Below are 72089 nucleotides of genomic sequence, written 5' to 3'. Positions count from 1 at the left end.
CTAACTTATTCAGAACAAATTGGTAATAGTAACAATATCTTTGTTAGTCATATAGAATATCAATGTAGTAATGCAAGTTGGAAAAACAAGGTTGAGAAAATGAACCAAAAGCTGCTGTAGGGTTGTGCACGGGCGTGTTGGAGGAAAGCACGGGCGTATGGCGTGGGGATACAGCCGTGCGGAGAAAAAAATAGAGGGAAAAGAGAGAGGAAAGTGAGGATTGATGCAGGGGGAGTGGATTTTAGGGTGGTTTGGGGGTTGAGGAAGTGAGAATTTGGGTAATGGAGGCCGAAATAGGGATTAGGGAGTGGAGAAGGGGAGAAGAGGAGATTTCGGCTAGGGTTTTGAAAGGAAGAAGAAAATGAACAGTGATTTGCTTATATAGGGGAGGTGCACAGGCCTAGGGCCACGCCCGTGTACTCTGAAGGTGAGCCCGTGTTTTTCAAATTTTACAATTTAGGTCGTGCCTGGATACTATCCCACGCTCGTGTGTCTGGGGCATGTGTGGTACATGGCAATGTCGCACGGTCGTGCCTAGCTTTGTTCGCTTCTCCCATGCTCGTGTGTTAGGGTATCGCGCCCGTGTATTTTTGTCCATGGTTTAACAGCATGGGCGTGTCTCACACCCGTGTCGAAAAAACAGAATCTAGCCTTGCCCTTGGCACGCCCGTGTTTTTCCATTCCCATGCCCGTGTTCACCTATCAAGCTCACCCACGGCAACGTCGCACAGCCGTGGGGATTTACCGCATCCTGTGTTTTGGATAATTCATGTCCTACTTCCACATGGCCATATCGCACGGCCGTGTTTCTTCCCCTGCTTAGCCACAGCCTTAGGCATGCCCGTGTGCCTGGCCATGTGTGCTGAGAAACTTTGCAATTCAAAGATAAAGTTAATAATTCAAAGTGTTAGAAATAAAGAAATCAAAATATGTTAGTGCTCGGGTTGCCTCTCGAGAAGAGCTTATTTATAGTCTAAGCTTGACTTACCTCTCCGGTGAATGGTCAAGGTGGTTCGAAGAGTTTATACTCCTCATTCCTGCTATCAATCTCATCAAAATAGGGTTTTAATCGGGTATTGTTTACCTTAAAAGTGCCGAACTTGGTGTGACTCATCTCTACTGTACCGAATGGAAAAATACTGAGTACTGTAAGAGGGATTTCCTCATTCGGTGTGGTAGTGACAATGTGGGGATCTGCGGCATCTAGTAAGACTTTATCGCCAACTTTAAGTTGATTAGGAGAGGTATCGGGCTTGTTTTGGCGTAGTTTCAGTTTATCATGTGTTCTCAATTTGTGTGCTCGCCATTCGTCTAGCTCTTCTATCCGTAGCCTTCGTTCTTTATGATTGTGTTCACTATCATTTCTAGAACATGGCTCGTGAACTTCTTTGAAGCTTAATTTCTGTAAAGTCATATTGTTAGTTTTAGTAGATTGGTGTGGAGTATTACTTTTAATGTTCGATGTGATGCCAGAATTACGAGCTTGAAGAGTGATCGTTTCATCTCCCATACGAAGTATAAGCTCACCTGTGCCAACATTAATAATTGTTTTAGCAGTTGCTAAAAAAGGCCTTCCTAAAATCAAAAGGGTGTTATTATCCTCCTCTATGTCTAGAATAATGAAATCAACGGGAAATATGAACTTATCTACTTTCACGAGTACATCTTCAATAATACCCCTAGGGAATCTTATAGTTTTATTTGCCAATTGAATGCTCATCCTAGTTTGTTTTGGTTTCCCAAGACCTAGTTGCTTAAACATTTTGTAAGGCATTACGTTAATACTAGCCCCTAAATCAGCTAATGCATGACTTATATCTAAACTACCAATTAAACAAGGAATTGTAAAACTCCTTAGATCTTTCAGTTTGTGGGGTAGCTTATTCTATAGAATAGCTGAGCAGACTGCGTTTAGCTCCACATGTGATGCTTCGTCCAACTTCCACTTATTTACTAAAAGCTCTTTTAAAAATTTCATTGCATTTGGCATCTGCGACAAAGCTTCAATAAACGGTAAATTAATATGTAATTTTTTCAAAAGTTTAAGGAATTTACTGAATTGTTCGTCTGAGCAATCTTTCCTTGTCGCGTTAGGGTGTGGCACACGAGGTTTATATTCGACAGTCACTAGTTTGTTTGTATTTTGACCTACCTCATCTCTCTCTTTGCTTACCACAGTTTCTTGCCTCAGTTCTGGTTCAAGCTCAACGACTCCTTCGTCATCTTGAGTATTAATTGTGTTGAGTTGTTCCCTTGGGTTAGGTTCAGTATTACTTGGCAAACTACCTTGTGGTCATTGGGAGATCAGTTTGGAAAGCTGGCCTATCTGAGTTTCAAGTCCTTGGATCGATGCTTGTTGATTTTTAAGTGCTGTCTCGGTATTTTGGAAACGGGTTTCTGACATTAATTTGAATTTTGAGAGCATCTCCGCAAGGTTCGGTTTCTTCTCTTGTTGATAAGGTGGCTGTTGAAAACCCTGAGGATTTTGTGGCTTTTGATTCCCTTGACCACCTAAGGAGAAATTTGGGTGGTTCCTCCAACCTGCATTATAAGTATTACTGTATGGGTTATTTTGAGATCTAAAGTTATTGTTACCCACATAGTTGACTTGTTCCTCTTCAGTTGTGGGATTGAAGGATTAATATTCTGTATACACACCTCCTTCGCTTGAGTCACACCTCATTACTGGATGTACCTGCGTAGAGCCAAGTAAACCATCAATCTTTTTATTTAGAAGTTATACTTGATTTGATAGCATAGTAACTGAGTCGACGTTATAAACGTCGATTGTTTTTGTTCTTAGTCCTTATGACTTGCCACTGATAGTTATTCAGTGACATTTCTTCAACGAATTCATAAGCCTCTTCAGGTGTTTGTTGTTGATGGTTCTGCCAGCAGCTGCGTCAACCATTTGCCGAGTCGAGGGATTCAGACCATTATGGAATGTTTGTACTTGCAGCCAAAGCATAACCCATGGTGAGGGCACCTTCTCAGTAAGTCCTTGTATCTCTCCCATGCATCGTAAAGTGTTTCTAAATCCATCTGCACAAAAGAAAAGATATCATTACGTAATTTAGCCGTTTTAGCTGGTGGAAAATATTTTAGTAAAAATTTCTCGGTCATTTGTTCCCAAGTAGTGATAGACCCTCGTGGTAACAAGTTCAACCACTGTTTAGCTTTGTTTTTCAGTGAAAAGGGAAATAACCGAAGATGAATGGAATCATCAGAAACACCATTGATTTTAAATGTATCACAAAATTCCAGAAAGTTTGCAAAGTGAGCGTTGGGATCTTTATCCCGCAAACCATCAAACTGAACAAACTGCTGTATATTTGAATTATGTTAGGTTTTAGTTCAAAAGTATTCACAGCTACAGCAGGTCTAACTATGCTAGATTCAGTTCCTATTAAAGAAGGTTCAGCATAATCATACATCGTGCGTGGAGCAGGATTTTGATCAGCCGCAATTGCAGGAGGTAGCTAATTGCCTTGGTTTTCAGCCATCTCTTCGGTTGGGGGTTAAGTATCATCTTCTTGCTCGTTCTCCGTGTATCGTAAGCTGTGCCTTATCTCTCTTTGATATCTACGAACTGTACAATCAATTTCTTCGTCAAAATGTAATGGTCCCGACGGGTTTCTTCTAATCATAAACTATAAAAACCTGCTAAGAGAAAGAAAAAGAAAATTAATAAAATTAAATTAAATTGCAAGAAAAATAAATGGCTAAAGTAATAAAAATTTAGCGTTCCTAATATTTTAGGTCCTCGGCAACGATGCCAAAAGCTTGATCGCGTGATTCGTAACAAGTAATAAATATTTATAATGAAGATCAAACCTAGACTAACTATTATCAGGATGCAAAGGCAAGCGCACCTATCGAACAATAGTATAGTAACGGCAAGATCGGGATATCGTACCCAAGGGAACCAAAAGTACTAGTAATAACTATCTTTTTTATTATTTAACCTAGAAATAAATAGAGGTTGTTTATTAAATTGATTAACTAAACTAATTAACTGATTAAACTAAAGCAAAGAGAAAATTTGGAAAAATACTTGAAGAAAAGTAATTGATAAAGACGGCACCCAAGGAGGAATCCACCTAAATTTCACTTGTTATCTGACTCTGAACCAAACGATTTATTCACTTAACTTCATCTATGAGACTCCCTAACCTATATTATTATCTCAGTCGAGACTAATAACGTCTAACCCTCAGTTGAATTAATCGAAATATCTTTCTTAATTAAAACCCCTAGGGAAGCAATAAATCAATCTATGGACTCCCATATTAGGTTTCACCCTAATCCGGTAAAATCTCGTAACCCTATTTCTAGGCGCTAGATCAACTCCGCTTAATTATGCCAAATCTACTCTTAGACAGGGACTTTTGCTCCTCTGCATAAGCACATCAAATCATGAATTAATACCCGGAATATTAACTCAAGCATTAAGAACACATAATTAAGAACAAATCAAGTATTTATCATACAGTTCAGATAATAATAACAATATCCATCATAGGTTTCAACCCCCTTAGGTATCTAAGGGGTTTAGTTTATAATAAAATAAGAGTACATCTCAAAAGTATATAAATAACAAAACATAAAGAAAACTCTAAAACACCTGAAGGAATTCTGAGAGAGATCTTCAGTCTTGGAGTAGCTCCGGCTTTTGGGATGGATTGTCTGGCTTCCTTCAAGTAATTCCCGGCATGTGGTTCTATATTCCAGAAAAGTTCTAGAGGAGGCGACCCTTTCTAAGTCATACTTAGGGTGTTTATATAGTCTTTGGATTGGCTTTCTCCCTCCCTAAGTATCCTTTTCCGTGTAAAATACAACTCCTTGAAAAAGGGACACGCCCGTGTGCCACGACCATTTGACGTGTTTGCCAGGCCATGTTTGATCTGTTAAATTGCACACAGCCGTACAGGTCGATGGCCAGACCGTGTAAATCGTGAAAGCCTTGGTTGACACCCTCGAAAGACACAGGCATGTGAGCAGCCCTTGTGGCAAGGCTTAGGCCGTGTCATCTTCTCGATTTGGTCTATTTTGTCCCTTTTTGGCTCGTTTTTGGCTCCTTTTGACTCTTGGTGCTCTCCTGAGTACAAAACATGAAATAACCAGATTAAGAGCACCAAAATCCACAAATCTAGTAATAAACATCCATAAAAATGCTAAGTATTTGGGGTAGAAACATGTATAATTTGGTGTTTATCAGAATTTCCTCATGAAACTTTAAACATACATATTTTCATATTCTACACCTCATAATAATCATAAAATAAATATTTCAGCGTCGAATTTATGGTCCCGAAACCACTGTTCTGACTAGGCCTAATTTCGGGATGTTACAACACTGCACTCCTTTGTTAAGGCAACAGTCTCAAACTCACTTAGTCGTTTCTTCTTGGATAGTATATCCTTCATAAACTTCACATAATTTGGCATTTTTTCTAAAGCCTCAACCAACGAAATATTGATGTGTAACTACTTCAGAACATCCAAAAACTTCTTGAATTGCACCTCTTGTTTCTACTTGTGTTGCTACAATCTTTGCGGATATAGAGATGATGGAACTTTCGGTTAAATCAGATACCTCTTCTTAGTAGGTAAATCTGCATCCAAAGAAGATGTTAAAGTATCTAAATTCATTAAGTTAGAATTTACCTTGTCAATCTTTGCAGATTCTGCATTTTTTGGTGTAGGAATTTCAACAGCTGGTTGATTCTTCTCAACGGGCTTATCTTCGACATCAATCAATCGGGGTTCCAAAATTTTACCACTTCACAATGCCACTGCCTTGATATTTTCTTTATCCAAATTTCTTAGATTCTCTATATTGCTCGGCAAGGTTCCTTGCGATCTATTATGAAGCTCCATAACTAACTGACCCATCTGGTTTTCCAAATTTTTCACTGCTACTGCTTGGGTTTGGGTCAAAGCGTCATTCTTTGCCATGTACGCTTTCAACAAGTTCTCCAAACTATTTGATGATTCAGCTTGAGGTGGTTTTGGAGCTTTTTGATTAAACCCTTAAGATTTGTTGGGTCTATGCTGCAAGAAGTTGTTGTTGGGTCCATTTCCTTGGTTGCTCCAGGAAAAATTAGGATGAGTACGGCATGAAGGATTGTAGAAGTTGGATTGGGGTCCTTGTCCACTCCTACTTTGATGTTGGTTCCCCACATAGTACACTGACTTGGGATTTTTTGGACAATTCTCAAAAGAATAACCTTTCCCACAGTAGACACAGGATACTACTTCAAAAGGACTTTGTGGCTAAGCTGCAAAATGATTAGCACTATTTGTGGTAAACTATTTTAACATAGAGGAAATAGATGATACTTGAGCCGATAACGAAGTGAGGGCATCAACTTCATCAACTCCGACTACATGTCTTTCTAAAGTTGTTTGATTTGTTCGCCATTGATAGTTATTACTTGCGATCCTCTCAATGATCTCATAAGCTTCATTATAAGAGTTAGAAAAAATTGCACCATTCACAAAGGCATCTACCATAAATCTTGTATGTGCATTGAGACCATTATAGAATGTCTCCAATTGGATACAATAAGGAATCCCATGATGAGGTCACTTACGAAGTAACTCCTTGAATCGCTCCAAAGCCTCATACAAAAACTTGTTATCCAATTGTTGGAAAGTTGTGATCTCGTTCCTCAACTTAGCATTTTTGCTAGGCAAGAAATACTTAACCAAAAATCTCTCTGCTAATTCTTGCAATGTAGATATGAAACTTGGTGGCAATGAACTGAGCCATGCTCGTGCTCTATCTCGCAACGACTACAGAAACAACTTCAACCTCAGTGCGTCTTTAGTCACATCGGCTATCTTAAATGAATCACTCACCTCCATAAGCAATCGAAGGTGGAGATGTGGATCTTCCGTGGGCATACCACTGAATTGGCCCACCGTTTAGAGCATTTGAAACATCACTGGTTTTAATTCAAATTTGGTTGCCTCAATATCTGGCCTTCTAATTCTTGGATTTAACTCACTGAAAAGTGGCACAACATATTGTCCAATGCATTGATCCCTATCATTAGCAATAAGGATGGGATTTCCTACACGATCGACTTCATTACCTTGGTCTTGATTCTAATTTCTAAGTCCATCTCAACTTGTCTTTGAACTATTCGTTCACGTCTTCTTTGTCTGAAAGTTCGCTCAATTTTAGGGTTTAAAGGGAGTAAATTGATAATCCGATTTATGCTCATAAACACCTGAAAAGAAAATCACAAAATTAAAAAGAATAAGTATGGCAACAGTTAACAATCCCCAGCAACGATGCCAAAAACTTGTAACGCGTAGGTTTGTGCAAGTGTACACTATTGTTATCAAGTAATAAGTAAGTATCGGGTTATCATCTCCATAGAGATTGTATTTGTGCTAAGTCACCTAATTTGTAAAATTATATTAACAATTTGGTAAAAAAACACAATATAGTTAAGAAGTGATGATTAAAATATATTAAACTAAATGCAATGATCCCTAATGCAACTTATCCTAAGTATGCAAACTATATGACTGAAATAGATTTTAGCAAAATTAAACACAATTTGGAACAATTATAACATAAATAAACTAGGACAATTACTTTAATTTAACTCAACTTATTATCAACATGCTTAATAACATTCGCAAAAACATTTCATGGCAACTCGATCTTTCATGAGTTTGGAAACCACATTAGGTCCTTTCGGAATCCTTTACTTAGTAAATACGCATTTTACTAAGCCTTATTTACTAAGGGTTTCTTAGTATTCGTGTGAGGTAACAAGGACGTGTTAGATTTGAAACAGTTTAATCACACAAATCTAAAATCTTTACAGATAACAGAGCTTGGTTAAAGTTGTTATGCAACCTGTAATTTAATCGGTTAGGATCTAAATTGAGCATCACATTTCAATTATGTGTCCACTAGCCGTCGTCTGGTTAGGATCGCTTAGCTACTTCAAGTGCATTTCAATCACGTATGAATGAAATACAGACTTGATTTTAATTGAAAATATGATCGATTGAGGCACAAACCTTTTAAGCATGAATCAAATAAATATTTTTTAATCAAAGCAATCATCCTAGCTTAAATAAAATTAAGCTAACATTGTTGTAAAAATGAATTAAAGAATACATGGAAAACATTTTTAGATTAAATTAAAGAAAGGAAATGTTAAACCCAAATAAGTGGCTGTCACCCAAGACTCTGACTAACTAGGCTCATTCGCTTCTTTGCTTTGCTCTTTTGCTGATGGCTCTCCAATGTGGCCGACCAAGGGCTCTTTAAGAGGCTTCATTGCTAAAATCTCTATGAAGAGATGATGCTATGCGTGGGGAATAGAAAAGGCTAAGATAATTTGGAGAGAATAGAGAATGATGAATGAGGGAATGAAGGGCTCATATTTATAGGTGAAGAGAGCTGGGTAGTTTGCTAAAAATTGTGACAACCCGAATTAGGGCCTAACCGGAATAGTGGTTTTCTGACCACAAATTCGAGATAGAAATAATTATTTTATAATTATTTAGAAATAATTATTTTATAATTATTTAGAAATAATTATTTTATAATTATTTTGGGGTTTATGATATGATTTCATGAAAATTTCGTGATTAAATTCTATGCATTGAGCGCTTAAGTTGAGTTAGGGACTAAACCGAATAAATTGTAAAACTCGTGTTTTAGAAGTTTTTAGTATGAAATTGCCTTGGGATATTAACTAGGAGGTCTTAAATAGCAATTTGACCCATTCCTAAGTTATGGACAAAAGTTGGACATGGAAGGAATTTTTGGAAAGTTTAGTAGTAAAGGCATTTTGGTCATTTGTATATTACATGAAATAAAATGGGAAAAATAACATAAAATTGGTCAACATCTTCACTAGTTGCTGCCGAAATTTGCTCTCCTCCATAGGTAGGGTTTCTTCAACTTTCAAGCTTCATAGTAAGTGATTTCAAGCCCCGTTTTTAATGTTCTTCACATTTTTGAAATCCTCGTAGCTCGGTTTACCTATTTCTACCATTATTTCGAGTTAGGGTTTATGTTTAAAAATTTACCCATGAATTATAGGCATGTATTTTTTTTGTTTGATGGTAGAATATAAATGTTTGAAGTTAGGAGAACGATCTTTTCTAAGCGATTTTTAGCGAAAACGAGCAAAACGACATAATCGATAAAAATACCTATTGTTCATAACTATGTGTTAGAGTGAGAATTTGATGTTGCCATAGAAGAGCAAAATGATCAGTAGGTCATTAAACATAAGAATAAGCGCTGAAATTAAATTTCCGAGCCTTGGGGAAAAATCGTAATTCTGTAAAAGTTAGAGGGCAAAAATTTAATTTTTGTATAATGTGATATTTGGATTAGAATAAGTAGTTCGAGTGTTAAATGAGCTAAATATGTTGTTATAGATCAAGAATGGCGTGGAATTGACCTCGAATAGGGGAAGGAGAAAGTTTTGGACTAAATTGCAAAATTCCCATATTTTGCACCAAGGTAAGTTTGTATGTAAATAATACATTAATTTCATTTACATTCTTATATTTCAGCCTATTATATATATACTAGCTGATTTTGAAGTATAAATCGACTATTGGAAGAATGGAAATAAGTAATAGAGAGAGATTCCGGTTGAACATTCGGAAAGATCGAATAAAATAGAGGGAGCGTAGCTAGGTCACATGTATGGTGCTGAGTGCACATCATGTGTACAAGAAAGCTACGAGATACTATGTAGTAGGTAGGTCACATGTGTGATACGGGATGTATCCCATGTAGACAAGAGAGCTACGGGAGAGATAAATGTAGCTAGGTCGCATGCGTGATTCCAAGTGAAGAACACCATGTAGACAAGAGAGCTATGAGACAAATTGGCTAGGTCGCATGAGTGGTACTAAGTGTTCACCATGTGTACAAGAGAGCCGAATTAAATGAAATATGATGGTGGGGCTGTGCGCTAAAACCATCAAGTATCAAGGATTAATCTGAATTATTCAATGGGATGGCTTTCTGGTGACATTGTAATCATGGGCCTATGCTCGCGATGTGTGAAATGTGGTGAAAATGATTGGTGATATATATATATATAAGTTAAAATGAGTTTAGTACAAAGAATGTGTGAAAGAGTGAAATTAGCACTAAAACTGTTTTGGACAGTAGCAGTGATGTGATTTTGAAAAATCACCAAAAATAGAAAGAATTTAATTAGAGGTTGAATAAGATGTGAAATTAAAGCTTCATAAGTCTATTTTCATATAAAAGAAACATATCAAGCAAAGGAATTCTATATTTTGAGATATTTACAATTGTGTGTGACTTGCTCAGGATGACTATGTGATCCCCTGTTCCAACTTTGAAAAATCATTAAAAATTGTACAAAACACAATAATAAATATAGTTTATTTGCATAAATTTCTTATTGAGTTTAGTTTTAAACAAAAGAGGTTTCATGGTTATTTGAATTTTGTACTGAGAGAAATTCAATTCGTAGTGAACAGAGGTCAGATTAGTTGAGCTGTGTAACAGGGGAAAATTAAACTAATAAACTGTACAAATTGGGTGAACCAAAAATTCTAAAAAACATTTAGTAAGAATATTTATGAGTCTATATTCAGGGAAATTTTACAGATTTGAATTTTGAGTTTCGTAACTCGAGTTATGATTTATTTAGTGATCATGATGCAGGAGGGACAGCTTGATCAAATCGGAGTAAATAGTAAAATTAGATATATGATATAATTGAGTTATGTTGTAAACATATTAGATTCCTTATTTGTTATTTATATACTTACTTACTAAGCTATAAGCTTACTTTCTTTTCTCTCCTTTGTCTTATAGTGTCATCTAGCTAGCACAGGAGTTAGAGATCGTTGAAGATCCGCCCGCACTGGTATGTATAGCAGACTTAGTTATTTTGTTACGTGTCATAATTGTCTAGGTTTAAAATACTAATTATAGTATCAAACTAATCATTTTGTACGAAGCCTTTGAAATTGGTTTGTATTATTAATAGCATATGTTATAATGATTCATGATCAAATTGCACGCCATATTTTTGTTTGGGTTCTATTTAATAGTATATACTATAATTTGTTAATACCTCGTACCCTGTTCCGGCAACGGATACGGGTAAGGGGTGTTACATTTAGTGGTATCAGAGCTATGGTTTAGTCGGTTCTCGGACTAATAATGTGTGTGTAAAAGTCTAGCTATACATGCCATAAAAATATTGTGATAGTGTGGTGACTCCTGATTATTCTAAACTGTGTTTTGTTTTATTATAGTAATGGATCCTGAAGGAACTGCGGCTGATGATGTTGCTAGTAATGCGCCAGCTCCTGCACAAGGGACCGCGCCCGTGGAAAGTAGACTTGAGACATTGAGACATTGAGACAGGGAGATGAGGCTCGGGATGCCTTTCTCCAAATGATGAACAATTGGTATACTGAGTTTATTCGAGCAAATCCAAATGCTCAACCTCCTTCGCCCCCTCCCATACCTAAGACGATTCCTGTAGCTGCTCAAGGCATAGATTTAGTAAGAATGAACAAGCCTCTGATTGACAAGATTCGAAAACAAGCAGCCGAAGAGTTTAGAGCAAAGATCGATGATGATCCCGAGAAAGCGTCGTTCTGGCTTGAAAATTCTACCCGTGTATTTGATGAGCTCTCATGTACACCCGAGGAGTGCTTAAAGTGTGCTGTATCACTTTTGAGAGATTCGGTCTACCACTGGTGGAAGACTTTGGTAGCAGTGGTGCCAAAAGAAAGAGTTACTTGGGATTTCTTCCAGGAAGAATTCAGAAAGGAATACATAAGTCAGGGATTTATTGATCAAAAATGGAAGGAGTTCCTTGAATTGAAGCAGGGCAAGATGTTTGTGGCAGAGTATGAACGCGAATTTGTAAGACTCAGCAAGTATGCCCAGGAATGTGTGTCCACCGAGGCCATTATGTGCAAAAGGTTTGAGGATGGGCTAAATGAGGAAATTAAAGTGCTTGTGGGAATTTTGGAGTTGAAAGAATTTGTAGTATTTGTTGACCGAGCTCTTAAAGCCGAAGAATTGAACAAAGAAAGAAGAAAAGCTGCTATTGAGGCTCGAGATGCCAGAAAAAGGCCGATAAGCAAGTCATTTCAATCTCAATCAAAAAGGTCCAAAGAGACAAACCCTCAAATGACAGTTTCAACTGGGGATTCACACAGAGATCGTGGTAGAGCATATTCGGGGTCTAAAGCTCAAGCTACTTCAGTGGCAAGTGTGGGTAATGTGTGACCTAGAAAGCCCGAGTGTCAGCAATGTGGCAGGCAACATTATGGTGAGTGTTGGGGAAACGAGTGAGCTTGTTTCAGGTGCGGTTCTCGCGAGCATTTTATTAGAGACTGTCCGGAGAAAGTTAAAGAAGAAAGATTTCAGAGTGCTAGACAGAATACCACAGCTAGGAGAGGTAGACCACCGAGAAATACTGGAGGTAGGACTAGCAGTAAAACTACGTTGAAAGATTCAGCAGCGAGATCAGAAGCTAGAGTGCCTGCTAGAGCTTATGCCATACGTGCCCGAGAGGATGCATCATCTCCCGATGTCATTACTGGTACATTTTCTCTCTATGATACTATTGTTATTGCATTGATTGATCCTGGGTCCACTCATTCCTATATTTGCATGAATTTAGTATCTAATAAAAAGTAGCCTGTTGATTTTACTGAGTTTACGATTAAAGTGTCGAACCCCTTAGGCAAATATGTGCTAGTTGACAAGGTTTGCAAGAATTGCCCATTAATGATTCAAGGTCACTGTTTTCCGGCTAATCTAATGTTGTTACCATTTGATGAGTTTGACGTTATTTTGGGAATGGAATGGTTGACATTTTATGATGCCAAGGTAGATTGTAAACAAAAACACTAGAGTTGAAATGTGAAAATGGAGAAATTCTGTGGGTTGAAACAGATGAATCAAATAAATTGCCTATGGTGATTTCGCACATGTCTACACAGAAATACATGAGGTGAAGCTTATCTGGCTTATGTAATGAATACTGAGTTGCCTCAACTGAAGTTTGAATCAGTACTGATAGTCTGTGAGTTTCCAGATGTATTTCTAGAGGAATTGCCTAGGTTGCCTCTGAATAGAGAGATAGAGTTTGCCATTGATTTGTTGCCGGGTACTGTACCGATCTCGATTGCTCCATATAGAACAGCTCCGAATGAATTAAAAGAATTGAAGGCTAGGTTGCAAGAGTTAACAGATAGGGGATTTGTGAGACCGAGTTTCTCTCCCTGGGGTGCTCCTGTATTGTTCGTAAAGAAGAAGGATGGTTCAATGAGACTTTGCATTGATTACTGTCAGTGTAATAAGGTGATTATAAAGAACAAGTATCCATTGCCGAGGATTGATGATTTATTCGATCAGTTAAAGGGGGCCACAGTGTTTTCAAAGATCGATTTGAGGTTTGGTTACTACCAGTTGAGAGTTAAGGAGTCGGATGTGCCGAAAACCGCCTTTAAGACAAGGTATGGACATTATGAGTTTCTTGTGATGCCTTTCGGCTTAACAAATGCTCCAGCTATATTTATGGACTTGATGAACCGGATCTTTCGGCCATATTTGGATAAGTTTGTAGTAGTGTTTATAGATGACATTCTAATTTATTCTCGGGATGAGTCTAAACATGCCGAACACTTGAGAACCATATTGCAGATCTTGAGAGAAAATAAAATGTTTGCTAAGTTTAGTAAAAGTGAGTTCTGGCTTCGTGAAGTCGGATTTTTGGGACATATAGTCTCAGGTGATGGTATTCAGGTGGATCCGAGCAAGATTTCCGTGATCGTTGATTGAAAACCGCCAAAGAATGTATCCGAGGTTAGAAGCTTTTTAGGCTTAGCCGGGTATTATAGACGTTTTGTTGAGGGATTTTCGATGATTGCCTCTCCTATGACTAAGTTTTTGCAAAAGAATGTTAAGTTTGAATGGACTGATAAATGTCAGCAGAGTTTTGAAAAGTTGAAAGCACGATTGACTGAAGCACCAATTTTAGTACAGCCCGAGCCGGGGAAGGAGTTCGTAATTTATAGTGATGCATCATTGACAGGCCTTGGATGTGTGTTGATGCAAGAGGGTAAAGTGGTAGCTTATGCTTCGAGACAGTTAAAACCGCATGAGAAGAACTATCCTACACATGATCTGGAATTGGCCGCTATTGTCTTTGCCTTGAAGATTTGGCGACATTATTTGTATGGCGAAAAATGCCAAATTTTTACTGATCACAAAAGTTTGAAGTATTTGATGAATCAAAAGGATTTGAATCTGTGACAGCGGAGATGGCTTGAATTATTAAAGGATTATGAGCTAGTGATTGATTATCATCTGGGAAAAGCAAATGTAGTTGTTGATACCTTGAGCAAGAAATTTCTTTTTACTTTGAGAGCCATGAATACGGGGTTAGCATTGTCTGATGATGGGTCAATCTTAGCAGAGATGAGGGCTAAACCGTTATTTCTTCAGCTGATTTGTGATGCTCAAAAGAACGATAGTGAGTTGCGAACCAAGAGACTCAATGCGAATCAGGTTACGACTCAGATTTTCGAGTTGGACCAAACGACTGTTTGATGTTTCGAGACAGGATATGTGTACCGAAAAATGATGAATTGATTCAAAAAATATTACATGAGGCACATAGTGGTTGTTTATCAGTTCACCCTGGTAGCACAAAAATGTATAATGATTTAAAGAAGTTGTATTGGTGGCTAGGTATGAAAAGGGACAATTCTGAATTTGTAACCAAGTGTTTGATCTATCAACAAGTAAAAGCTGAACATCAAGTGCCTTAGAACTACTTCAACCGGTAATGGTGCCTGAGTGGAAATGGGATAAGATTACCATGGATTTTGTAACCGGTTTGCCTTTGACTCCTAAAAAGAAGAATGTTGTCTAGGTAGTAGTTGATAGGTTAACAAAGTCAGCCCACTTTATACCAGTACATACCGATTACTCACTTGATAAATTAGCTGAATTATATATTGCTGAAATTGTGAGGTTGCACGGAGTACCTATGTCTATAATATCAGATAGAAATCCGAGGTTTACCTCGAGATTTTGTAAAAAGTTACAAGAAGTTTTGGGTACAAAATTGAACTTTAGTACCGCGTTTCATCCACAAACAGATGGTCAGTCAGAAAGAGTAATCCAGGTACTCGAGGATATGCTTAGATGCTGTGTCTTAGAATTTGGAGGTAGTTGGGAGAAATATCTATCTTTGATTGAATTTGCCTACAATAACAGTTATCAGTCAACTATACAAATGGCACCGTACGAAGCCTTGTATGGTCGCAAGTGTCGAACTCCTTTATAGTGGACCGAACTTAGTGAGAAACAGATTCACGGAGTTGATCTAGTTAAAAAAACCGAAGAGAAAGTAAAAGTAATTCGGGATTGCTTGAAAGCTGCTTCAGATTGACAAAAGTCATATGCAGATTTAAAAAGAAAAGAGATTGAATTTCTGGTGGGTGATAAAGTGTTCTTGAAGGTGTCACCATGGAAAAAGATTCTGAGATTTAGCCGAAAAGGCAAGTTGAGTCCGCATTTTATTGGGCCGTTCGAGATTACTGAAAGGATTGGACCAGTGGCATATCGGTTGGCCTTACTGGTAGAGTTAGAAAGAATTCATAACGTGTTTCATGTATCAATGTTGCGACGTTATCGTTCTGATCCTTCACATGTGATTTCTCCAACAGAAATTGAGATTCGACCGGATATGACCTATGAGGAGGAACCAATAAAGATTTTGGCTCGGGAAATTAAACAATTAAGAAATAAAAGTATAGCCTTAGTGAAAGTATTGTGGCACAGACATGGGATAGAAGAGGCTACGTGGGAACCTGAGGAAGCTATGAGGAAACAGTACCCGAACCTCTTTACCGGTAAGATTTTTGGGGACAAAAATCTCTAAAGGGGGGAGAATTGTGACAACCCGAATTAGGGCCTAATCGGAATAGTGGTTTCGTGACCACAAATTCGAGATAGAAATAATTGTTTTATAATTATTTTGGGGTTTATGATATGATTTCATGATTTCGTGAAAATTTCGTGATGAAATTCTATGCATTGAGCGCTTAAGCTGAGATTAAGGACTAAACTGAATAAATTGTAAAACTCGTGTTTTAGAAGTTTTTAGTATGAAATTGCCTTGGGATATTAACTAGGAGGTCTTAAATAGCAATTTGACCCATTCCTAAGTTATGGAAAAAAGTTGGACGTGGAGGGAATTTTTGGAAAGTTTAGTAGTAAGGGCATTTTGGTCATTTGTATATTAAATGAAATAAAATGGGAAAAATAACACAAAATTGGTTATCATCTTCACTAGTTGCTGCTGAAATTTTCTCTCCTACATAGCTAGGGTTTCTTCAACTTTCAAGCTTCATAGTAAGTGAATTCAAGCCCCGTTTTTAATGTTCTTCACATTTTTGAAATCCTCGTAGCTCGGTTTACCTATTTCTACCATTATTTCGAGTTAGGGCTTATGTTTAAAAATTTACCCATGAATGATAGGCATGTATTTTGTTGTTTGATGGTAGAATATGAATGTTTGAAGTTAGGAGAACGATCTTTTCTAAGCGATTTTTAGCGAAAACGAGCAAAACAGCATAATCGATAAAAATACCTATTGTTCATAACTATGTGTTAGAGTGAGAATTTGATGTTGCCATAGAAGAGAAAAATGATCAGTAGGTCATTAAACATAAGAATAAGGGATGAAATTAAATTTTCGAGCCTTGGGGCAAAATCGTAATTTTGTAAAAGTTAGAGGGCAAAAATATAATTTTTGTATAATGTGATTTTTGGATTAAAATAAATAGTTCGAGTGTTAAATGAGCTAAATATGTTGTTATAGATCAAGAAAGGCGTGGAATCGACCTCGAACGGGGGAAGGAGAAAGTTTTGGACTAAATTGCAAAATTCTCATATTTTGCACCGAGGTAAGTTTGTATGTAAATAATACATTAATTTCATTTACATTCTTATATTTCAGCCTATTATATATATACTAGCTGATTTTGAAGTATAAATCGACTATTGGAAGAATGGAAATAAGTAATAGAGAGAGATTCCGGTTGAACGTTCGGAAAGATCGAATAAAATAGAGGGAGCGTAGCTAGGTCACATGTATGGTGCTGAGTGCACATCATGTGTACAAGAAAGCTACGAGATACTATGTAGTAGGTAGGTCACATGTGTGATACGGGATGTATCCCATGTAGACAAGAGAGCTACGGGAGAGATAAATGTAGCTAGGTCGCATGCGTGATTCCAAGTGAAGAACACCATGTAGACAAGAGAGCTACGAGACAAATTGGCTAGGTCGCATGAGTGGTACTAAGTGTTCACCATGTGTACAAGAGAGCCGAATTATATGAAATATGATGGTGGGGCTGTGTGCTGAAACCATCAAGTATAGAGGATTAATCCGAATTGTTCCACGGGATGGCTTTGTGGTGACATTATAATCATGGACCTATACTCACGATATGTGAAATGTGGTGAAAATGATTTGTGATATATATATAAGTTAAAATGAGGTTAGTACAAAGAATGTGTGAAAGAGTGAAATTAGCACTAAAACTGTTTTGGATAGTAGCAGTGACGTGATTTTGAAAAATCACCAAAAATAAAAAGAATATAATTATAGGTTGAATGAGATTTGAAATTAAAGCTTAATACGTCTATTTTCATATAAAAGAAATAGAGAAAGCAAAGGAATTCTATATTTTGAGATATTTACAATTGTGTGTGACTTGCTCAGGATGACTATGTGATCCCCTGTTCCAACTTTGAAAAATCATTAAAAATTGTACAAAACACAATAAGAAATATAGTTTATATTCCTAAATTCCTTATTGAGTCTAGTTTTAAATAAAATAGTTTCATGGTTATTTGAATTGTGTACTGAGAGAAATTCAATTCATAGTGAACAGAGTTCAGATTAGTTGAGTTGTGTAACAGGTGAAAATGAAACTAATAAACTGTACTAATTGGCAGAACCAAAAATTCTAAAAACAATTTAGTAAGAATATTTATGAGTCTAGATTCAGGGAAATTTTATGGATTTGAATTTTGAGTTTCGTAACTCGAGTTATGATTTATTTAGTGATCATGACGCAGGAGGGACAGCTTGATCAAATCGGAGTAAATAGTAAAATTAAAAATATGATATAATTGAGTTATGTTGTAAACATATTACATTCTTTATTTGTTATTTATATACTTACTTACTAAGCTATAAGCTTACTTTCTTTTCTCTCCTTTGTCTTATAGTGTCATCCAGCTAGCACAGGAGTTAGAGATCGTTGAAGATCCGCCCGCACTATCAATACATTTGGTATTTGAACTCAACATTTTGAAATATGGCATGTATAGCAGACTTAGTTATTTTGTTACGTGTCATAATTGTCTAGGTTTAAAATACTAATTATAGTATCAAACTAACCATTTTGTACGAAGCCTTTGAAATTGGTTTGTATTGTTAATAGCATATGTTATAATGATTCATGATCAAATTGCACGCCATATTTTTGTTTGGGTTCTATTTAATAGTATATACTATAATTTGTTAATACCTCGTATGTGACAGCCCTAAAGTGACCCTAGTAGGAAAGCGGTTTCGGGACCGCTAAATCGAGTCACCAAATTATTTGAATATGATATTTATTGTCTAAAATAAATGTGTGAAAATTTTAAGCTTCGATTTACTAAATTGCATGCGAATTTAGTCAATAGGACTTATGTGTGACATTTTTGAAATGTGATAGATCAAAACATAAGGACCTATTAGTGCATGTTGAAAAAGGGGGGACTTGCATGTCAATTTTTCCCCCCATCTAGTAGTGGCCGGCCATGACATTAGGATGGACAAAGGGTGATGGGCAAAACATGTCATAGACATGTTGTGTTGGTGCATCATGGGAGGAAACAATAAAATAAAGTTAGTAATAAAGAAATGGAAAAAAGAGGTGTGTGATTGTTTCTCCCCCCTCCCCATTGCCGTGAATGTAAGAAAGAAAGCAAAAAAAAGTGTCCATCTTTTTTTTCATTTCTTTTGGCCGAATGTTCTAAGGAAGAAAGGAAACAAGTTGTGTTCTTTGGTTCTTCTTGGCCGGATTGAGAGGAGGAAGGAAGGAGTGAAGCAATCGGTCATCTTAGGTCGATATTAAGGTAAGGAAGTTGATACTAGTTCTTGAAATCCTAGTTGATTTTGAGTGAGATATCAAGTTATTGTTGGTAACCCATGTTGAAATTGTGATTTTGGAATAAGTAAGGTTTTCGGCTATGGAGATTAATAAGGGTGATGGTTGTGTTTCATGCTAAATCTAGATGAAAAATGGTAGTTGCTTACATCTTGATGATTATGAGTTTCTTTCTTGGTTCTACCTTAGATCCATGAAGTATATTTTTATTTGGTGTTGTTGGAAGTATCGGCCATGGTATATCCATAAGTGTGATTTATGCTTATTGCATGGTAGGTAAGATTTATGTTTTGGATATATGTTTAAATTTGGTTATAATCAAATTTGTGATTCGGCTCTTGCACATATATATATATGATTGCACATGATGTATTGGTATGACCTATATATTATCTCAAGGTATATAATTACACATGATGGTGCTTCGGTTATGGATTAAATGATGGATGCGTATTGAGTTATAATATGTAATGCATTAGTTAGTAAAATGTATGCCATTTATGTGTGGTATTAAGTATATAATCGGCCTCAACATAGACATGCATATTCGGCCATAGGAAGAAGATTGGTGTTGCATGTATTCGGTTAGAGGCAAGCATATTGATGCTTTTGTCTTGGCTTAGAAAATTCGGCCAAGGGGGAATATTAGCTAAAATGTTGAGTTTGATTCATGATTCCATATATATATGTGACTCTAATGCCTAAAGTATATATGGGCTAAGTACCTTGAGGTTTTCTTTTGATGTTCGAATGAATTGTATTAAATTGCTTGATGTGATTAAAAATGCATATGACCATTATGTAGTTGAGCGAGAAGGTGGCCATATGACCAATCAAACTCCTTGTCATATTCGGCCATAAGCTAGCATAATGAGACTTTACTATGTTAAATTTGTTTGAATTAGCTCAAGAGCTTAGAGGACCACAGTTGGATAAGGGAAAGGAAAAAGTTATCGAATAGCCGCTGAAAACGTTCGACCACATCTGAGGTAAGTTCTTGAGTAATAGAGCTTAAATTATGATTTGATTAGATCATGTTTTAAGCAAATCAAAATCATGCTCTTTGTGTGTGGCTATTGAGCCGAAATTGCAAGAGTGATAAGTGTCTTGTGTTTGAGTTTTGCTAATGAAAATGAAATACGAATGTGGCATGATTTATTGTTAAATGTGCATGGTTATTCGAATGATGTCCGGGCTAAGTCCCGAAGGCTTTGTGCTAAGTGACCATATCCGGACTAAGATCCGAAGGCATTTGTGCGAGATACTAATTCCGGGCTAAGCCCAAAGGCATTGGTGCAAGTTACTAAATCCGGGTTAAGTCCCGAAGGCATTTGTGCGAGTTACTATAACCGGGCTATGTCCCGAAGGCATTTGAACGAGTAGCTATATCTGGTTAAATTCCGAAGGTACGTGATTTGGGAATGAATGATCTTGCTGTAAAAATTTCAGTTAATACGCTTGTAACATCCCATCATTGAGGTATGTTTCGTATGTTCTTTGAATTAGTTGAGCCCTTACAAATAAGTATTCGCTCAGTTGATAAATGAGCTACCGGCCTTTGGCTAAGTTGATCTTTGTGTATGAATAAAAGGGTTGGTAATGTGAAGTAAGTATGATATTGAAAATTTGTGCATATGAAATTATCCATTTAGCTACATGAATGCTATACTTTGGTTGTGTCTAAATTCTTTGCTCAAAACTTACTAAGCATTTAATGCTTACTCCGTTTCTTTGATTCTCTGTTTTATAGATTTTGGTTCTTCAGCTATCGGACTCGGGATTTTGAAGTCGAAGTCGCCCACACTATCAAAGCTCCTTTTGGTATACTTTTGGTTGAACTTTGAAATGGCATGTATAGGACTACCCTTTTGTTGTTGGTCATGTACCCTTCGGTTTTGTGTAAATTTGGATAGCCATGCGAAAATGGCTTAAATATAGTTTGATCATAGCTTTATAATTGTTTTGTATGTTGTCCGTCGAGAGGTATGGAAATGTTGGTAACGGTTAGCCATGGGAATGGTTATTCATGATCATTTTTGGAATATGTATGACAAACTCTAGTTGATCCATGGAGGATCATGAAATAGGTAAAGTTTACCTTAAAAATAGATGCTGGCAGCAGTAGTGATGTGGATGTGAAAAATCACTAAAAATATTAGGAATGGAATTAAATAGTGAATAAATTATGTAATCGAACCTTGATGAATCTATTTTCATAGGAAAGTAACGAAACGTTCATATGAACAGTATATTATGAGATGTTAAAGTTTTCGTGAGACAGGGCCAGAATGGTTCCTGGATCCCCTGATCTGACTTTGGAAATTCATTATAAATTAACCAGAGACATTTAGAAGTCATGCCATATATGTATAGATTCCTCTTTGAGTCTAGTTTCTATAAAAACAAACGGCATCAGTATTGAATCCCTGTACCGGGAGATATCCAAGTCGTAATACGCAAAGGTCAGTGTAGTCGATTCCTGTAACAGGGGAGAATTTGACTAATAAACTGTACTAATTGGCCCGACCAAAAATTCTAGAAAAAAATTTGTAGATGTATATATGAGTCTAGTTTTAGGGAAAAATCATAAAACTGATTTTCGAGTTGTGAAACTCAAGATATGATTTTTAAGGTGACAGTGACGCAGTTAGCCAGCTTGCCTGGAAAATTTTAAAATGGATTGTGCAAAGAAGTGATTTAAGTCTGCAAACCCCTCGTGTCCGACTCTGGCAACGGACTCGAGTACGGGGTGTTACAATTTTATTGGTATCAGAGTTACGGTTTAGTCGATTCTAGGACTACCGTAATGCGTTGGGTTTAGCTATACATGCCATTTTAGGTGATTATTTGATAGTGTGGTGATTTCTCACATTTGCAAAGGTGTTTTTTTTATAGTAATGGATCCCGATCCCGACCGAGCGGTAGCTGATGATCTTGAGAGTGTAGCGCCTGCTCCCGCACAAGGGACAGTGCCAGCGGACTCTCAACCTAATGCTAGTAATCCGAATGATGAGGCTAGATAAGCTTTCTATAGCGTGATGAATGATTGGTTCAGCCAATACATTCGAACTAATACGGCTGTTCCACAACCTCCATTCCTAAAAAATACCACCCCCGCACCTACAATACCTCCGGTAACGGACCAAATAAGGTCAAATAAGCCCCCAGTTGACAGAATCCGAAAACACGGGGCTACTGAATTTAAAGCTACGGACAGCGATGATGCCGAGCAAGCTGAATTTTGGTTGGACAACACTATCCGGGTACTCGACGAGCTATCTTGCACACCCGATGAGTGCCTAAAGTGTACTATCTCCTTGCTACGTGATTCTGCCTACTATTGGTGGAATACATTGACTTCTGTTGTGCCTAGAGAGCAAGTAACTTGGGAATTCTTCCAAACCGAGTTTCGAAAGAAGTATATCAGTCAGAGATTCATTGACCAAAAACGGAAGGAATTTCTTGAACTTAAACAAGGTTCCATGTCGGTTACTGACTATGAACGAAAGTTTGTAAGGCTTAGCCGGTACGCACGAGAATGCATTTCCTCAGAAGCCGTAATGTGTAAACGTTTCGAGGATGGATTGAATTATGATATAAAGCTGTATGTTGGCATTTTGGAAATCCGAGAATTTGTGGCACTTGTCGAGCGAGCTTGCAAAGCCGAGGAGCTCAGTATGGAGAAAAGAAAAGCTGAGGCGGGAGCAAGGGAGTTTCGTAAGAGGTCTTCGGGGAAGCCCTTCCCACAGTCATCGAAGAAATTTAGAGATGGCTTAGGCCGGTCTAGAGACACTTCGGGCTTTTCTAGACGAGATCGCGATCGACCCCTTTCGAGTGCACGAGTCACTTCGGTCGCCAGTGTGGGAAATGATCGTCGAGATAGAACGGAGTGCCAGTATTGTGGCAAATGGCATTCTGGAAGTTGTAGATTCCATGACCGCTCCTGCTACAAGTGCGGGTCAGTTGACCACTTTATCAAAGATTTCCCGAGATTGTCTGAACAGAATGTAAATCAGAGTGGGAAACCAAGTGCTACCACTGCTCGAGGTAGACCATCTAGAAACACGGGAAATGCTAGTGGTGGTCAGAGAGGATCTAGAGATGCTGCGACCAGATCTGAGGCTCGTGCTCCTGCTAGGGCTTATGCTATACGCGCACGCGAGGATGCTTCCTCGCCAGATGTTATTACCGGTACTTTTACTCTCTTTGATACTAATGTGATTACTTTGATTGACCCTGGTTCTACTCATTCTTATATATGCGAAACCTTAGCATCCAGTAAGACTTTACCTATTGAGTCTACTGAGTTCATAATTCGGGTGTCAAATCCCTTGGGTCGTTACGTGCTTGTCGACAAAGTGTGTAAGAAATGCCCCCTAGTAATTCGAGATTCCTGTTTTCCAGCGGACTTGATGCTTTTGCCGTTTGATGAATTTGATGTTATTCTTGGTTTGGATTGGTTGACCGCGCATGATGCGGTTGTGAATTGCAAAAGCAAGACTATTGATTTGAGGTGCGCAAATAACGAGATAATCCGAGTTGAGTCTACGGACTTAAAGGGGTTGCCAGCTGTAATATTAGCAATGTTGGCCCAGAAATATGTAAGAAAAGGGTGCGAAGCATACCTTACGTATGTACTTGATGACAAAGAAATAGAAAAGAAACCCGAATCTGTGCCAGTGGTTTGTGAATACCCGGATGTTTTTCCTAAAGAATTACCGAGTTTACCACCTGTTCGGGAGGTAGAGTTTGGTATTGAGCTTGTACCTGGAACTACGCCAATTTCGATAGCTCCGTATCGTATGGCACCAACCGAGTTAAAAGAATTGAAAGCTCAGTTGCAAGAGTTGACGGATAGAGGTTTCGCTCGACCAAGTTTCTCACCTTAGGGTGCACCAGTATTGTTTGTGAAAAAGAAGGACGGAACCATGAGGTTGTGCATTGACTATCGTCAGCTGAATAAAATGACGATAAAGAATAAATATCCGTTACCGCGTATTGATGATTTGTTTGATCAACTAAAGGGAGCTTCAGTGTTTTCAAAGATAGATTTGAGATCGGGTTATTATCAGTTGCGAATTCGCGATTCGGATATACCCAAAACTGCTTTCAGAATGAGATACGGCCACTACGAGTTCTTAGTGATGCCGTTTGGGCTCACTAATGCCCCTGTGGTATTTATGGATTTGATGAATCGGATCTTCAGACAGTATTTGGACCGGTTCGTAGTTGTGTTTATTGATGACATCTTAGTCTATTCAAGAGATGAGATCGAACATGCTGAGCACCTGAGATTAGTGTTGCAAATTTTACGGGATAAGCAGTTATATGCTAAGTTCAGTAAGTGTGAGTTCTGGTTAAGAGAGGTTAGCTTCTTGGGCCATGTGGTATCTACATCGGGTATTCGAGTTGACCCGAGCAAAATTTTAGCCATACTTAACTGGAAGCCTCCGAGAAATATTACTGAGGTTCGGAGCTTTTTGGGACTCGCCGGTTACTACCAACGATTTGTAAAAGGTTTCTCGATGATAGCCACACCCATGACGAAGCTACTTCAAAAAGATATTAAGTTCGAATGGACAGAAAAATGTCAGAAAAGTTTTGATCAACTGAAAACTTATTTGACTGAAGCCCCAATTTTAGTGCAGCCCGAATCAGGCAAAGAGTTTGTCATCTATAGTGACGCCTCCCTACTTGGGTTAGGTTGCGTGTTGATGCAAGAAGGTCGAGTTGTGGCCTATGCGTCGAGACAATTAAAGCCACATGAGAAAAATTATCCGACCCATGATCTCGAATTAGCTGTCATCGTATTCGCCTTGAAAATATGGCGACATTACTTATTTGGTGAGAAGTGCCATGTATTTTCGGATCACAAAAGTCTCAAATATTTGATGACTCAAAGAGACTTAAATCTGCGACAAAAACGTTGGCTTGAGTTGTTGAAAGATTATGAGCTTGTCATTGATTACCACTCGGGAAAGGCTAATGTGGTTGCGGACGCCTTAAGCCGAAAATCACTGTTTGCTTTACGAGCGATGAATGTACACTTGTCTGTTCTACCCGACAATGTGTTAGTAGCTGAATTAAAGGCCAAACCATTATTGATTCATCAAATTCGTGAAGCTCAGAAAGTCGACGATGAATTGGTTGCAAAACGGGCTGAATGTGTTTCGAATATGGAATCCGAATTTCAAATTGATGATGACGATTGTTTGAGGTTCAAAAGTCGGTTGTGTGTTCCAAGAAATTCAGAACTCATTTCGATGATTCTGAATGAAGCCCATTGTAGCCGAATGTCAATTCACCCGGGGAGTACGAAAATGTACAACGATCTGAGACGCCAGTTTTGGTGGAATGGTATGAAATGAGACATTTCTGATTTTGTTTCGAAGTGTTTAATATGTCAGCAAGTAAAGGTGGAACATCAAGTGCCTACGGGTTTACTCCAGCCAATCATGGTACCTAAATGGAAATGGGATCGAGTCACGATGGATTTCGTATCTGGGTTGCCAGTATCGGCAAGTAAGAAAGATGCGATTTGGGTTGTTGTGGATAGACTGACTAAGTCGGCTCACTTTATCCCCGTACGTACGGATTTTTCATTGGATAAACTAGCTGAATTGTATGTTTCTCAGATTGTGAGATTACACAGGGTACCAATTTCTATTGTGTCGGATAGAGATCCGAGATTCACTTCGTGATTTTAGAAGAAATTGCAAGAAGCTTTGGGTACCAAACTGCACTTTAGCATCGCTTTTCACCCCCAAACCGATGGTCAATCCGAGCGGATAATTCAGATACTTGAGGATATGTTGAGATGTTGCATCCTCGAGTTCAGCGGTTCATGGGAACGGTATTTACTTTTGATTGAATTCGCTTACAACAATAGTTTTCAATCAAGTATTAAGATGGCACCTTACGAGGCTTTGTACGGTCGTAAATGTCGTACACCATTGTTTTGGACCGAGCTCGGTGAAAGTAAAATTTTTGGAGTTGATTTGATTAAAGATGCTGAACAGAAAGTAAAGGTAATCCGTGAAAGTCTGAAGGCAGCCACAGATCGTCAGAAATCGTATGTGGATTTGAAACGAAAAGACATTGAATATCAGGTGGGAGATAAAGTGTTTCTTAAAGTTTCGCCTTGGAAAAAGATACTCAGATTTGGCCGTAAGGGCAAGTTGAGCCCGAGATTCATTGGGCCACACGAAATCTCCGAACGAGTTGCTCCGGTTGCGTATAGATTGATTTTGCCCCCTGAACTTGAAAAGATTCACGATGTCTTTAATGTTTCGATGCTTCGACGTTATAGATCCGATCCGTCACATGTGATTAATCCCTCAGAAGTTGAAATTCAATCTGACTTGAGTTATGAAGAAGAACCGATTCGTATCCTAGCTCGTGAAGTGAAAGAGTTGCGAAACAAAAGGGTTCCGTTAGTAAAGGTGTTATGGCTCAAACACGGAGTCGAAGAAGCTACTTGGGAAACCGAGAATGCCATGAAAGAACGATACCCAAACTTATTTACCAGTAAGATTTTCGGGGACGAAAATTTCTTAAGTGGGGGAGAGTTGTGACAGCCCTAAAGCGACCCTAGTAGGAAAGCGGTTTCGAGACCGCTAAACCGAGTCACCAAATTATTTGAATATGATATTTATTGTCTAAAATAAATGTGTGAAAATTTTAAGCTTCGATTTAGTAAATTGCATGTGAATTTAGTCAATAGGACTTATGTGTGACATTTTTGAAATGTGATAGATCAAAACATAAGGACCTATTAGTGCATATTGAAAAAGGGGGGACTTGCATGTCAATTTTTCCCCCCATCTAGTAGTGGCCGGCCATGACATTAGGATGGACAAAGGTTGATGGGCAAAGCATGTCATAGACATGTTGTGTTGGTGCATCATGGGAGGAAACAATAAAATAAAGTTAGTAATAAAGAAATGGAAAAAAGAAAGAAGGTGTGTGATTGTTTCTCCCCCCTCCCCATTGCCGTGAATGTAAGAAAGAAAACAAAAAAAAAGTGTCCATCTTTTTTTTCATTTCTCTTGGCCGAATGTTCTAAGGAAGAAAGGAAACAAGTTGTGTTCTTTGGTTCTTCTTGGCCGGATTGATAGGAGGAAGGAAGGAGTGAAGCAATCGGTCATCTTAGGTCGATATTAAGGTAAGGAAGTTGATACTAGTTCTTGAAATCCTAGTTGATTTTGAGTGAGATATCAAGTTATTGTTGGTAACCCATGTTGAAATTGTGATTTTGGAATAAGTAAGGTTTTCGGCTATGGAGATTAATAAGGGTGATGGTTGTGTTTCATGCTAAATCTAGATGAAAAATGGTAGTTGCTTACATCTTGATGATTATGAGTTTCTTTCTTGGTTCTACCTTAGATCCATGAAGTATATTTTATTTGGTGTTGTTGGAAGTATCGGCCATGGTATATCCATAAGTGTGATTTATGCTTATTGCATGGTAGGTAAGATTTATGTTTTGGATATATGTTTAAATTTGGTTATAATCAAATTTGTGATTCGGCTCTTGCACATATATATATATGATTGCACATGATGTATTGGTATGACCTATATATTATCTCAAGGTATATACTTACACATGATGGTGCTTCGGTTATGGATTAAATGATGGATGCGTATTGAGTTATAATATGTAATGCATTAGTTAGTAAAATGTATGCCATTTATGTGTGGTATTAAGTATATAATCGGCCTCAACATAGACATGCATATTCGGCCATAGGAAGAAGATTGGTGTTGCATGTATTCGGTTAGAGGCAAGCATATTGATGCTTTTGTCTTGGCTTAGAAAATTCGGCCAAGGGGGAATATTAGCTAAAATGTTGAGTTTGATTCATGATTCCATATATATATGTGACTCTAATGCCTAAAGTATATATGGGCTAAGTACCTTGAGGTTTTCTTTTGATGTTCGAATGAATTGTATTAAATTGCTTGATGTGATTAAAAATGCATATGACCATTATGTAGTTGAGCTAGAAGGTGGCCATATGACCAATCAAACTCCTTGTCATATTCGGCCATAAGGTAGCATAATGAGACTTTAATAAGTTAGATTTGTTTGAATTAGCTCAAGAGCTTAGAGGACCACAGTTGGATAAGGGAAAGGAAAAAGTTATCGAATAGCCGCTGAAAACGTTCGACCACATCCGAGGTAAGTTCTTGAGTAATAGAGCTTAAATTATGATTTGATTAGATCATGTTTTAAGCAAATCAAAATCATGCTCTTTGTGTGTGGCTATTGAGCCGAAATTGCAAGAGTGATAAGTGTCTTGTGTTTGAGTTTTGCTAATGAAAATGAAATACGAATGTGGCATGATTTATTGTTAAATGTGCATGGTTATTCGAATGATGTCCGGGCTAAGTCCCGAAGGCTTTGTGCTAAGTGACCATATCCGGACTAAGATCCGAAGGCATTTGTGCGAGTTACTAAATCCGGGTTAAGTCCCGAAGGCATTTGTGCGAGTTACTATAACCGGGCTATGTCCCGAAGGCATTTGAACGAGTAGCTATATCCGGTTAAATTCCGAAGGTACGTGATTTGGGAATGAATGATCTTGCTGTAAAAATTTCAGTTAATACGCTTGTAACATCCCAACATTGAGGTATGTTTCGTATGTGCTTTGAATTAGTTGAGCCCTTACAAATAAGTATTCGCTCAGTTGATAAATGAGCTACCGGCCTTTGGCTAAGTTGATCTTTGTGTATGAATAAAAGGGTTGGTAATGTGAAGTAAGTATGATATTGAAAATTTGTGCATATGAAATTATCCGTTTAGCTACATGAATGCTATACTTTGGTTGTGTCTAAATTCTTTGCTCAAAACTTACTAAGCATTTAATGCTTACTCCGTTTCTTTGATTCTCTGTTTTATAGATTTTGGTTCTTCAGCTATCGGACTCAGGATTTTGAAGTCGAAGTCGCCCACACTATCAAAGCTCCTTTTGGTATACTTTTGGTTGAACTTTGAAATGGCATGTATAGGACTACCCTTTTGTTGTTGGTCATGTACCCTTCGGTTTTGTGTAAATTTGGATAGCCATGCGAAAATGGCTTAAATATAGTTGATCATAGCTTTATAATCGTTTTGTATGTTGTCCGTTGAGAGGTATGGAAATGTTGGTAACGGTTAGCCATGGGAATGGTTATTCATGATCATTTTTTGAATATGTATGACAAACTCTAGTTGATCCATGGAGGATCATGAAATAGGTAAAGTTTACCTTAAAAATAGATGCTGGCAGCAGTAGTGATGTGGATGTGAAAAATCACTAAAAATATTAGGAATGGAATTAAATAGTGAATATATTATGTAATCGAACCTTGATGAATATATTTTCATAGGAAAGTTACGAAACGTTCATATGAACCGTATATTATGAGATGTTAAAGTTTTCGTGAGACAGGGCCAGAACGGTTCCTGGATCCCCTGTTCTGACTTTGGAAATTCATTATAAATTAACCAGAGACATTTAGAAGTCATGCCATATATGTATAGATTCCTCTTTGAGTCTAGTTTCTATAGAAAGAAACGGCATCAGCATTGAATCCCTTTACAGGGAGATATCCAAGTCGTAATGCGTAAAGGTCAGTGTAGTCGATCCCTGTAACAGGGGAGAATTTGACTAATAAACTTTACTAATTGACCCCGACCAAAAGTTCTAGAAAAAAATTTGTAGATGCATATATGAGTCTAGTTTCAGGGAAAAATCACGAAACTGATTTTCGAGTTCTGAAACTCAAGATATGATTTTTAAGGTGACAGTGACGCAGTTAGCCAGCTTGCCTGGAAAATTTTAAAATGGATTGTGCAAAGAAGTGATTTAAGTCTGCAAACCCCTCGTGTCCGACTCCGGCGACGGACTCGGGTACGGGGTGTTACATCGTACCCTATTCCGGCGACAGATACGGGTAAGGGGTGTTACAAAAATAGTTAGGTTTAGTCTCTTCAAATCTCTTCCTTGGATGGTCAACCACAATTAGTGGAATTTGAGCTGATTTTTGCTTGATTTTTATGCAAATTAAATGCCATAATAACTTCGCACTGAGACTCGTTCAATCGTAAATCTTCGAGCAAATCTCTAATTTCTTCAACAATGCAAGGACCTTGTGTAATTAAACCACAAAGTGACTTAAAAGAACAGCCATGTGTAGTCGAATTTGGGTTGACTTGGTCTTCAATTTGGACGGTTTTGTAAGCCAACAAAGCTATCAGACCTATCCAAAATAAATTAATAAGTTAAAGGACCAAAGAATAAAATTTAACCAAATTAAATAATTAATTAAAACCTAAATTATTAATGAAATATTTTAAAATGAATTATTAAATATAATTTTTTATTTTTTTATTTAATTTAATCATGCATGGCCCATTTTATGTCTTAAAAATATAATATGCTCAAATCAATATAAAATAAGTCATTTTATGCATGAAAACTATCTAATAAAGCATAAAATCCCATTTTAATAATTTCTATGTCCTAATTTCATATTTTCACATATTTTATTAATTTATTAAACAATTACTCAGTTTTAACAATGAATTTAGGTAAAAAGGTGATAAATTGCATAGGAAAAATCCTATATATTTTTCAGTTTATACCAACCCTGGTAGAATTACTTTTCAACATCACAAGAGTATCCTCATCAAGTGGTTGTTTGGATCCATTTGTCAGGGTTCTCTAGGGCCATGTATAAGTGGAGTTTATTAAAAGCCGTGAGTAATATTATTGGTCAGGTGATTAAGGTAGATGATAGTATTGATAATAGGACTCGAGATTGTTCCACTCGTTTGGCTATTAGTATTGATCTTAGACAACCCCTCATTCTGAAGAATCATGTTTATGGAAAGATTCAAAGAATAGAATAGAAGGGATTACCTAATGTTTTTTTTACTGTGGCCTATTTGGGAACATTAAGAAAACCTATCCTAACACTAGTTGAGAGAAGGAGAAGAATAATGAGGATAAAATTCTATTTTTTAAGCAACCTTCAATGATGGAATTGAACCGTATGGCTAAGGAAGAGGCTTTTGGTCGTAGATGGTGGTTTCCCAGAACCTTTAGCAGCCATCAAAAAAGCTTATGAATATTGTGATGCGTGATATTCGTAACAGATTTTTAAAATTTATAAATGAATCGTGCTTGAGACTAACTTATTATCACGATTAAGGCAAGTGTACGTATCGAGCAGTAGTATAGTTCAGCAAGATCGAATTATCGAACCCAAAGGAACTACGAGTACTAGTATTTACTTCCTTTTTATTATCTAGCCTAAAAATTAAGAGGTTTGGTTATCTAAACTAATTACTAACTAAGAATGGACAGAAAGAAAATTTGGGAAAATACTTTTGCGAAAATTTGATTGATTAAAACAATACCTAAGGAAAATCCACCTAGACTTCACTTGTTATTTGACTCTGAATCAGACGATTTATTCATTTGACTTGATTCATAGAAATCCCGAAGTTATATTATTATCTCTCTCGAGACTAATAACGTCTAACCCTAGGTTGAATAATTGAAATCTCTTTCTAATTAACACCCTAGAATTGCATTAACTCGATCTATGGATTCCCTTATTAGGTTTCACACTAATCTGGCAAAATCTTATCACCCTATCTCTATGCGTGCAATCAACTCCGCTTAATTATGACAAATTTACTCTTAGATAGGGTCTATTCCTCCTCTAAATAAGAGCTTAACTTGAATCAATATCCTGGAATATGAAAGCAAGAATTAAGAACACATAATTAAGAACAAGTCAAATATTTATCATACAATTCAGATAATAATAACAAGATCCGTCTTAGGTTTCATTCCCCTTAGGTATTTAGGGGGTTTAGTTCATACTTATGAAAGAAAACATCTCAAAAGCATAAAGATAACAAAACATAAGAAAACCCAAAACTCCTGAAGGAATTTAAAGGGAGATCCTAAGTCTTGATGATGAATTCGGCTTCTAAGATAGATCAATCAGCTTTCCTTGAGTAATTCCTCGCTTCCTCCACTGCGTCCCCTTTCTAAGTGCCTTATCAGGTGTTTAAATAGGCTTTTGGATGCCTAAGAGCCCTAAAAATTGGCCTTTTCCGAATAGGACTATACTTGGGCTCGACAGGGACACGCTCGTGTGTGATTACTCCAGCCTGTGGCCAAGGCTGTTGAATAGGAACAGGCGTGTAGTCTACCCGTGTAAGTCGTGCTTCAATCCTGCCAAATGGACACGGCCGTGTGACATGCCCGTGTGAGGAAGTCCAGGCCGTGTTGATTTCCCACGTGGGTCCATTTTCTCCATTTTTAGCCCGTTTCTCACTCTTTTTACTCTCCTATGCTCTCCTAAGTATAAAACATGAAATTAAAGGATTAGGAGCGTCGAATTCACCAAATCTAAGGAGAAACTATTCATAAATGGGCTAAGCATGGGATAAAAATATGTATAAATTACGGTTTATCAAATACCCCCACATTTAAGCGTTTGCTTGTCCTCAAGCAAAAATCCTCAACTCATAATCAAAGTAATTTCTTCTCAATTTATAATCCCTATCAATAATATCTCAAAATAATCCATAAGTACTCATACATTGAAAATTCAACTAGAAGTACATCGAAGTTTCAAACATTCCAAGTTGAGCATTTTATCATGAAAACATAGGTGTCTCCCCTCATCTAAGTGATTACTTTTGATCAAAATATCACAGAGTTTAACATCCTCACTAAAGATTCACTCAAATCACTCAAGGTGTTTAAGGACATCAATAAAAGCACTCATTAGTCAATATGAAAAGTTATTACCATAGGCTTGCTTGAAAATCAAATCCCCACCACTATAAATTGAACTGATACATCAATCAAAAAGGTCTTTTTAGAGGGTTGTAACGTGGCTTTAGTTAGGGGGTGTGGTCACAAGCTGAAAGAAGATGTTAGAATTGAGATTGAATTGAAAAATTACCTAGCTAGAAAAATAACTAGTCATCAGTTGAATACAAGTGGGCTTCTTCTCAGAATATGGAATTAACACTCAAGCTCAAAAATGACGAATTACTACTAATATGCATGTAAGTATTTTTTTTAGAACAAGTCAAATATTTAGAAGCACAAAACATGACTAAGTAATTTGTTCAAATCAAATCTCGACAAAAATAGGGATCAAATTAGAGGATTTCAATAATAATGGGTTATGGGTTAATATTGAGGGTAAATCAATTAATGGGTTGTTAGGCTCAAAAGGGGTTCACTAAGGGTTAATTATGGAGGTAGGCTTTTGTAGAGTGAATGGGTTAAACCTAAGTGCCTTTATCATCTTGACATATCAAATCAAATGGTGATGTGTGATATTTGTAACAGGTTTTAAAGATTTATAAATGAAACATTCTTGAGATTAACTTATTATCATGATTAAGGCAAGTGTACCTATCGAACAGTAGTATAGTTCAGCAAGACTGGATTGTCGAACCCAAAGGAACTACAAGTACTTTATTTACTTCCTTTTATTATCTAGACTAAAATTTCAGAGGTTTGGTTGTCTAAACTAATTACTAACTAAGAATGAACAGAAAGAAAAACTTCGAAAAATACTTTTGGGAAAATTCGATCAATTGAGACAATACCTAAGGACAAATCCACCTAGACTTCACTTGTTATTTAACTCTGAATCAGACAATTTATTCATTTGACTTGATCCGTAGAAATCCCGAAGTTATATTATTGTCTCTCTCGTGACTAATAACGTCTAACCCTAGGTTGAATAATTGAAATCTTTTTCTAATTAACACCCTAGAATTGCATTAACTCGATCTATGGATTCCCTTATTAGGTTTCACCCTAATCCAGCAAAATCTTGTCACCCTATCTCTAGGCGCGCAATCAACTCCGCTTAATCATGACAAATTTACTCTTAGACAGGGTCTATTCCTCCTCTAAATAAGAGCTTAACTTGAATCAATATCCTGGAATATCAAAACAAGAATTAAGAACACATAATTAAGAACAAATCAAATATAATAATAACAAGATCTGTCTTAGGTTTCATTCCCCTTAGGTATTTAGGGGTTTAGTTCATACTTATGAAAGAAAACATCTTAAAATTATAAAGATAACAAAACATAAGAAAACCCAAAACTCCTGAAGGAACTTGAAGGGAGATCTCTAGTCTTGATGATGAATCCGGCTCTTGAGATAGATCAATCGGCTTTCCTTGAGCAATTCCTTGCTTCCTACTCTGCATCCCCCTTTCCTAAGTGCCTCTTCAAGTGTTTAAATAGGCTTTGGAATGCCTAAGAGCCCTAAAAATTGGCCTTTTTCGAATTGGACTAAACTTGGGTTCGGCAGGGACACGCCCGTGTGCAATTACTGAAGGCCGTGGTTAAGGCTGTTAAATGGGCACAGGCATGTGATCCACCCGTGTAAGTCGTGCTTCGATCCTGCCAAATTGACATGATCGTGTGAGGAAGTCCAGGCCGTGTTGTTTTCCCATGTGGGTCTATTTTCTCTGTTTTTGGCCCATTTCTCGCTCTTTTTACTCTCCTATGCTCTCCTAAGTATAAAACATGAAATTAAAGGATTAGAAGCATCGAATTGACCAAATCTAAGGAGAAACCATCCATAAATGCGTTAGGCATGGGGTAAAAATATGTATAAATTACGGTTTATCAAATACCCCCACACTTAAGCATTTGCTTATCCTCAAGCAAAACCCTCAACTCACAATCAAAATAAATTCTTCTTAACTTATAATTCTTATTAATAATATCTCAAAATAATCCATAAGTAATCATACATTGAGAATTTGACTGAAAGAACATCAAAGTTCCAAAACATTCCAAGTTGAGTATTTTATCATGAAAGCATAGGTGTCTCCCCTCATCTAAGTAATTACCTTCGACTCAAAATATCACAGAGTTTCACATCCTCACTAAAGATTCACTCAAATCACTCGAGGTGTTTAAGGACAATACATGAAACACTCAATAGTCAATAATGAAAAGTCATTACCATAGGCTTGCATGAAAATCAAGTCTCCACCACTATATATTGAAATGAACATCAATCAAAAGGTCTTTAAAGGGTTGTAACATGGCTTTGGTTAGGGGGTGTGGTCACAAGCTAAAAGAAAAGGTTAGAATCGAGATTTAATTGAAAAATTTCCTAACTAGAAAAAGTAATTAAACATCAATTGAGTACAAGTGAGCTTCTTCTCAGAAGATGGAATTTAGATACTGCGGCTCAACACTACCGAATTACTACTAATATGTAAGTATGATTTTTTTAGAGCAAGTCAAATACATAGAAGAGCAAAACATAACTAAGCAATTAGTTCAAATCAAATCTCGACAAAAATAGGGATCAAATTAGGGGATTTCAACAATAATGGTTTATGGGTTACTATTGAGGGTAAATCAATTAATGGCTTGTTAGGCTCAAACGGGTTTACTAAGGGTTAATTATGAAGCGAGGCTTTTGTGGATTGAGTGGGTTAAACCTAAGTCCCTTTATCATTTCAACATATCAAATCAAATGGTGTGGTCTTGATATGCATAGTTAAACAAGCTCTAGAATAACAATTCAATACTGACGCACTCAAAGCAATAATAAAAGTGAGCATGAAAGAAATAGTAGGTGCTCTAAAGGCTCAAAATCTCACAAAAATTATGGCTTTTTGATGTTTAAACCTGTGAATTTTAACTCAAGATAATACGTAAACTTGGGAGAAACAACCTATAAAATTTTAAATTCGAAAGTCAACTTATCATGCTTGATTCTTTAATATATTATAGTTTAAACAATCAATGCATGAATGCCTAAGTTTTAATTCAAGACATATCAATACAAATCATAAATTAGTCAAAATTCATTCTAATCATGGCATGAGAAGATCACATGAGAATAAGACACAATTCAGGGATTTCTAATGACGATATGAAAGACCCCCCACACTTAAGATGTACATTGCCCTCAATGTACAAAGATAGATATATTGAAAAAGATAGATTGATAATCATAAGATAGGGAGAGAAGTGAAACTTCCTGAATGATGAATGAACTCCTTGAATTGGGGTTATGGAGAATAATCGGCCAAAGCAATGATGAGGGTGAAGGAGGATACTCCGGTGGTGGTAGAGGTTGGGCTCCACAAATGCTGCGCCAAAAGAATATTATATCTCAAGTTGGCTATTGTTGTGGTCGAGCAGGGCATGGCAGTCGTGGAGAACCTTTCTTAGTGGAGTTTCAAGTTCCTGAGTAATAGTGAGCTTTGGAGCTTTTTATAATTGTGATAGAATCAGGAACTCTTTTAGGAAATATATAAGGAAGAATAAGTACTCGTAATGAATTAGCCGAAATTAAAAATTGTAAAATAATAATTATAAAACCTAATAAAAATAAGGCCAAAGAAAAATAAAAAGTAGTCTTAAATGAAAATAAAAGGAACAACATAAAATAAGAAATACAAGTTTTTAAACATCTTCATCGCCAGATGGTTCGCGAGGTGGGGGTGGCGATGAGATATGGAAGTGCTGACAAATCTGCTGTAGAGTAGCATCAATGTTATCGAAGCACCGAAAACACTTCTACTCGAATCAAGTAAGGTGCTCAAAGATGTCAGTGTATGAAGCCACCACATGAACTGGACGATGAGGAGGTGGTGGCTGAGACGGTGGGTCCTCGTGACATGGAGGGACAATATCAGTAATGCCCTCGAGGTCTTCCTCCTCGATGGACTGGGTTAGGCGATACTGAGGAAGGTGGGTTCCTCGGCGCTTCTCGATCATCCTCATATGTAACCGCTGTGTTGAGGAGCCCGAAGTGTTGAGGCAACCGAGTTACGTGGTGGCGAATGGCAAGGGCAATGAAGTAGGTGAGGTCGAAGATGTGCCCATTCGCAATACTCCATAGAAAGTACGTGTCGTGAGTGTTGACGACGCCAGTGCTCTCTCGCCGACCTGTCAAAGTGTGTCCTAAGATGGCGTATAGGTATCTCAAGGAGGGAGAGAGAGCCGATGTCTTGGAGCAGCTGGGATCGTAGGAAGCCAAGCTAGGGACCAAAGTATCCCAACACTTCGAAGGGGAGTAGTGGATATGGCTATGGAGGGTGTTGAGCTCTTTGTCTTCCATGAACTCCTCTGTATAAAGGCCCAAAGCGATACCGAACTCAGGCACACTTAACTGGTGGACTAAACCACCAAGGTAGAACTGGACCATTCCAGGGTCATCGAAGTTGTTCATGACATCTTGAACATGGAAGGTCAAACAAAGTTCAAGTGTAAGCTCAAGGTACGTCAGCTCGATGATCGCAAAGAAGAGGTCCCATGGATCGGTTGTCAAGATGGCTCAGACATCGTCAGCCAACTAAACTTGTTCAAGCGCGGTCCAGTCAATGCAGTGGCCCACACCTAAAGGTCTGGCCCGAAGTATTTGAAAAAGTTACTCCTAATTTCCTGGTGGAAACTGGAGGAAGAGGTGTCAGTTTTTCGAGATGGGACCCGAGGATAACGCTGCTCCTTTTCTCTTCTTCAAGTCGGGAACAACAGTCTTCGTACCACGTTATGATGACATTGTACCTACGTTGAAAATTTGAAACTCAACCAATACGTCCCAAAAATAGCACAGAAGCACAAAACTAAATATGAAGATTTCATGAGACTTACGTAGTGGATGAAGTAAACAAAACTACTAAATGTATCAAGTTATATTGTTATTGGAATAATGTAACAGGAATATGAATGAATGTATATGGGAAGCATAAATTTCATGAAACTAGGAAAAATGAGAAAGTAGAGCATAATGGAGTAACTAAAATAACAAAATTCTTATAAACAAGCAAAAGTATTCTATTATTCTAGCTATGAGAATTCATTTAAAATAGGCACATAGAGCAGAGAAATCATGAAATAAACAAAATATTCAAAGTAGATAGAGAGAAAAGAGTAAAAAAATGCAAAAAGAAAGAACTTGGGGCGTCGAAATCAGTGTTGTAGGCGGTGCACGGGCGTTGGGGGTAGGGCGAGTGGAGTTGCAGCGGCTAGGGTTAGGGATTTTTAGGAAGGGAGATGATGAATAGTGACGGGTTTTTATAGATTTTGGGGCACACGGCCGTGGGACATGCCCGTGTACCCTAATTTTTACCCGTGTGTTTCGTGAATTTTGAATTTAGGCGCGTTTGACGTTCGGCCCACGCCCGTGTTGCTCGGGAGTGTGAGTGCACACGGTCGTCTATCACTTCGTTCGCTTCTCCCACACCTGTGTACATAAGTCCGCACTCGTTTTAACTTGACAGGTTTGCCCATGAATGATGGGCATGGTCGTGCCGCAAGCCCATGCTAGTTTGACAGGTTCGTCCACGGCCATGTCGCATGGCCGTGGCGACTTTATTGCTTCCCGTGTTGGAAAACTTTTGCCCTATTTTTGTACGGCCTAAGGCACGCCCCTGTGGCTGGCCATGTGGCATTTAGAGAGTCTGTGTACCATGATTCGGTTAGTACGTTAAATGTTCAAAACTCAAATTTAAAGAAATTAATACTATTAGTGCTCCGGTTGCCTCCCGAGAAGTGCTTATTTATAGTCTAAGCTCGACTTACTTCTCTGGCGCATGATCATGGTGAATCGAGGAGTTTACACTCCTCATCCCTACTATCAATTTTATCAACATAAGGTTTAAGACAAGTACCATTTACCTTGAACGTGCCAAATTTGGAGTGGTTTACCTCGACCGTACCGTATGGAAAAATACTAATTACCATAAGAGGGGTTTATTGATTTGGTTTAGAAGTGGTGATTCGAGGATCTGCTGCATCGAGTAGTACTTTGTCTCCAACTTTAAGCTAATTTTTGGAAGAATTAAGCTCTTCTTTGCATGGTTTTGGTTTATTGTGTTTTCTCGATTTATGTGTTCGCCATTCATCTAGCTCCTCAATTTGTAACCTTCGTTCTTAATGGATAGGTTCTTTGTTGTTGCTTGGCTTATGTATGTTCTTCAAACCTGTTTTCTTCAAAGAAGGTTGCACAATATGGTTAGTTTTAGCCAAATGATTTGTACAGTCACCTTCAATTTTTGATGTGTTATTCAAATTACGGGCTTGAAGGGTGATTGTTTCATCTCCTACAAAGTGTGAGTTCACCTGTGCCAACATCAATAATTTTCTGACAATCGCTAAAAAGGGCCTTCTTAAAATTAAGGGGATGTTGCTATCCTCCTGTATGTCTAGAACAACGAAATCAACTGGGAATATAAAGTTGTCGATTTTAAGGAGTACATCTTCAATAATACCCCTAGGAAATCTGATAGTTTTATCTGTTAATTGAATGCTCATCCTAGTCTGTTTGGGTTTCCCTAGACCTAGTTGCTTAAATAATTTGTAAGGCATAACATTGATACTAGCCCCAAAATCAGCCAACGCATTATTAAAATCTAAACTACCAATTAAACAAGGAATTGTAAAACTCCCAGGATCTTTTAGTTTGTTAGGCAACTTATTCTGTAGAATGGCTGAGCAGACCGCATTTAGCTCCACATGTGATGCTTCATCTAACTTCAGTTGATTTGCTAGAAGCTCCTTTAAAAACTTGACTGGGTTTGGCATCTACAAAAGGGCTTCAATAAATGGTAAGTTAGTATGTAGTTTCTTTAGAAGTTTAAGGAATTTACCAAATTGTTCGTTTGAGTGGTCTTTCCTTGTCGCATTGGGGTATGGCACGCAAGGTTTATATTCTGTAATCACTGGCTTTGGCTCATTGTGGCCTACTTCATCCTTACCTATACTTACCACCGTTTCTAGCCTTGGTTCTGCAACTAGCCCTTCCTCATCTTGAATGGCAATTGTGTTGAGTTGCCCCCTTGGGTTAGATGCAGTGTTGCTTGGCAGGCTACCTTGTGGTCATTTAGAAATCAACTTGGCGAGCTGCCCAATCTGTGTTTCGAGCCCCTAGATTGATTCTTGTTGATTTTTGAGTGCGGTCTCGGTATTTTGAAAATGAGTTTCTGACACTGAGATTAATTTTGTTAGCATCTCCTCAAGGTTTGGTTTTTTCTCTTGTTGGTAGGGTGGTTGTTGGAAGCCTGGAGGTGGTGGTCTCTGATTCCCTTGGCCTCTCCATGAAAAATTAGGGTGGTTCCTCCAACCTGCATTGTAAGTATTGCTATAGGGATTTTTTTGAGATCGAGGATTGTTACCCATGTAATTTAACTGTTAGTTCTCCATGTTATGGCCATAAGGTAGGTATTCTGAACTGCTTGATCCGCCTCCACTTGCTTCACATTGCATTACTGGGTTAACCTATGAAGAACTAAGGAAACCATTAATTTTCTTATTCAAGAGTTCTACCTGATTAGAGAGCATGGTGACCGTATCGATGTTATAAACGCCAGCTATTTTCGTTGGCTTTGTCCTCATGACTTGTCACTGATAGTTAGTCTGTGGCATCTCCACTATAAATTCATAGGCATCTTCAGGTATCTTTTTATTGATGGTTCTTCCAGTAGCTGCGTCAACCATTTGTCGAGTCGAAGGATTCAGGGCATTATAAAAGGTTTGAACCTGTAGCCAAAGCGGTAACCCATGGTGAGGGCATCTTCTCAAGAGGTCCTTGTATCTCTCCCACGCATTGTAGAGTGTTTCTAAATCCGTCTGCACAAAAGAAGAAATATCATTACGTAATTTAGCCATTTTAGTCGGCAGAAAATATTTTAATAAAAACTTTTCGGTCATTTGTTCCCAAGTAGTGATTGCCCCCCGTGGCAACGAGTTCAACCACTGTTTAGCTTTGTTTCTCAATGAAAAAGAGAATAATTGAAGATGAATGGTGTCATTAGAAATTCCGTTAATTTTAAATGTATCAGATAGTTCCAAAAAGTTTGCCAAGTGAGCGTTGGATCCTCGTCCTGCAAACCATCAAACTGAACAAACTGTTGTATCATTTGAATTGTGTTAGGTTTCAGTTCAAAAGTATTTGCGGCTACAGCTGGTCTAACTATGCTTGATTCAGTTCCTGTTAAAGAAGGTTTAGCATAATCATACATAATGCGCAGAGCAGGATTCTGATTAACAGCAATCGCAGGAGGTAGCAGATTTTCTTGGTTTTTAGCCATCTCCTCGGTTGTGGTTGAAGAATCGTCCTCTTACTCGTCCTTTGTGTATCTTAGGCTTCGCCTTATTTCTCTTCGATTTCTATGAGCTGTGCGATCAATCTCACCGTCAAAAAGTAGTGGTCCTGACGGGTTTCTTTTGGTCATAAACTAGAAAAACTTTTCAGAAGGAAATAAGAGAAAAATTAGAAAAGAAAATAAAAATTTAAATTATAATAAAAGTAAAGTGGCTAAAGTAATAAAAATCGAGTTTTCCTAATATTCTAGTTCCCCAGCAACAGTGCCAAAAACTTGATGCGTGATATTCGTAACAAGTTTTAAATATTTATAAATGAAACGTTTTTGAGACTAACTTATTATCACGATTAAGGGAAGTGTACCTATCGAACAGTAGTATAGTTTAGTAAGACCAGATTGTCGAACCCAAAGGAACTACAAGTACTTTATTTACTTTTTATTATCTAGCCTAAAAAATAAAAGGGTTTTGTTTATCAAACTAATTAATTAAACTAAGGAGTCACAGAAAAGAAATTTGGGGAAAATACTTTTTGGAAAAATCGATTGATTAAGACAATACCTAAGGAAAAATCCACCTAGACTTCACTTGTTATTTGACTCTGAATAGAACAATTTATTCATTCAACTTCTTCTGTAGAGATCCCTAAGTTATATTATTATCTCTCTCGAGACTAACAACGTCTAACCCTAGATTGAATAATTGAAATCTCCTTCTAATTAACGCCCTAGGGTTGCATTAACTCGATCTATGGATCCCCTTATTAGGTTTCACCCTAATCCAGCATAATCTTGTCACCCTATCTCTAAGCGCGCAACCAACTCCGCTTAATTATGACAAATTTACTCTTAGACAGGGTCTATTCCTCCTCTGAATAAGAGCTTAACTTGAATCAATATCCTGGAATATCGAAACAAGAATTAAGAACACATAAGTAAGAACAAGTCAAATATTTATCATACAATTCAGATAATAATAACAAGATTTGTCTTAGGTTTCATTCCCCTTAGGTATTTAGGGGTTTAGTTCATACTTATGAAAGAAAACATCTTAAAAGCATAAAGATAACAAAACATAAGAAAACCCAAAACTCCTAAAGGAACTTGAAAGGAGATCTCTAGTCTTGATGATGAATCCAGCTCTTGAGATGGATCAATCGGCTTTCCTTGAGTAATTCCTTGCTTCCTACTCTGTATCCCCCTTTCCTAAGTGCCTCCTCAAATGGTTAAATAGGCTTTCGAATGCCTAAGAACCCTCAAAATTGACCTTTTTCGAATTAGACTAAACTTGGGTTTGGCAGGGACACGCCCGTGTGACATAACCATGTGCGATTACTGAAGGCCGTGGTCAAGGCTGTTGAATGGGCACGAGCTTGTGATCCACCCGTGTAAGTCGTGGTTCGATCCTGCCAAATTGACACGACCGTATGACACGCTCGTGTGAGGAAGTCCAGGTCGTGTTGTTTTCCCTGTGGGTCCATTTTCTCCGTGTTCGGCCCATTTGTCACTCTTTTTACTCTCCTATGCTGTCCTAAGTATAAAACATGAAATTAAAGGATTAGGAGCATCGAATTCACCAAATCTAAGGAGAAACCATCCATAAATACGTTAGGCATGGGGTAAAAATATGTATAAATTACGGTTTATCAAATGGTGTGGTCTTGACATGCATAATCAAGCAAGTTCTAGAATAACAAATCGAAACTGACGCACTCATAATGAAAGTAAGCATGAAAGGAATAAAAGATGCTCTAAAGGCTCAAGATCTCACAAAAATTATGGCTTTTTGATGTTCAAACATGTGAATTTCAACTCAAGATAATACCTAAACTTAAGGAAACAACCTAGAAGTTTTTATTTCTTAAAAAATCAGCTTATCATGCTTGATTCCCTAATGTCTTAAAGTTTAAACAATTAATGCATAAATACCTATGTTTTAATTCCAGACATATCAATAAAAATCATAAATTAATCAAAATTCATTCTAATAGTGATATGCGTGATTCACGTGAAAAAAAGACAAAATTCAAGGATTTCTAATGATGATATAAAAGACCCCCCACACTTAAGATGTACATTGCCCTCAATATACAAAGAAAGATATATTGGCAAAGATAGATTTATAATCATAAGATAGAGAGAGAAGTGAAACTTCTTGAATGATAAATGAACTCCTTAAATTGGAATCATAGAGAATAAACGGCCAAAGCAATGATGAGGGTGGAGGAGGATACTCTGGTGGTGGTAGTGGTTGGGTTCCACAAATGTTGTGCCAAAAGAATATTATATCTCTTGTTGGCTAGGGTCGTGGTCGAGCAGGGCATGGCAGTCGTGGAGAACCTTTCAAGTTCCTAAGTAATAGTGAGCTTTGGAGCTCTTTATAACTGTGATAGAATCAGAAACTTTTTTAGGAAATATATAAAGAAGAATAATTACTCGTAATGAAATAGCTGAAATTAAAAATTGTAAAATAATAATTATCAAACCTAATAAAAATAAGCTTAAAGAAAAAAAAAGTAGTCTTAAAGTAGAATAAAACTAACAACATAAAATAATAAATAAAAGTTTTTAAACATCTTCATCACTAGATGGTTCGCGACGTGGGGGTGGCGACGGGATGTAGAAGTGCTGACAAATCTGTTATATAGTAGCATCAATGTTATCGAAGCACTGAAAACACTGCTGCTCGAATCGAGTAAGGCGCTCAGAGATGTCAGCGTATAAAGTCATCGCATGAACTGGACGAGAGGGGGTGGTGGCTGAGACGGTGGGTCCTCATGACGTGGAGGGACATCATCAGTAATGTCCTTTGGATCCTTCTCCTCAGTGGACTGGACGAGGCGGTACTGAGGAAGGTAGGCGCCACGTCGTTTCTCAATCATCCTCATACTTAGCATGCTCGAGATGCCCTGTGGGGACATCTGGCCGATGAGAGTGTGGGAGGATGATTGGGCTGCTGTGTTGAGGAGCCCGAAGTGCCGAGCTAGTCGAGTCACATAGGGCCAGATAGAGATGACCCCTCTCTTGTGCCGCTCTGTGTAGTGGCGAATGGCAAGGGCAATAAAGTAAGCGAGGTTGATGATGTGCCCATTCGCAATACTCCATAAGAAATAGGCGTCGTGGGTGGTGACGATGCTGGTGCTCTTTCGTCTCCTTGTCAGAGTGTGAGCCTAGATGGCGTGTAGATACCTCAATGATGGTGGGAGAGCCAATGCCTTGGAGTGGCTAGGATCGTAGGTGGCCGAGGCAGGGACGAGGTTCCTCCAGCATTTTGAGGGGGAGTAGTGGATGTGGCGGTGGAGGGTGTTGAGTTTATTATCTTCCATGAATTCCTCCGTGTATAGCCCTACTATAATCCCGAACTCGGGTACGCTCAACTGGCGTACTAAACCACCAAGGTGGAACTGGACCGTTCCAGGATCGTCGAAGTTGGTCATGACGGTCTGAAGATAGAACGTCGAGCAGAGTTCCAATGTGAACTCTAGATACGTCGGCTCGATGATCTCAAAGAAGAGCCCCCACGGGTCAGTTGTCAGGAGGGCTCGGACCACGTCAGCCAAATGAATCTGTTCAAGTGCGGCCCATCAATGCAGCGCCCCACACCTAGGGGTCAGACCCGTAATATCTGATATAATTCCTTCTAGGGTCCCAAGGGAACCTAGAGGAACGGGTGCCTAATCTCCATGGTAGGACCCGAGGATGACGCTGCTCTATTCCTCTTCTTTGAGGTAGGAACAACAGTCTTCTTACCATGTGAGGATGATATTGTACCTACGTTGAAAAATCGAAGTTCAACCAATAGATCCCAAAAATAGTACAGAAGCACAAAACTAAATAGGAATATTTCATGAGACTTATGTAATGGATTAAGTAAACAAAACTACTAAATATATCAAGTTATAGGATTATGGGAATAATGTAATGGGAATATGGATGAATGCATGTGGGTAAGCATAAATTTCATGCAACAAGGAAAAATGAAAAGTATAGCATAATGTAGTAACTAAAATGACAAAATTTTTATAAACAAGCACGGGTATTTTAATATTCTAACTATGAATATTCATTCAAAAAAGTTCAATAGAGTAGAGAAATCATGAAATAAGCAACATATTTAAAGAAAATAAAGAGAAAAGATTAAACAAATGCAAAAGGAAGGAGCTTAGGGCAACGGAATCGGTGTTGTAGGCGGCGCACGGGCTTGGAGGGTAGGGCGTGTGAAGTTGCAGCGGCTAGGGTTAGGGATTTTTGGGGAGGGAGATGAGGAATAGTGAAGGGTTTATATAGATTTTGGGGCACACGACCGTGGGACACGCTGTGTAGCCTAATTTTTGCCCGTGTGTTTCACGAATTTTGAATTTGGGCGCGTCTGACATTTGGCCCATGCCCGTGTTCTTTGGGCGTGTGGGTGCACACGATCGTGTCTTACTTCGTTCACTTCTCCCACGCCTGTGTACATAGGTCCACGTCCGTGTTTGTTTTGACAGTATTGACCACGGGTGGATGGCACGGGCGTGTCGCACACCCGTGCTACATTCTCAATTTCAACCACGGTTTTGAGGCACGGGCATGTCTCACGCCCGTGTTGTTTTGGCAGTTTCGCCCACGACCATATCGCACGGCCATGGCAACTTATCGCATCCCGTGTTGGGAAAAATCTTGCCCTGTTTTCACACGGCCTAATGCATGCCCGCGTGCCTGGCCGTGTGGGCTTTAGCAAGCCTGCATTCCATGATTTGGTTAGTATGTTAGGTGTCAAAAATTAAAATTTAAAGAAATTAACACTATTAGTGCTCGGGTTGCCTCCCGAGAAGCGCTTATTTATAGTCTAAGCTCGACTTACCTCTCTTCTGCATGGTCAAGGTGGTGCGAGGAGTTTACACTCCTCATCCCTGCTATCATCTTTATCAACATAAGGTTTAAGAAGGGTATTGTTTACCTTAAATGTGTCAAATTTGGGATGAAGTACCTCGACTGTACCATATGGAAAAATACTGAGTACCATAAAAGGAATTTCTTCATTAGGTTCAGGAGTGGCAATGCGAGGATCTGTTGCATCTAGTAGTACTTTGTCTCCAACCTTAAGTTGATTTGGTGAGGTATTGAGCTTGTCCTGGTTCAGTTTCGGTTTATCGGGTGTTTTTAGTTTCTGTGTCTGCCATTCATCTAGCTCCTCGATTTGTAGCCTTCGTTTTTCATAGATAGGTCCTTTGTTGTTGTTTGAACACGGCTCATATGTGTTCTTCGAAACTCTTTCCTGCATAGAGGGTGTCATCACATAATCAGTACTAGTAGAATGATTTATACAACCACTTTCAATTTTTGATGTGTTACTTGAATTACGAGCTTGAAGGGTGATCGTTTCATCTTCCACATGAAGTGTGAGTTCACCTGTACCAACATCAATAATGGTTCTAGCCATCACTAAAAAGGGTCGTCCTAAAATTAAAGGTACGTTAGTATCCTCTTCCATGTCTAGAACAACAAAGTCTACCGGGTATATAAATTTATCGATCTTAACAAGAACATCTTTAATGATACCCCTAGGAAATCTAACGGTTTTATCAGCCAATTGAATGCTTGCCCCTAAGTCATCCAATGCATTATGAACATCTAAACTACCAATTAAACAAGGAATCGTAAAACTCCCTAGATCCTTCAAATTTTTGGGTAGCTTATTCTATAATATGGCTGAGCAAACTGCATTCAACTCTACATGCGATGCCTCATCCAACTTTCATTTATTTGTTAAATGCTCCATTAAGAACTTGACTGCGTTTGGCATCTGCGAAAGGGCTTAAATAAACAGTAAGTTAATATGTAGTTTCTTTAAAAGTTTAAGAAATTTACCAAATTGTTCGTTTGATTGATCTTTCCTTGTCGCATTAGGGTATGGCACGTGAGGTTTATATTCTGTACCCACCGACTTTGGGTCATTTTGGCCTACCTCATTTTTACCTTTGCTTACCACCGTTTCTGGCCTTGGTTTTCCAACTAACCCTTCCTCATCTTGAATGGTAATCACATTGAGTTGCTCCCTTGGGTTAGATTTAGTGTTGCTTGGTAGGCTACCTTGCAGTCGTTCGAAAATCAACTTAGCGAGCTATCCAATCTGAGTTTTGAGCCCCTGGTTGATGCTTGTTGATTTTTGAGTGTCGTCTCAGTATTCTGAAAACGAGTTTCTAACATCGATATGAATTTGGTTAGCATCTTCTCAAGGTTTGGATTTTTCTTCTGCTGGTACGGGGGTTGCTAAAAGCCTGGATGGGGTGGTGGTCTCTGATTTCCTTGGCCTCCCCATGAAATTTTTGGGTGGTTCCTCCAACCTGCATTGTAAGTCTTGTTATAAGGATTGTTTTGAGATCAAGGATTGTTACCCATGTAATTTAACTACTCGTTCTACATGCTGTGGTCATAAGGTGGGTATTCTGAACTGCTTGATCCACCTCTACTTGCTTCACACTGCATTACTAGCTGAACCTGTGAGGAACTAAAAAAACCATCAATTTTCTTATTTAAGAGTTTTACCTGAATAGAGATCATGGTAACCGAATCGACGTTATAAACGTCGGCTGTTTTCGTTGGCTTTGTCCTCATGACTTGCCACTGATACTTATTTAGTGACATCTCCTCTATAAATTCATAGGCATCTTCAGGTGTCTTATTATTCATGGTTCCGCCAGCAGCTGCGTCAACCATCTGCCGAGTCGAAGGGTTCAGGCCATTGTGAAACGTTTGGACCTATAGCCAGAGTGGTAACCCATGGTAAGGGCATCTTCGGAATATGTCCTTGTATCTCTCCCATGCATCGTAGAGTGTTTTTAAATCCATCTGCACAAAAGAAGAGATATCATTATGTAATTTAGCTGTTTTAGCAGGTGAAAAATATTTTAATAAAAACTTTTCGATCATTTGTTCCCAAGTAGTGATTGATCCTCATGGCAACAAGTTCAACCATTGTTTAGCCTTCTTCCTCAACAAAAAAGGGAATAACTGAAGGCGAATGGCGTCATCAGAAACGCCATTAATTTTAAATGTATCACATAGTTCCAAAAAGTTTACCAAGTGAGCGTTGGGATCTTCGTCTTGCAAACCATCAAACTGAACAAACTATTGGATCATTTGAATGGTGTTAGGTTTCAGTTCAAAATTATTTGCAGCAACAGTAGGCCTAACTACGCTCGATTTACTGGATCAGCAGCAATCGCAGGAGGTAGCGGATTTTCTTGGTTTTCAACCATCTCCTTGGTTGTGGTTGAAGTATCGTCCTCTTGCTCGTCCTCTGTGTATCTTAGGCTTTGCCTTCTTTCTTGTCGTTTTTATGAACTGTGCAGTCGATCTCACCGTTAAAAAGTAGTGGTCCTGACAGGTTTCTTCTGGTCATAAACTAGAAAAACCTATCAGAAGAAAATAAATGAAAAATTAGAAAAGAAAATAAAAATTTAAGTTGCAATAAAAGTAAAATGGCTAAAGTAATAAAAATCGAGTGTTCCTAATATCCTAGTTCCCCAACAACGACGCCAAAAACTTGATGCGTGATATTCGTAACAGGTTTTAAATATTTATAAATGAATCGTTCTTGAGACTAACTTATTATCACGATTAAGGCAAGTGTCCCTATCGAATAGTAGTATAGTTCAGCAAGATCGGATTGTCGAACCCAAAGGAACTACGAGAACTAGTATTTACTTACTTTTCATTATCTAGCCTAAAAATTAAGAGGTTTGGTTATCTAAACTAGTTACTAACTACGAATGCACAAAAAGAAAATTTGGGAAAATACTTTTGGGAAATTTTGATTGATTAAGACAATACTAAGGAAAAATCCACCTGGACTTCACTTGTTATTTGACTCTGAATCAGACAATTTATTCATTTGGCTTGATCCGTAGAAATCCCTAAGTTATATTATTATCTCTCTCGAGACTAATAATGTTTAACCCTAGGTTGAATAATTGAAATCTCTTTCTAATTAACACCCTAGAATTGCAATAACTCGATCTATGGATTCCCTTATTAGGTTTCACCCTAATCTAGTAAAATCTTATCACCCTATCTCTAGCCGTGCAATCAACTCCGCTTAATTATGAAAAATTTACTCTTAGACAGGGTCTATTCCTCCTCTAAATAAGAGCTTAACTTGAATCGATATCCTGGAATATCAAAACAAGAATTAATAAAACATAATTAAGAACAAGTCAAATATTTATCATACAATTTAGATAATAATAACAAGATCCATCTTAGGTTTCATTCCCCTTAGGTATTTAGGGGGTTTAGTTCATACTTATGAAAGAAAACATCTCAAAAGCATAAAGATAACAAAATAGAAGAAAACCCAAAACTCCTGAAGGAACTTGAAGGGAGATATTCAGTCTTGATGATGAATCCAGCTTCTAAGATGGATCAATCGGCTTTCCTTGAGTAATTCCTCGCTTCTCTTCTGCCGTCCCTTTATAAGTGCCTCCTCAATTGTTTAAATAGGCTTTTGGATGCCTAAGAGCCCTAAAAATTGGCCTTTTCCAAATAAGACTATACTTGGGCTGGCAGGGACACGCCCGTGTGACATGCCCGTGTGCGATTACTCCAGCCTATGGTCAAGGCTGTTGAATAGGTACGGGCGTGTAGTATACTAGTGTAAGTCATGCTTCAATCTTTCCAAATGGACACGATCGTGTGACACACCCGTCTGAGGAAGTCCAGGCCGTGTTGATTTCCCACATGGATCTATTTTCTCCGTTTTCGGCCCGTTTCTCGCTCTTTTTACTCTCCTATGCTCTTTTAAGTATAAAACATGAAATTAAAGGATTAGGAGCATCAAATTCACCAAATCTAAGGAGAAACCATTCATAAATGGGCTAAGCATGGGATAAAAATATGTATAAATCACAGTTTATCATATTGAAAGTGAGAAGAGTCCTAAATCAAGCAAACCTTGTTCTAATATTATTATTGATTTGGAAGATAATTAGGGAGAAACTGAGGCTAATATCCCAGAGGGGATCTTGGATACAAATATTATTCCTAATGTTTCTCAACCAGTTTTTAATGTTGGAAAGGGGACTGGGCTTGGATTGAAGTTGGATAAAGAGAAAGGCAAATGACCAGCCTATCATTGATGAGAATTGTAATCCTCGTGCGCTGAGAAGGGAGGATCGGCATATTTCAAATGTTCAACCAAAATTTCTTAAGGGCAAAGCTTCAACATCTTTTCCACTTGAGATTAAAATAGTGAAATGGAGTAACATTCGCAATATTCCAAGACGATTTAGGGTAGAATCCAAGCAAGGCTAAAAGGTTGGCTTCAACGTCAAAAGTGTTGCGTGCCCTTTCTGAGTCAATTAGTGTGGTTAGCGACGAAGTAGAGACTTAACATGAAGAAGCTGTGGACGTGGAAACTCCATATGATGTGGGTAAAAATATGTAAAATCAGGTTTGAGCAAATTTCCATCATCTTTTTTCTTTAAATTTTCTTGAGTCTTACTATTTTCACTTGGAACTGTTAAGGATGCAGTAATTCTCAATTTCATTACATTATTTGGTAATTACTTAGGCTGGTTTTGAGCCCTCTCATTGAGTAAAAGTGAAGAGGTTTGCAAGTGGCATATGGGTATTATGAAATGACTCAATTCAAATTTATATCATTTCTAATCATTTTCAATTTGTTCATATGGGTGTAAAGGTGATTAGTAATGGTAAATTTTTCAAATTAACAATTTTGTATGGTAGTCCCAATTCGACAAAGAGATAAGAATTGTGGTGTTGTTTAGATTGGCTTGTAGGTAGCATTATAGCTCTATGGCTTCTTGCAAGCGATTGGAATGCGGTTCTTAGTTCAGAAGATTATAAAAGGGCTAAGGATGATTCTACAAAGGTGTGCAACACATTTGAAGCTTTTTTTTTCAACAATAGTTTACGGGATATGGATTTTGTTGGGCCTAAGTTCACATGGAGTAGAGGGGAAACTTGTGAAAGAATGGATAGGGCTATTTTTAAAATTGACTTGAATCTGACTTTTTTGAAATATAAAGTCCAACACCTTCATCGTTTGAAGTGGGATCATCGACCTTTATTAATAAAATTGGATGATGAATTAAAGCATAGGATTAAAAGTCCTTTCATATCTTTTACAGGGTGGCTTTTGCATGAATCTTTTCTTGATTTTGTTAGATTGAATTGGAATGAAACAGGGAGCATAGTAGAGACTATTTGTTGAATTTTTCAAGCATTGGAATAAATATGTTTTCAAAAATATAATTATACGAAAGAGGACGATTAGTGTGAAGCTCAGAAGAGTGCAAGATGCTATGGACATCCGTCCTATTAGAAACTTATGGAAGTTGAAGTTGAGTCTCGATCAGAGTTAAAGTTTATTATTGATATGGAGGAACTTTTTTAGATCCAAAAGTCAAGGTACGATTAGGTAGTTAATGGTGATAGAAACATAAAGTATTTCTTTCATACTATAGATCATCGTAGAAGTAACAGGATTGAGGCACTCCTATTTAGTGATTGGAAATGATGTTTTGATTTTGAAACCCTTACACTTAAAGCCTTATTCAGTGAAAGGTACTGTTGTTGGTGGCTTACAGAATGGTGACATGTTTCCTAGCCTTACAGAAATGGATCATGGTCGACTTTCTGCTGAGATTAATAATGCTAAAGTGAAGGAAGCGTTGGATACTATGGCCCCTTTCAAAGCATCAGGTATTGATGGCTTGCACGCAAATTTTTTCAAAGTCAGTCAGATATGATGGGACCTACTATGTGTCATATTGTTAAAGATTCCTTTATTAATGAATTAATTGACCTAGAGATTAACAAATCCCTAATTTTGTTAATTCTGAAACTTAAACCACCAGAGTTGCTATCTCTGTTCGAACCATTAGTCTTTGCTCAATTCTCTACAAAAGCATCACAAAGGTTATAGTGCACAGACTGAAACTAGTTTTGCCAAAGCTAATTGATCCTAACCAAGAAAGCTTGTTGTTGTTATATTTATCATTGATAACATCCTGATTGCACAAGAGGCTTTTCATTCTATGAAAATAGAACAAGGTCGAAATGGTTGGATGGCAATCAAAGTGGACCTTGAGAAAACATATGATCGCGTTCATGGGATTTTTTGGAAGAGATGCTCAAGTGTGTCAAGTTTCCTTTAGATCTTTATGAGTTGTGTTACGACTTTGTATATGCAAATTCTCTAGAATGGAGAGTTCACTTTGGAGTTTAAACCAACTAAAGGAATTCAGCAAGGTGACCCGCTATCACTGCATTTTTTATACTCTGTAAGGGAAAGTTAGGCCATTGTATCCAGAAGGTACTTTCAGATGGTTTATGGAAACCAATTAGATTATCAGTGGATGAACTCCCTATTTCTCACCTCTTCTTTGCAAATGATCTAGTTCTTTTTTGCAAGGAAAATATGGAGCAAGCGTGTATTATTGAATATGTTATTTTAAAATTTATTTTTCTAAGCACCGAATAACCACGCAGAAGACTCAAGTCTTTTTCTCAAAAAAATGTTGATAATGCTAAAAATACTATTAGTAGACAATTCGGGGTAAGTCAAGAAATGAACTTGGGAAAATATCTCAAGGTGACACTATTCCATAAAAGGGTTATGACTAGAACTTATGTGTTTCCTTTGTGTAAGATTAAAGCATGGAAATTTGGTTAGGATGCTAAGCTTTATCTTTAACTAAGAGAGTAACACTCACTAAATCAATTATGAATGCAATCTTGATTTATTTCATGCAATCTGCTCTTTTTCCTTTGAGTATTTGTAAAGAACTTGAAAAGTTTATTCAAAATTTTATTTGGGGGTCGACGACATCAACAACTTAAACTACTATGTTAAATTGGGATAAATGATGACAACCTTATGATCGAGGAGGTTTAGCTTTGAAGCGTATTCATGAGTAGAATAGGTCATTTATTTTAAAGCTTTGTTTTGGAATGTTATCTAACTTGGACTCTTACTGAGTGCAAATCTTACACACAAAGTATGGTTTAGATGAAGGGTGTTCGTTGAATATAGAACGAAGGAATTGTAGCTATGTGTGGAGATCATTGTCTACGGTTTGGATGGATTTGAGGAGGAGTGTGTTTTGGCAGTTTGCTGATGGTCACAATGCAAAATTTTGGGCGGACATATGGATTAGTGAACTGGGTCCTTGTAACACCCCTAACCCATATTCGTCGCCGAAATAGGGTTACAGAGCATTACCGGAGTTTACAGATTAAGCACACACATTTCATATCATTTCTCTTTTATATCAGAAATCAATCATAAACAATCATATTTTCCCTTATATGAGCCCTCGAGGCCCAAAATATGCAATAGAAATAGGTCAGCACTAATCCGACTACTAAGAGAATTTTTTGCAAAATTTCAAAAAATTTTCCAAGGTGCAGGTTACACACGCCTATGTGGCCAGGCCATGTGTGCATTCAAAATAAGGCACATGGTCGTATCCCATCCCGTGTTAGTACTCGTGTAACTCTCTGACTTGAGTCACACGGCCAAGTCACATGCACCATGTACTAGGCCATGTGTAAGTGCAGGGGTCACACGGCCAAGCCACATGCCCGTGTGTCAGGCCGTGTGATCAATTTTGATCATTCTATTTGAAATTCTAAAGATGCAGAGGACACATGGCCAATTCACACACCCGTGGGACACACGGCTGAGACACACGCCCGTGTCTCTCCCTATGTGGACGAAATAAGGCCATTTCTAAGCCATATTTCTCACTCAATTGGTCTTCCACCTACATAAACACTTTAACACATACACAAGCCAATCCAAGATTTTTAAACCAAGCCAAAAATCAAGTCTTATGCATGACATATTACTTCATAAATCCATATTTCCAAACTTACCTATTGGACCAAAAATACATTTAGACATACTTATGAAATTTACTATCATTTGTCCATACTTAACACTTATATCAAACATGACATTATCTCATATATATATATCTATGTTTGTATATACACATCAAAACACATTGATCACAAGCCATTCCAATGGCTAATTATAACCAAAACACATATTTGTCATACCTATAAATGTCATAATACCAAAATCTAGTTCTTTACAAATACTGAAATGAGCCAAAGGATAGTGTGATGATGCTCCGACCAGATTCCAACCACTTCGAGCTTCCAAATTACTATAAAACAAGAAAAATAATATAGGGTAAGCATATTATGCTTAGTAAGTTTGTATAATGGGAAATTAACTTACCATTCATTTACATTTAAAATAAGCATGCAAAAATTCATCCAAAGAAATTTGGCAATTTGCCTAAACACGTATAATCTCAAGAAACATGTTATGTCATGTAATTCATGTGAATATCAAGAAACATGGATGAGCTCATCATGTAACAATTTTTCATGTACATATGTTTTCCACATCATATATTCATATAACATATACATTTCCATCATAATTTATCTCAAATTCAAATTATGCCATGTCAGAACTTTGCCCATTGAATTTATTAGAAATATTGACGGATACACATGTAGTACACTTGAAGTGTACAAACTGTAATATTTCAATTCATATTCGGGAGTGCTCCTTAAAGCACATAATCAGGAAGCCCTCTCTTGAGCCATATAACAGGAAGCTCATGTGAACCAATAACAGGTACATCCGAAGAGCCTTTAATCGGGAAGCTACTGATACCCATGTATCGGGAAGTTCAAGAGAGTCATACCGAGAAGCTCCTGAGAACCATTAATAAGGAAGATCAAACAGAGCCTTTAATTGAGAAGCTCACAAAGAGCCATATAACGGAACGCTAATAAAAGCCGCAGTGTGTGTAGAACACATGCAAAATCAGAACCGATCGGGAGGCTTCGAAGAGCTATTTACGAGAAGCTCGCAAGAACCATATAACGGGAAGCTCAAGAGGGCTAATAATGGGACGCTCTTTCGAGCTGTGGTGTGTCCGCAACATATGTAGGACCACAACTAATTCGGGAATCTTATATCCATCGAATTTCATTTATTCAAACGGGACTTAACATTTATCGGACTTTGTCGAATATGTAATCAATTTCATATACATGGAAATTACACAAGTCATATATATATACACAACATTCAATTTCAAATATATAAACGTACACAATTTAATTACACGTACTTATCTTAACAAGTGTTTGGTACTTTGTTGTCTACTAGTCCGACACTTTCTCTTTTCCTCGATCCAATTTCTTATTTGGTCTATCCAGATCTATATGAGTAAATTTAACTCAATTTAATACAATTCATATTTAATTCAATCCAATTCACATCCTAGGTAAAATCATCATTTTGTCCCTATTCTTTTAATTAATTACAATATCATCCCTAGGCTCGAAAAATGAAATTCATGCAATTTAATCCTTATTCCAAGCCTAGTCAATTTTTATATGTAACATTACTAGCCCATATATTTCATAAAATTTAGAATTTTTCCATGAATTTTACAACTTTTCAATTTAGTCCCTAAATCATAATTTCATCAAAATTCCCTTTACAAAAGTTGTTTATCTATCAACAATCTTTCATTTTCTACCATAAAAATTCATAATTCAACTATATTCATCCATGGAAAAACCCTAGTACTTTGATAAATTTGCAAATTAATCCCCCAAGATAGCTAAATTAAGCAATTACAATCTCAGAAACATAAAAATTGCTAAAAATAGGACTTGAATACTCACTTAATTGAGCCAAATAAGCTTGCTATCTTCAAGCTCTTCTAACTAGGGTTTCCATGTAAAAATATTTTGGAAAGATGATGAAAAATATGATATTTTATTTATTTAATCACTTATCATCTTTTATTATTTTTACTTTACAATTTAGTCATTTTCTTTATTTCATTTTCCGTGGATGACTAAGCATACTTATCTACTAACTCCTCTTAATGGTCTATTTTCCATATAAGGACCTCAAATTTTGAATTCCATAGCTATTTGATACTTATAGCTACTAGAACTCACCTTTTACATTTTATGCAATTTGGTCCTCTATCAAAATAGACATATAACCAGTAAAATTTTCTTAACGAAATTTTTATACGACATTCCTATCATAATGCAGACCATAAAGTAATATTAAAATAATTTTCCTTACAGACTCGGATTTGTGGTCCCAAAACCACTATTTTGATTTCAATGAAAACAGGTTGTTACAACTCTCCCCCCTTAAAGAATTTTCATCCTCAAAAATCCTACCACTAAACAGGTTTGGATACTGCTTTTTCATTGTTTCCTCTGATTCCCAGGTAGCTTCTTCTATACCATGTCGTTGCCAGAGGATTATTACTAAAGCTACCTTTTTATTTCTCAGTTCTTTAATCTCATGTGCTAGAATTTTGATCGGTTCTTCACTGTAGGTCATATCTGGCTAAATCTTGACATCTGTCAAAGAGATAACATGTGAAGGGTCTGACTGATACCATCATAACATAGACACGTGAAAAAATTTTTGAATCTTTTCTAGTTTTAGTGGTAGTGACAATCGGTACGCAACAGGTCTGATTCTTTCAATAGCCCCAATACAGCCTGATAAACTGCGGACTCAATTTGCCTTTACGGCCAAACTGAAGAACTTTCTTCCAAGGTGATACTTTCAGGAATACCTTATCACCAACCTGAAACTCTATTTCTTTTCTTTTAAGATCTGCATAAGATTTTTGATGATCAGAAGCTGCTTTCAAACTATCTCTAATCACTTTCACTTTTTCTTTGATTTCGCGAATCAAATCAATTCTGTGTATCTTTTCTCACTGAGCTTAGTCCAATACAACGGAGTTCTACATTTATGACCATACAGAGCCTCATATGGTTTCATTTTAATACTATACTGATAGTTTTTATTATATGCAAATTTAACTAAAGGCAGATACTATTCCCAATTGCCTTCGAATTCTAGAACACAACACTAAAGCATATCTTTTAAAATTTGTATTACACGTTCGAATTTACCATCTGTCTGAGGATGGAATGCAGTACTGAAATGTAATTGTGTATCTAAAGCTTCTTGTAACTTGTTCTAGAATCAGGATGTGAATCATGGATCTCTATTAAAAATAATGGAGACCGGCACTTCATGTAATCTGACAATCTCTGAAACATTCAACTCTGCTAATCTATCTAGAGAGTAATCCATACATACTGGAATAATGTGTGCAGACTTCGTCAAAAGGTCAACGAGTACTCGAATGGCATCTTTCTTTTTCGGAGATAAGGGTAATCCTGACACAAATTCCATAGTAACTCTTTCCCATTTCCATTCTAGTATCGTGACTGGCTGTAATAATCTCGAAGGTACTTGATGTTCAGCTTTAACTTGCTGACATACCAAACATCTAGATACAAATTCAGAAATATCACGTTTCATTCCCGGCCACCAGTACATCTTTTTCAAATCATTATACATTTTATTACTTCCCTGATGCACGGACATAAATATGCTTCGTGCAAAATCTTCTGTATAAGCTCTGAATTCTTTGGTACACATACTCTACCCCTGAATAATAGACAATCATTAGGTCCAATATGAAATTCTGAATCGGAAGTCAACTCATATTGTACTTGTTTAGCTTGTAACTCATCATCATTTTTCTGAGCTTTACAAATCTGCTGTAGAAATGTCGGTTTAGCTTTTAGCTCCACTAAGATTGAACCATCATCAACCAATGACAATCAGGTATTCATGGCTCGTAAAGCAAATAGAGACTTTCTACCCAAAGCATTTGCAACCACATTTGCTTTTCCCGAATGATAATAAATAACCAAGTCATAGTCTTTCAACAATTCAAGCCACCTTAGTTGTCTCAAATTCAAATCTTTTTGCGACATCAAATACTTTAAACTTTTATGATCAATGAATATATGGCATTTTTCAGGAAACAGATAGTGTCGCCATATTTTCAGAGCAAATATAATCGCTGCTAATTCTAAGTCATGTATCGAGCAATTCTTTTCATATGGTTTTAGCTGTCTAGAAGCGTAGGCTATTACTTTACCTTCTGTATCAAAACACTACCTAAATCATTCAACGATGCATCACTGTAAATTACAAATTCCTTACCTTATTCAGGCTGAACTAGAATTGGTGTTTCAATCAATAGGGCTTTCAACTGGTCAAAACTTTGCTAACATTTATCAGTCCATTCAAATTTCACATCTTTTTCCAATAGTCGTGTCATCGGCGAAGCTATCATCGAGAACATTTCCACAAATCTCTAATAATAACCAGGTAATCCCAAAAACTTCTGACTTCAAATACATTTTTTGGTGGTTTTCAATTAACAATTGCTAAAATTTTATCTAGATCCACACTAATACCTTCAACAGACACTATATGTCCAAGAAAACCAACTTCCCAAAGCCAAAATTCATATTTCTTAAATTTAGCATACAGTTGTTTGTCACACAAGGTTTGCAAAAAAATTCTCAAATGATTAGCATGTTCGATTTCATCTCAAGAATATACCAGGATATCATCAATTTATACAACAACAAATCTATCCAGATTCAGTCTAAAAATTCTATTCATTAAATCCATAAATACCACAGGTGCATTAGTCAAGCCAAACGGCATCACAAGGAATTCATAATGCCTATACCTAGTTCTGAAGGCTATTTTTGGTACATCCGAGTCTTTAACTCGTAACTAATAGTAACTAAAACGAAGATCTAACTTCAAAAATACTGTAGCACATTTCAACTGGTCAAACAAGTCATTAATACGAGGTAGTGGATACTTATTCTTGATTGTAACTTTCTTGAGCTTTCTATAATCAATACACAATCTCAAGGATCCATCTTTCTTCTTAACAAATAGAACCGGTGCACCCCAAGGTATAGAACTAGCTCTAGTGAAAACTCTGTTAGTCAGTTCTTGCAACTGTGCTTTCAACTCTTTTAATTATGTAGGGGGCATTCTATATGGTGCTATAGATATCAGTGTTGTTCCTAGAACAAGAACTATATAAAATTCAACCTCTCTAACTGGTGGTAATCTGAGTAACTCTTGTAACATCTCGAATTAGGGCCTAGTCAGAACAATGGTTTTGAGACCACAAATCTAAAATAGAAATAATTATTTTATGACTATTATAAGACCTATTATGTGTTTTCATACTTGTGTGAAAATTTCATGAACAAATTTTATGGATAAAATGTCTAATTTGACATTAGGGACTAAATTGTAAAAGATGCAAAATGTGAGTTCTAGAAGCTTTTAGCATGAAATTGAATTGGATCATTAATTAGAGGTCTTTAAATGGTAATTTGACCAAGTTCTAAATTTTGGACAAAAATGGGCTTGGATAAATAAAATTTCAAAGAAAGGCATTAAGGGTATTTTGGTAATTAGGTAATTAAATGGACTAAAAGACAAAATAAAAGCAAAAATTTGTCCATCTTTTCTTCCCCATGGTTGAGTGAACCAAGAAGACACCATGGATAGGGTTTTCAAGTTTCCAAGCTCAATAGTAAGTGCATTCAAGCCCCATTTTTTATGTTTTTTGCATTTTTGAAGTCCTTGTAACATGATCTATCCATTTCTAGCCATATTTTAAAGTGTATTGCGGATACCTAACAGCCTATGTGAACAGACCCGTGAGTAGCTCGAAAGCGATCAACATGTGATATGTGATATGAGATCCCGTATAAGACCATACTTGGGATATGGCATCGGCATAGAGATGGGTTCTACGTGTAGGACCATGTCTAGGACATTGGCATCGTATGAGATTTCTTTAGTAAGATTTCGAGTATCCAATAATATTCGAAGTGTTCAACGGGAATTTCAATGGATAATTCAAGGTGTAATTCATTGAGTTTGTCCAAGATAAGAAAGTAAGTGATTATAAAATGAGGTAGTACAAGTACGTACTCAAAACTCATGAGCAGTGAACTTATTGTGTGATGAATATGTGGTAAGAATGTTAATGAGATAGTATGCTTGCAAGAATGATCACTATAATGACCTTGTGAGTATGGATTTTATATTCATGAGGTGCAAATATATGATGAATCTGATTGTTGAACATGTGTAGGACTTTTAGATTAATGTGATTTGAGACACAATGTGCTTATCCTTTAAGTTTGTGATTTGTGAATAATGTCAAGCTATATGACTTGAGAAGCATGGTTACACTTAAGTAATATGCATTTGTAGTACATATGCTGAGATGATTAGTCGAGTGTTGAGATGTACATTTATGAAGAGGTTATGATTGCTTGACCAAAACCTAAGCACGATAAGCTATGATATAGTTTAAAAAGAATGAGCTTTATAATCGATTGATTAGTAATTATGAGAACATTTTGATGGAATTGGTAAATGTATATAAATGGAATACTTATTATTTTCATACGGGCTTACTAAGCTTTAAAGCTTACTCCCTCCTTTCCATTTCTTTTAGTGTTGTCAGGTCGGCTCGAGGAATAGAGATCGTCGGAGGCAGCATCACACTATCAAATTATCAATTTGGGGTATTGAAAGTCTTAAATGTTTTAGAGTGAGTGGCATTTATAGAGGCTTAATTATCATGATATGTGTTTTTTTATGATTTGGCCAATGATGTTAGCTTATATTGATTCATTGTACATAGCCATGAGATGTGGCTTATATTGGTTATGGGTTTGTAAGCCTATTTGAAACACCCCTTACCCAAGTCCGAGGCCGAGACTGGGCACGAGGCATTACCTGACTTAAACGCATACATACAATCATTTCTGAGTTATAAAAACTAGATCAAATTTAAAACATTTCACTCTTAATCTAGGATTTCTTAATATGGGCCTACAAAGCCCAAATCACACTTTGGAAACAATCTGGGATTAATCTAAACACCTTTGAAAACTTTGAAAAATGTCACTTGAAACAAGGGCACATGCCCGTGTGGAAAGGCGAAATGCCCGTGTGGCCATTTTGACATGGTCGTGCTGAAGGCCCGTGTGGTTCATACAGCCTAAGCACAAAGGGACATGCTCGTGTCCCAAACCTGTGTGAATTTAATTCCAAATTCAAATCTATAGGGGTTTTCACACTACCGGGCACACGCCCATGTCTATAGCCCGTGTCCCTCACACGGCCATGACACGCCCGTGTCACAGCCCGTTTGTAAAAACCTTGACATCTTGTTTCTGAAGTCAGCAACCAATTAGGGGCACAAGGCCAAGGCACACACCTGTGGCTAGGGACTGCGTTCTCCACAAGGTTGAGACACACGGTCATGTCTCTGCCCGTGTGTTTACTACCATTCATATTGACTTGCAAATTCAAGGTGCAGGGGACACACGGTCAGACAATACGCCCATCGGGCTGACCGTATATTGCACACAGCCTAGACACACGCCCGTGTGTTTACTAGTGTAGACAAAAATAAGGCTATCTAGCAAGCCTTTTTGCCACCCTTACGTGCACTAACTTATACCTCATCAATGTTACCAATTCCATGTATCAACATTAGACCAATTCGACCATAACATGATAATTAAAAATGACCTTCATCACACTATAACAATCCAGGCATACACTTACTCCTTCATGCAATATCATCAATTGTTGTAGCCTTATACAAAATGAAGGGTTTCGTCCCAAGCCAACATATTCGGCCAAATAATAAAGACACAAAATCTAAAAGACAAAGTCCTATACATGCCATAATCAAAATAAAAGAACTAACTATGCCAAGTACTTCAAATGATAGTGTGAATGAGTCCTCTGACGGTATCTGATCCACGACTAATTTGGCGGCACTACAAGGAAATGGAAAGGAAAAATGGGTAAGCATAAAGTTTATTAAGTCGCATGTAAATAATGAAATAACTACAAGTTACCATAAGGGATCAACTCTCAATATAACTCAATTTGCACAAGAAAGTGAGGATTCATAAATATTAATTGTTCATATTCATCTCTCACCAAGCATACAACGTTGGTTGAATTCACAATTCATACTTCATGTAAAATACACAAATGGTCATTAGCATAACTTATTCACTTTCCTTCCTTACTAAACATACAACGTAAATGAAGCTCGTATTTAGTAATTCTCATTTAGGTACCTGTTCCACTCACCACATGGTCATAAGTTCTCTCATATTGATATAAACCATAAATCTCCCGTTAAAGCATTTGGAATACTACAGGATATTCAATAGCCCCAAACATGGGATAAGATGCCGATGCCATGTCCCAGACATGGTCTTACACTAGCTAGCATATCAAAGTCGATGCCATGTCCTAGACAGGTCTTACACTGACTTTCATATATAGAGGCCGATTTTGTGTCCCAGATAGGTCTTACACTAGCTCTCATCTATCGGTGTCGATGTCATGTCCCAGACAGGTCTTACACTGACACACAACAAGCTGACGCCATGTCCCAAACAGGTCTTACACTAGCTTGTATATCTCGAGCCTCATGCATGTCCCAGAAATGTCTTACACTAGCTCTCGTCTCAATGCCGATGCATGTCCCAGACATGTCTTACAATGGCTTGTATATCTTGAGGTCGATGCATGTCCCAGACATGTCTTACACTAGCACACATATCACCCAATGTCATGGCATGAATATCCCAATCTATTCCTACTGTTCAACCGAAAGTCTTTGTTACATTAATTCTCATACAAAAATTCATGTCAAACTAATTGTATGATACATGGTAACATTTAATTTGCATTATTTACGTACAACTTACCTTGGTTTACAAAATGTGGGCAACTAATCAACATAATCCACAAGCTTGGCCTTTCCTCGATCCAAGTCTGATTTTTGTATTTCTTGATCTAAAATGGAAACATTTAGTCATTTAATCATCAATTAAATCTAAACGCTCAATAATTTATAATTTGGAAAAATGACCATTTTGCCCCTAGACTTTCACAAAATAACCATTTCACCCTTGGGCCCGAAAATCAATTTTTATCGAATTTCCTTATTATCCAAGCCTAACCGACCATTTATTTCTCTTATAAAAACCCCAAATTTTCACTATTTCACACAATGACAACCTATTTTATAACTTTTACAAAATGGTCCTTTTAGGTGTTTTCCATGAAAATCAATTTACAAAAGTTGTTTATTTCACAACCATAACTCATATTCTTCCATAAAATTTCAAATAACAACACATATGCTTTCATGGTAAAATCCTAGACTCTCAACCTTTTTGCAATATAGTCCCCTCATTAGCTAGATTAAGCTTTAGGGGTTCTAAAAACATAAAAATTATCAAGAAAGGTCACCAAGAAGACTTACTTGCAAGAGTTTAAGATTGCTGAAAATTTTAAGCTTCCATGGCTATTTTCTTGAAGAGAAATTGGTGGAGAAAGAAGGAGAGAGATGAGAAAATGACAACTTTTCCTATTTGTTTTATTTTATTCAATTTTATCACCTAATTTCACCAAATGTTGACTTTTCTATTTCTTTGTCTCCCATGGCCGGCCACCTCTCTCAAAAGGGTCTATTTGCCCTTTAAATACCTTCACAATAGGATTCATAGTTAATTTACACCTTTAGCTAATAAAATAGGACTTTTACACTTTATGCAATTTAGTCCTTTTTCACAATTAAGCATGCAATCGTTAAAATTAATTCACCAAAATTTTCATGCACCTTCAAAATCATGCTATAACCCATAAAATATCAATAAAATAATTTTTTTTGACCTTGGATTTGTGGTGTCAAAACCACTGTTCCGACTAGGCCCGAAATCGAGCTATTACACTATTTATCTATGCTAATGTCTTGAGATCTGGTTATGTGTATGCATGTGCTAAGATTTCATATGATGTGGTTACCCTTGTTTGCTATGAATGGATAGTGTCATGGCATATATCCATGTGTGCTTGATGAATGCATTATGACCAATCGAAGTGGTCATAGCCATAGAATAAATGTGTGATATGGTAATAAGATAATAATGCCCTAAATAAGAATGCTTGATGGTTAAGTTGGGATTAATTGGTAAGTTGATAATCATAGTATAAAGGTAAAAGTAGTCATCAAAATGACAATGCTAAATAAATGTGAATTGGTGTGTTTAGATGTGGTAATAATGAGTGCGTGGAATACATGGATGATGGCATGTAAATGCTATAATTGTACCTTAAATGAGGATGTTTAATCATTAAATTGATGCTATGTTATATGCCTTTGATGTGTATAAGTATGGTTGGGATTAAGAGTAACAAAAGGCTTGGAAAGTAACCTAAGTATTGGCTACACGGGCAGAAATACGGCTGTGTGCTTCAGCCATGTGTAGGACACGGCCTGGAGACATGGGCGTGTGTCCAAGGCATGTGAAGTCTGCACTTAATTTGTGAGAATTTAATTAGCCACACGACCTAGCACACGGGTGTGTGGCTTGGCTGTGTGGTTCATTTTGTTTGCTAATGTCATAAACAGAGAGTTACAAGGCCTCCCCTGTGTCCACACGGGTGTGTGACCCTATTGCATGAAAAATTTTCTAAGTTTTCCCAAAATTTATCAAAGTTCTCGGTTTGGTCCCAAACCGCTCTCAATGTTTGTTTTGGGTCTCGTAGGCTCATACAAGGGACAATTTTCATATGAATGAATGAATTTGATTAGAACTAAATTTATGGCCCAGTTTTACATGTTTGCTTGTGTTTAAGTTCGATAATGCCTCGTATCCTATCCTGACATCGGACACAGGTAAGGAGTGTTACATTTAGTGGTATAAGAGCTATGGTTTAGTCAGTTCTCGGATTAACCTAACATGTGTAAGAGTGTAGCTATACATGCAATAAATTTGTGATAGTGTGATGTCTCCCGGCGCGAATGAGAACTATCTTGTTTAGACAGAAGTACTCTCCAACCGAGCTGCACTCGACCATGTTGATAGTGGTACTAAAGTATTTGAGTGAAGTACAACTATGATGAGTAAAAAATCAAAAAGGTATGAATAGGGGATCATGATATGTATGTGATGAGGTATGATATGGATGTTTATGTTGTCATAAGCTCATCCATGTTTGCTTGATATTCGTATGATGTTATGTGCTCGACTTGTTTGATTAAGTGAATGTGACGAGTAAAGTCACCCAAAATTCATAAAATATATGCATGAGTGCACTTGTATAAATAAGATAATCAAAAAATTTGTGAAACATGGATATGTGTGGGAACTTTCTTGAAATGAATTGTATAACTGTGATGATATTATAATGATGATGAAAGTTATGTCATATGGGTAGATATGAGAATCGAGTTAGAGGCCTTACGACCTCGCCCCCTCTTTACCAATGAGGTGTCTTATAATAAAGTTTCACAAGAATTGTGTTGAATAGGCTCACAAGTATGAAACCAAAGAGTTTAATGGTATAATAGCTATAAATATGATCAAAGACTGAGAATGGGTTGATTAGTAAAGACAGAGCTAGAAAGATACCAAATTAACCTGAAGATTATTCAGTTTACGCAATATCTCAGTTAGAGAAGAAGTTAACTTTAGTAAATCGACTTATTTAGGTGCGATGTTGAAAGAACATATTAATTAGAATCTCTTCTGAACTGATTTTATTTGATGAGAGAAATGATTCGGAAATTAGTGATGGTAGAAATAGTTGATGAAATAATATTTGAAATGTAAGATATTTGAGTGTGGCAGTTACAGTTGAGCCGATTATGACAATCTCTTCTGGGGTATTCTATGTGTTCAATTTTCCTTAGAAGTATTCTTGTGGCTATCTATTTTCTGATGAAACTTTATAGTATGATAATGTTTTCTAATCATGATATTAAATGAAAGCATTGTTAGTCTGATTGGTTATGATCCGTATTGCTCTATTACTCTCTGGCATTCTATTATATTTCGTCTGTTGGGAATTGACGATGCTATGATTCTATTTCTTCTGATTGTTGTTCTATCCGATATATATATGTGAAAAGTAAATTGTCTTTGTTGCATTTAATTACAGTGGGTCTACATGATGTTTTCTTCTAGACTTCTTTCCTCTGAGGAGTCATCAAGATCTCTACTATTTTCTTATGAGATTTGTTCTCGGTCTTTTGGTATGGTACCGTACCTTGGATTTCTTTATCTTGAATTTCTTTAAATTGATTTCTTTGTCATCTTTACTCTATAATCTGTTAATCATGGCTCATATCTAAAGTGTGTTCTTCAACTTGTGGTAAAGATGTCAAATATGGTTATGCTTCTAGTTCAATCATAGTAACGTGGTGATTATAGTATCCGAATTTCTCTAATTTTCATGTAAGGACTTGACATCGGCAAAGGCATAACTAGTGAAATCACAAGCTCCAATTTGTATGATGAATTTCTTCTCTCAAGTAAGTCGATCAAAGTCAATGCATTGAATCAGGATATCCTTCTTACTTTGAGTTAATGCAATTGTAAATTATCTCTGATTTGCATGATAAGTGAAATATGAAATATTGTATGTTTGAATTATTCTATCAACCAGAAGAAAGGATTTCTTGAAGTGTTATTAATTAAACAATTAAGATCGACTCAGTAGTTCAATTTGTGGGGGTTATTTGCTTGAAAGATTAAATGAGATATTTATGTAACAGCCCATTTAGGGCCTAGTCAGAATAGTGGTCTAGGAACCACGAATCTGGAGTTGAATAAATTATTTTATAATCATTTAGATGTTATAGCATGTTTATATTAGTGCATAAAAATTTTGGTGAGTTAATTTTGACGTTTCTGAGCCCAATTGCGAAAAAGGACTAAACCGCATAAAGTGCAAAAGTCTTAAATTGATAGCTAAGGGTATCAAATTTTCCATGTATCATAAATTGGGGGCCTTTAAAGTGAAATTATGCCATTAAATAGGTGATGGCCGGCCATGGGACAAGAAATTAAAATAGTCAAGCATTAGGTGAAGTTTGGTGATTTATTTTGACCAAAATGAAATAAAATAAAAGAAAGATGATATCAACCTTTTTCACTATTTCTCTCCACCGAAAATTCAGCCATTTTTTAGTGTTTTGAGATTCAAAATTTCAGCAACTTATTCCTCTTACAAGTAAGTGATTTACATACTTTTTGTTGATGATTTTTACATTTTTGGACACCTTGAAGCATGAGCTTTCAAATAAGGGGACTATCTTGCAAAATGGTGGAGAGTTTAGGGTTTTTCCATGAAAGCATATGTGTATTTTTCTAAAATTTTATGGAAGAATATGAGTATTAGATGTGTAATAAACAACTTTTGTGAAGGGTTTTTTCATGAAAACCCTTATTGGGACTATTTGGCATAAGTTGGAAATTTGTTGATAAATGGGTGAGATAGTGGAAATTTTGGATTGTTATAAGAGTATTAAGGGTTCGGCTAGGCTTTTATAGGAGGAAATTCGATAAAAATTGATTTTCAAACCTAGGGTAAAATGGTCATTTTGTAAAAGTCTAGGGGCAAAATAGTCATTTTGCCCAAGTATAGATTATTGAGTGCCTAGATTGATAAAATGATTAAATTTGTAAAGTTTTTTTATTATAGATCAAGAAATTCAAACTCTGAACTTAGACCGGGGAAAGCCAAGCAAATTGATTAGACCGACTTGACAACATATTTTATAGCCGAGGTAAGTTGTATGTAAATAATACAACTACATTGCTAATGTGTGTGTCAATTTGTATTTGAATTAATATAGCATGAATTGGTTGATTTTGGAATTGAGAAAGTATAATGATAATAGAGATAGTAGAGTTCTCATTTGAACCTACGAAATAAATCGGATATCCATGCCATGTGTAATATCCTGATTTTGGGCCTAGTCGAAATAGCGGTTTCGTGACCAAAAAAATCTGAGATAGAAATAATTATTTTATGATTATTTTGAGGTTTATGATATGATTGCATGATTGTGTGAAAATTTCGTGAAGAAATTTTATGCATAAAGTGCTTAAATTGAAATTAGGGACTAAATCGAATAATTTGTAAAACTTGCATTCTAGAAGTTTCTAGTATGAAATTGATTTGAAATATTAATTAGGAGGTCTTGAATAGAAATTTTACCAATTTCTAAGTCTATGGACAAAAATTGGACATGGATGGAATTTTTGGAAAGTTTAGTAGTAAGGGCATTTTGGTCATTTAGGGGTAAAATGAATTAAAATACAAAATTAAAAGCCAATTTTGCTCATCTTCAACCCCATGGCCGAATATAGCAAGGAGAAACCATGGCTAGGGTTTTTCAAGCTTCCAAGCTCGATTAGCAAGGAAAACTAAAATTTGGGCTAAAATGGGGAAAATACCAAGTTGTGGACGAAATGGTAAAAGTAGCCATTTTCGCATACGAGGTAAGTTCATATGTAAATGTTGGTAACATAGTTATTATTTTAAATGTTTTAATGTTATTAAATGATATGATAATTATTATGAAATATTATACTGTGATAATTGTTTGTTAATATGTCAAATTATGTGATATAATTGGAAAATGTGAAATACTACCGAGTATCGGTAACGGCATTCCGTAAAAGATGGTTGAGACACATGATTGGGAAAAAGGTCCCGTTGCACCTTAGGAATGGATTAGGATACAAGTCACATGTCACTAGGATATTTGGGCATCCGAACTCGTTGAGTTGAGTCTGAGTTCACTTATGGATGCGAATGTCCGAACTCGTTGAGTTGCGTCCGAGTTCGAGAGATGTAACTAGGCATCCGAGCTCGTTGAGTTGAGTCCGAGTTCACTTATGGATGCGAACGCCCGAGCTCGTTGAGTTGAGTCTGAGTTCACTTATGGGCGGGTTACATGGTAGCTTGGCTACATATGTGGCACTTATGTGCAAACTTTTCATGTATCCGAATTATATTCCGATGTGTTCAACGGGTCAAATTCTACTCAAATGGAGCAATACTCGAGATGAAAGGGACGTATTGTTAAGTGTTGTGAAATGAATACTTTGAACAGGTATGTACTTAACCCTCGGGTTGAAAACTCGATATAACAACAATATGGTAAGATGATAAATGAAAATGTGATATGAATGTCTCGGTGATGATTATGCAAATGATGTTTTATGTTTGCGTATATAGTTGTGTTACTTGCTATTTGCATGTGAGCTTACTAAGCATTTATGCTTACTCCCTCATTTTCATTCCTTGTAGTGTTGACAAGCCAGCTCAGAAATCGGGAACGGTCGGAGGCACACTCACACTATCCGTATACCATCTTGGCATAATGGCTTGTATATTTTGAGTATGGCATGTATAGCATTATAATCACTTTGTATATATGGTCTTATGATATGGTTATTGAGTGGTATGGAAATGCTTGGTAATGATTAGCCATTGGAATGGCTAATCATGATCATATTTGGTGTTATGTATGCTAAATTGCTAGCTAATCCATGGAAACCATGAAATAGGTAAATTTTACCATAAAATAGATTCAGATAGCAACAGTGATGTGAGTTTGAAAATTCATTAAAAATAGTAGAGATATAATTAGATGATGAATAAAATATGGAATTGAATAATTATGAGTCTATTTTCATATGGATGGAACAAAATAGGTATATGAGTTATATTTTATGAGATGTTTAAATATTTGTGAAACAGGTCCAGAGCGATTTCTGGATCCCCTGTTATGACTTTGGAAATTCACCATAAATTTTTCAAAGATAATTATAAGTCATGATTTATATGTACAGATTCCTTATTGAGTCTAGTTTTATTAGAAACAAACGGCATAGTCATTGAAACTCTGTACAAGGATATATCTGATTCGTAATACACAGAGGTCAGAGCAGTCGAACCCTAAAACAGGGGAGACTTTAACTAATAAACTGTAATAATTGGCTAGACCAAAAATTCTAGAAAAAAATTAGTAAATATATATATGAGTATAGTTTTAGGGAAATTTACGGAATTGGATTTCGAGTTTTGGAACTCGAGAAATGAATTTTTAAGCGACTGTGACGCAGATTGCTAGCTTGACTGAAAATTTTAAAAATAAATTGTTTGAGCTGTTTAAGTAATGAATTAAGTCTGTTAACACATCGTGTTCGACTCCGGCGACGGTCTCGGGTACGGGGCGTTACATTTGGACATATAGGTTATTGTGGGCTAATGTAAGATGTGTCTAGCATATGCATCGGCCACATTATGAGAGCCTATGTATGACCATGTCTGGGACATGGCATTAGCATCGAGACGAGTGCTAGTGTAAGACATGTCCAGGACATGCATCAGCCTCGAGACGTAAGCCAGTGTAAGACATGTCTAGGACATTTATCGGGTACGAGATGATAGTCAATGTAAGACCATATCTGGGATATGGCATTGGCACCCTACCCCATTTTGAGGCTTGTCGAATATCCAGTAAAGTTTTGAACAATTCAACGGTGAGAGATACAGTTTAAGCTAGCGAGTATGGTATAATCGTGTTGTAAGTGGTACAGGTACTTAATTGACATGCATGAGATATGAGCTCGATATATGCTATGAGATTTATATGGATAGTGATGAGTAAGTTGTGCTTATGCCCATTTTTGTGTGATGAGCATGTTGAAGAATGGTAAAATTATTGTCGTATATTTAATTATATGCAACTTACTAAGCTTTATGCTTACTCCCTCTTTCTTCCCATTTTCTTATTGTGACGCTTAAATAGCTCGAGGATTTAACAAACATCGGAGGCTACGATCACACTATCATCCCAAGCACTCGGTATAGTTAGACTTCTTATTTTTGAGTATGGCATGTATATGGCTTAGACTTTATTGTTTTATGTCCTGGAGAAATTAGCCAAATGTGTGGCTTGGGTTAAATCCTTTCATTTTGTATAAGGCCATAGGTAATGGTCAATATTCATTTTGATATTGTATAGTAGATGTTACTTTTTATGGATGAGTAAATTTGCGCCATTGAAATGTTGTCAATTATGGTTGATTTGACCATATGATGTGCCCTTGTATTGGTATAGAGTGATCTTATGCAGTTTATGTTAGTAAGGTTGGTAAAGAGGCTTGGTAAATAGCCTTATTTTGTCCACATAGGTAGACACACAAGCGTGTGTCTTCCCACACAGCCATCCCCATGGGCGTGTTGTCCAGCTGTGTGTCCCCTACACGTAAATTTTGTAAGTCAGTATGCATGATAGTAAACACACGGGTAGAGACACGGCCGTGTGACTCCGCCGTGTGAAAGGCACGGCCTAGCACATGGGCATGTACCTTGGCCATGTGACCCTTAAGAAATGCTAATGTCAGAAACAGAATGTTCAGGTTTTTGCATACGGGCTAGGACACGGGCATGTTATGGCTGTGTGAAGGACATGGGCCAGGGACACGGGCGTGTGCCAGGCCGTGTGAAAAACCCTGAAGGTATAAATTTGGAATTTATTCCACACGGATGACGAAACACGGGCATGTCCCTGTATTGTTTAGGCCATGTGAGCCACATGAGCCAACAGCACGACCATGTCAAATTGGTCACACAGGCGTGTTACCCCTTCCACACAGGCATGTGCCCCTGTGTCAAGTGTCATTTTTCTAAAGTTGACTAAAGAACCCAAGTTGGTTTCGAATGATTTTCGATGTGTGTTTTGGGCCACGTAGGCCTATATTAAGGACGTGTTGATAAGCTTAAGAAATTTTTAAATTTGTCCAAGTCTTGGAGACTCGGAATTGGTCGTAAGCACGAGTTTAAGTTAAGTAACGTCTCGTACTCCGTCCCGGCATAGGATACGGGT

The 72089-nt window shown here is 37.1% G+C and overlaps 4 non-coding genes across 4 annotated transcripts; all 4 read left to right on the top strand.

Annotated features, from left to right (window-relative positions):
- The first annotated feature begins 2968 nt into the window (after positions 1–2968).
- Positions 2969–3075, top strand: LOC121213405 (small nucleolar RNA R71). Its single transcript, XR_005908787.1, has one exon. It is a non-coding gene; the product is annotated as a small nucleolar RNA R71 (small nucleolar RNA).
- Positions 3076–6574: 3499 nt separating this feature from the next.
- LOC121213339 (small nucleolar RNA R71) lies at positions 6575–6681 on the top strand. Its single transcript, XR_005908722.1, has one exon. It is a non-coding gene; the product is annotated as a small nucleolar RNA R71 (small nucleolar RNA).
- A 34136-nt stretch (positions 6682–40817) lies between these two features.
- Positions 40818–40924, top strand: LOC121213383 (small nucleolar RNA R71). The gene has a single exon (XR_005908764.1). It is a non-coding gene; the product is annotated as a small nucleolar RNA R71 (small nucleolar RNA).
- Positions 40925–48121: 7197 nt separating this feature from the next.
- Positions 48122–48227, top strand: LOC121213477 (small nucleolar RNA R71). Its single transcript, XR_005908858.1, has one exon. It is a non-coding gene; the product is annotated as a small nucleolar RNA R71 (small nucleolar RNA).
- The last annotated feature ends 23862 nt before the right edge of the window (positions 48228–72089 follow it).

This window comes from Gossypium hirsutum, chromosome A13 (assembly GCF_007990345.1).
Source record: "Gossypium hirsutum isolate 1008001.06 chromosome A13, Gossypium_hirsutum_v2.1, whole genome shotgun sequence".
Classification (NCBI taxonomy): domain Eukaryota; kingdom Viridiplantae; phylum Streptophyta; class Magnoliopsida; order Malvales; family Malvaceae; genus Gossypium; species Gossypium hirsutum.
The sequence above is the reverse complement of the archived record's forward strand: the minus strand, read 5'-3'. Positions and strand labels throughout refer to the sequence as shown.